Source organism: Trachemys scripta, chromosome 11 (assembly GCF_013100865.1).
Source record: "Trachemys scripta elegans isolate TJP31775 chromosome 11, CAS_Tse_1.0, whole genome shotgun sequence".
Classification (NCBI taxonomy): Eukaryota; Metazoa; Chordata; order Testudines; family Emydidae; genus Trachemys; species Trachemys scripta.
Genome location: NC_048308.1, coordinates 9,772,939 through 9,845,027, shown reverse-complemented (window position 1 = coordinate 9,845,027; position 72,089 = coordinate 9,772,939). Strand labels below are relative to the sequence as shown.

The 72,089-nt window shown below is 41.4% G+C and overlaps 2 protein-coding genes across 2 annotated transcripts in view; both read left to right on the top strand.

Annotated features, from left to right (window-relative positions):
* Nucleotides 1–12,750, top strand: part of MYLK (myosin light chain kinase) — a gene marked incomplete in the record, with an annotated part of 315,646 nt that extends 302,896 nt beyond the window's left edge. The window contains 5 exon segments of the mRNA XM_034786555.1: nucleotides 4,839–4,991; nucleotides 6,178–6,301; nucleotides 7,582–7,711; nucleotides 8,755–8,886; nucleotides 10,556–12,750. Of these exon segments, the coding sequence (XP_034642446.1) occupies nucleotides 4,839–4,991; nucleotides 6,178–6,301; nucleotides 7,582–7,711; nucleotides 8,755–8,886; nucleotides 10,556–10,797 (781 nt within the window).
* Nucleotides 12,751–16,192: 3,442 nt separating this feature from the next.
* Nucleotides 16,193–66,222, top strand: HACD2 (3-hydroxyacyl-CoA dehydratase 2). Its single transcript, XM_034785426.1, has 7 exons — nucleotides 16,193–16,344; nucleotides 25,292–25,409; nucleotides 25,875–25,893; nucleotides 44,305–44,393; nucleotides 58,328–58,449; nucleotides 59,988–60,166; nucleotides 62,937–66,222. Exons 1-7 carry the CDS (start codon nucleotides 16,220–16,222, stop codon nucleotides 63,017–63,019), a joined length of 735 nt encoding a protein of 244 aa, XP_034641317.1. The 5' UTR covers nucleotides 16,193–16,219; the 3' UTR covers nucleotides 63,020–66,222.
* The last annotated feature ends 5,867 nt before the right edge of the window (nucleotides 66,223–72,089 follow it).

Sequence of the window (72,089 nt, the reverse complement as noted above, 5' to 3'; positions counted from 1 at the left end):
CTGAATAAGTGCTGGTTGGGAGCTAATTTCACTTATGGTACAGTTATAGTCAGAAAAGAGACTGCGTAACAATGATAGTGTGGTGGCAGATTTGGAATCGCAGACTCCTCCTGAAACAAGATGAGTTTTTTCTGCCTCTTACATGGCCTCTTAATAACAGTGACTTTGATGAGACTTAGGCACATGCTGAAATGCTTTGTTGAGCAGGAATGGACTTAAGCTCATCCTTGAGTACTTTGCTTAATCAGGGCCAGAGATTCTGCATCAGTAACTTATCTAATGACATTTGCTGATGAAGCATGAAGGCAGAATAGAATCTATTTCATTCTACCAGCAGCCATACTGGCTTTGCAGTGCTACAAGGAGTGAAAACTTGTCTTAGCTAGTAAACAGATATGTGTAAAAGACGGAACAGATATTTGAAGTAAGATGTCATTTTACATTGTCACTTTTTCACACATTAATCTTCCAGTTTTCATAGGTCTTATTACACATTCATATAGTATTGTACACACTTGTAAAGATGCCCTTCAGTGTAGTATCTGAGTGTACCTGACATGGTGTAAATTAAGAGAATAAAACATTTCTCAAATAAGGAGCAAATACATCTGCTCATTTTGTTTTACTACTTCCCCTCTGGGCCTCATGCCTTCACCTCACATATAGACATTTAGAAAACTAGCTAGGTACTGTATGAGATACTAGACTTTGTTACAGGCAACTTCCAGGGGCAGTAAAATATTTAGTGGTACCTTTGTGTGAGGGAATAGGGCTACAAAGAGTGAATATTTTCCAGTTTACTTATGACAGCACAACCCTTGGGAGCAGTCTTTGTACCAAATTTTGGATGGAGTTGTTAGTGACAAAGGGGAGTAGCACAACTCTTTTGTGGGGGCTGTTAATAATTCTGTATAATATAATAAGTCTAGTATCTTTAGAATGTATGGACAGAAGCAATTCTTGAAGGATAGTGGGTCTTTCAGCACAGTTTTGCTGGGCCTGATCGTTCATTCTTCAAGTGCTTTCTGTAAACAATATATTTAGAGATGACTTCACATGTTTCAATCCAGAGTGTTTTTAAAACCCAGTGAGTTCCACCTAATTTTGTTTTGTTCAGGAGCAGTGATATTGTTGGAGTCTGTCTGACTGCATAAAAAGGAGGTTGAAATGGTCAGGACTCAGAAAGAGCCAACAAAGGTGGCTGTTTCATCCATAGATGTGGAGCATTGCGGCTCTGAGGCAACAAAGCACTTGAGCGCATGTTTAATTTTAAGAACAAAAGTAGTCCCATTGACTTCAATGGGACTGCTCACATGCTTAAAGTTATTCATGTACTTAGGTGCTTTCTGGGATCTGATCCTGAGAGCACCTTACAGAATTGAGTCTGTATAGTTCTCTCTAGGTCTCTCTGGTTCTCTCTAGGTCAAAATTTTAGGTGGGGTACATCAGATGTTGAAGATGAAAGGCATATTATTATATCCTTAGTCCAACCCCCTGCCAATCCAGGACTGTCCCATACAGTACTGCGTTATAGAGTTTTGGTACTTGTGACCCTTCTTTCCTTCACATCTGCTCATTAATTAAGGGGACTTGTCAAAGTGCCCTTCAGTCCTATGCTGCAGCTGCTGGGCTGCTGAGTGAAGGGCAAGTACATCCTTGAAGGCTTCCTTTTATAATGTGCGATGACTAGTCCGGCATGCCTTTTATGGTGGAAGAAGGAAGTTCTGTCCTGTTGAATGATCCGCTCTGAATAGCACACAGAACTGGGGTGGAGATCATGAAATCCAAATACAATGAATGTTTCTTGTGTTACCTAATGTGGATCAGTGCCCCAATTCACTCCTATTCTTTTACTGCCTCATTTTTCTAATATGCAGCAGTGGCATGTTCGAGTCACTGTGAGTAGCTTGATACACAGTGGCCTTCACATTTTGTAAATGAATTGTTCATTGTTTACTCGACCATATACAAAACACAAATCGACCTATAACCTTTGTTTTAAACTATAGGTATATAAAAGGCATTGTGAGGGCTTGATCCCAAGCCGTTTGCCCTAAAGCTCAATCTAGTGTTTTAAGATTCTTTCCCTTCCTAGTGCCTCTCCCTCAAATTAATATAGTTTTTGTAAAGACAGTTCTCTTAAAGACATGGAGTCCAAGCATATTGAAAAATAATAGCCTGGACAGAGTTGCCCTCTAGTGGTAATTGTTTTAAACAGCAGTTAGTTAGCAACTATTTAAATGAAATGGAAGGCAACCTGTCTTTGAAATAACATTCTTAAGTATGACAAGGAGGGTGAGGTAATATCTTTATTTGGACCAACTTATGCTGGTGAGAGAGACAAGCTTTTGAAAACTCAGCTCTCTCACCAACAGAAGTTGGTCCAGTAAAAGATAATACTTCACCCACCTTGTCTCTCTAATATCCTGGGACCGACACAGCTACATTCATACTGCCTACATTCTTAAGAGTGTTTTTAATTGAATTGTGTGCTTTAAAAAAAAAAAAGAATTTCCATACCATGATAAATCAGAGCTAGTGAAGGGCAACAAAGCAACTGTCATGGGAGTCTGGGCAACTTTGATACATTAGTGGGACAGAACCTTCATCCCTTGTTCACTAGCTTGAATCTAGCCCTTGCTGGTAGTAACCAAAAGTTACTATTCTCTGACAGCGGCATAGGAGTCTCTAGGGTTCATGCCAACTTCCTGACACTTGAAGGGACACCAAAGCATTCAGTGGATTATGACAACAGTATTTATATCCTCTTAAGCAACAATGACAGCCTTGTCTGCTTTCACTTTCTGTGAATGTCAGTCATGAGGGTAAGCACTAAGAGACCATGGTAATGATGATATGTTTACTTGATTCCCAGAATGAAGAGACTCCATTGGGCACAGTTACAGGCAGCTGGTGATGTACTGACCTATAATGATGTACCCTGTCTTTCAATGGACTATTCTAGACCAGAAGTTCCCAAACTTTTTTTGCTGCACCTCCCTTCGGAGATTCATGTCCCATATGTGCCCCTTTGGCACAAGGGTACCCAGATGGTGCGCAGTTTGGACCTCAGAGGAAAGGAGAAAATCCCCACATGAGCAGCTGGGGCGGGAGGAGGCTCACACACATCCCATTTGAATCCCAATACCTAGAGCGGCAACTTGTGTTCATTGGTTCTGCCCCCTCTATGTGCGTGTGTGTGCACACAGTTGTGTGAGGCCTTTACTGTGGGGCCAGGCCTATGCATGCTGTCCCTGCCATGTTGATTCCCAGTGCAGTCATGGGGGAAGTGAGAGTGATAGAAAGGGGGGGAGTTCTCGCGAGGCTGTGCAGTTCCCATGAGAGCTGGCCAGCAGTAGGATGGTGGCTCAGTGCTGAGCATACTGGGATGGGGGCACGGGGAGAGAGCAGGGATTCTGGGACTAATCTCCTCCCAACCACCCTACCTTAGGCCACAAGGGGATAGGGTTGAGCTCCCCAGGGAATTGGACCAGCATACACTGGATACCTTGAAGAAACAAGAAAAAATTAACTAGTCAGGTCCTTGCATCTCCCGGATAACCATGTCTGCCCCACAATCTAAAAACCAACATTCTAGACAGTTCCTTGCTTCCCCCAGTGGTTGGATTAACACAGCTGCCCCTTTAGTCTACCATGTACAAAACAGAGGTTTTGGAAAAATGTTTGAATCCTAGTGCTTCCTCTTATTAGCGATGAGCCAAAACTAGGATTTGAATAACCCCGAACTCTGGAAAAGACTGGATCCTGATCCAGATCTGACCTCTGTGGCTTATTTCTGAAAAGGGCCGAACTGAATGTTCCTGAACTTTGGAAGAGGTCAGATCAGGATCAGAACTTTGCAGCTTGGGCCCATTTCTGTTCTTGATGTTGCTATAAGTTTATAGAAATGGATTATTATAGGCCTTCTTTGACCTTTCCACAGCTGATTTCTAGATACAATAATATTGAGTTATCACCACTTACATAGCTTACATTAGGTTATAGTGTCTGTCACCTAAAGTGCGGCTCTACTCTGAAAAGATATTCTGTAAAAATGGCATGATGAGGTGGAGGTCCCATGTTTGTGTGTGTCTCTCCCTCAGTGACAACAGATCAAATTTGCTCAGTACCAAGATATTTCTTCTAACTGCCAGCCCTGCAAACTCAACCTCACATATGAGAAACTAGCTATGTTATTTCCTTCTCATGCATTAGCATCAGTAATAACAGACCTGAAAGCCAAATTATGTCTGCAGATACATTTGTGCAATTCCATTGCCTAGAGTGAGGTTGCACCATTATAACTGGAATTTTTAGAAAAGAACTTTGTTAATGCATGAGAAGGGACAGGATCCAGCTCTCGCTTCTAGCTATGTTGGCCTTGCCTGACCATGAGGAATAAAAAGCACTAAAATCTTATTTCTGTCACTAAAGTTAGCAAATATAACTTTGAATATACACAAGAAGCAGACCTGCTGAGGTACAGTATCATCTTTGCATAGTCATTATCTGAGGAGAACTGAACTTTCTGTGTAGCAAATTATTATGATACCAAACTCTTTCCACTTCATCTTTACCTAACTGCTGCTGTTTCTCCCCAAAATGAGAGAGGTATAAGAAAGAGGAGAATCTTTCTCTTTTAGCTTTGGGGATTTAAATTCTAGTCCTCTTCCCATTTATTTTGCCTGTATATCAACTTTCAAGTGTATTATTTTAAGTTGACATGCGACTTCTACTGATACAGATTTTCAGAAAGCAAAGAGCTGTCACAAGGATGTTATCTGTGCTCATTTAAAGACTGACACTGTTTTGTGGGTTGTTGTTTTTTTTATCCCCAGGGTCAGTGGACTTTCTCCTTTCATGGGAGACAATGACAATGAAACTTTAGCCAATGTTACCTCAGCAACCTGGGACTTTGATGATGAAGCTTTTGATGAAATCTCTGATGATGCCAAGGACTTTATCAGCAATCTGCTAAAGAAGGATATGAAGTAAAGCTGTTGAACTTGACATATTTTGCACTTTCATATTTAATTGAACTTGTACACCTTGTGCTCCCATGCTCTGAATATCCTTTTTTACAAACAGCTTGGGCAGCAATGAATAAGGAGCTCTGAATGCTCCAACACTCTGTGTCTTTGTGTTCATCACCTCAGTCATCATTCACTTGACACTGCACAGACTGGAGTGGAGCACTTTAAGTGTCTGCTCATTCTTTTCACTTCTTTCCTTCAGGGATGGACTCGTATGCCAAATGCATCCCATGGAGTTGTACTATGTGGTTTGAGTGATCATCATTAATATAACAATGTAGCACATGGGAGCTAAAGATCCCAGCATGAAAATGCTGCTTCTTGATCTGAGTGGATTGTAATAGGATTTTGTTTTAATTTTCTCAGTTGTTTTTAAATGTGATGCCCTTGAGTGGATGGCTCTGACATGACAATACATTTCCTATGACTCTCATAAAGCTTAGTTTCACAAAAGCCATGGGCCACCACCCTTTTTATTAATAGTAGCAAACATTTATATTATAATAGTGCCCAAGACTCCAGTCAAGATTAAGGCCCCATTGCTGTGAACATTGAACATACCTAGGGAAGAGACGGTTCCTGTCTTGGAGGGCTTACTATCTAAATGATACAAAACAAAGTGTTATATATTTACAAGTTATAAGCAAGTGACTACAGAGATGAACTGTCACAGCTTTGTTAGACGTGTATTTGTTAAATTTTATTTAATGGGTGGGAGAGGTAAGATGAGGCATGGCAGGAATAGGAAAGTTAGGAAGAGAGTAAAAAGAGGAAGAGAAACGGTCACTGTTCATCACCTGCTAAGGCATGATCAGCAAGCAGGGTTTTGGAGGCATTGTAGCAGAGATGATTATGCTGTGGCTATAATGTATGGCTCTTTTTTGACAATATTTTATTAACATTTTTACAGTGTTTAGCCTTCCCCATAAAAAGCCTTCAAAATCTGTTAAACTGGTCATAGATAGCGAGTGTAACAGACAGCAAGTAACCACAGCTAGTAAGCAGCTGTCCCATTAAGGCTAGTTTAGTAAAGTACGTAGAGATCTACTGCTTAAAAAAGAAAAGGGGAAACAATAACATAAAAGCAAATCGGTTCTATCCTGTGTATTGGCAACACTGACTTAGTCTCTTTACATAAAAACAGGAGCCGCTTAGATTGTACTCAATGTCTTCAGCATCCTTGGCTGCAAAAAGACACCAAAAACATGGAAGCCAAAAAACTTTCCAAAGATAGGATGAAGAAATATATGGCCAGAAGAAAATGGCAGGTAATAAAGAGGGCAAGGAAGTGGGCTAGATGCCCTAATAGGTCTCTTCCAGTCCTAGCTTCTGTAATTCTGAGACGTATCATTACAGAGGGCTTCTGCTGCTAATGAAAATCCAGTTGCAGCCAGTGCACAGCTGCAGTAGAGCAGCTGTGTTTTTTATTGCTAATTTAATGCATGGGCAGTAGCAGAGGTGTTGGTGCATAAATGTCACAAGTGCTATCACAAGGCTACTAAAAGGCTTTGATTCTAAGTAGGGATTTTCCCTGTCCCTGCGTATGAGGGTCCTTGAAGGAGGAAACTTCTTTTGCATGGAACCTTGCACCCCCCTCCACACTCACAGTAGGGCCAGGAATAATTGGGCCCCTAATGGAGCTGACCAGAAAGACACTTTTATTGTAGGGGGATTTGTTTTCCTAATCCAGAGAGTCCCATCTTCTCTGGGCACCGAGATCTTTTACTGTTCTTTTAAGACATTCATGAATCCCCCATCAGATGGCTTAATTAATTTTCATTGAAACGTTTTGTCCCCGTCCTTCTGTTTCCTTGATGCTGGAGCCACTGTAGGGGCTCCATCTGGGCCGTTCTCGTGGATGGAGTAGCAGATGCATAGTGGCCTGGATCAAATCTTTTGACCAGCTTACAAAATACTGAGCAATATATTTTCATCATATACTTTCTACACCATATACATCCCTATTTATAAATGTTGTCAGGTGCCTATACAAACCTTACAAAGGATATTACACTTACTATCTATACTATAGAGTCTATCATATCAACATCTTTTAGCATTTGCATTAGCTAATATCCTGTCATTTCAGAGGCTTGCCAAGTTAAATTTTTCTAACATTCAGATGGCACTTGCTCATTCATTTCACACTAGCTGGTTACTCATTTTGGGTGAAGTTCAGCCCCATAGAGAGGGCCAGCACAAGGCCTATCTGCCATTTAAGCCCTATGTAAGCTTTAATTTGAGGCATTCTCTGGTTCATAGGTTTAGTGCTGACCCACTGCAAAGGGATGTGTTTCATCCTCTGTTAAGAACAGTGATGAACCTTGTGTCTGAATCCTTTGTGGAAGTTTATAGCTGCATCTGAACTTGGCAGCTCAGGCCTGTCTCTCTAATCTAGAACAATGGAATGACTTATTAAAGAGTCTGTCCATTGACTCCCATAGCCTTTGGATCAGGCCCTAAGTCATTTGTCCACAGTCTTCCTGCTACAGAAAAGATGTGTACCCATTAGGTTAAACTGATGAGAAGCCTCTGTGTTATGTTTCAGAAAACAGGTCATGCTGTCCGAGCCATAGGGAGACTATCCTCCATGGCAATGATTTCTGGTCTGAGTGGAAGGAAGTCCTCTACAAGCTCACCTACCAGTCCTGTAAATACAGATAAAGTAGACCTGGATGGTAAGGAACTGCACTGAATTGTAAAAGGTAGTAACAATTTTATCTATACAATGTCCTCTACCAAGTCTGAACAAAGAGTTTAATGATAGAAAACCTTTTAAATGGCATCTGTCATATAAAACCAAACAAAATCCTAAAGACTGTTGGAAACTAGCAAAGTTGCATCATTAAGAGAGAGAGAGAGTGTGTGTGTGTGTGTGTGTGTGTGTACATGCGCGTATGCATGCACCTATCAGGATTGGTCTAATGCTCAGAATGCTTCACTGCACATATTGGGAGGCAGAAAGTGCTTGCTGTAATGCCAAGTAATAAAGGCACATTTGTCAGCTCTACTTAAATCAGCTTTGGAGAGTGTTTGCTTTTTATATATATATATATATTGTGTGTGTGTGTGTGTGTGTGTGTGTGTGTGTGTGTGTGTGTGTCCACTATATAATATTTTGCAAGGGGTGTATTTAGTTCTCATACAAATAACAGCAGTATTCTGTGTTTAGGAGTGGAGTGCAGGCAGTATTCTATGTACCTCCATGCACAATGGTGCCAGGGCTTCTCAGACAAGGCCAAAATTTTCAAATACATGTGCCTAAAGCTAGGCACCCAAATCTGTATTTAGAGACCTTAATAAATGACCTCTTTTTCAGGAGTCCAGTATGCAGCAGCTGCCATGTAACTTACTGTGGATGGCAACCCCTCAGAAAATCAGGCCATTTGTTTGGGTGCTTACATGTGAACTTTGGGCATCTAAGTCAGCCTAATTGCCAGGAAATGGTCATAGACAAATACAAGGAAAGAATACGAAATTACGTTATGTTGCACTTTGCTATGTGTACATAACTCATTCTGTTTGATAGTCTGAATCTTTGGCTGGCTGTTAAAGACTAGCGCAAAAGGGTGACATAGTCTCACTATTCCATTAGTTTTATAGCATTAAGCGTAATGGGGGGGGGGGGAAGCTGCTTTCTGCAATTATTTGGTTATTTAAAAAACCCCAACCTCATTTCTAGGGAATTTCAAAATAACTAACTCTCCTTTACTTTCTCTAGATGATGCTGCCAGGGCTTTCCTTGAAGCAGTGGCAGAGGAAAAACCCCATGTAAAGCCATATTTTACTAAAACAATCCTGGACATAGAAGTTGTGGAAGGAAGTGCTGCTAGATTTGACTGCAAAATTGAAGGTACTTTAAATTAATGTCTGTGTCATCATTTTGCTTTCTCCCCTCCCCCGTCATTTCTCTGTATTGCTCCATCATGCTTTTTTGCTTTAGTTCCCTTCAGCTTTGCCATTATGTGCACACTTACCGCATGGAACATGTTGCAATAATAGAATATATTTTGAGCCGCTTGGTGATCTCCCATGCTTGCCATGAAAAAGAAACCAGCTTCTACACAGCTCCCATGGGCAAGTCACTTAATCTTTCTCCAAGGCTAAGATCCCTACCTCACAGAGGGATTGTAAGGGTAAATTAATTAATGTTGGTAAGTGCTCAGATACTGCAATGAAGGGGACCATGGATGGATGGAATAGATTAATGTCCTGTGATAGGGCTCCAAACTCACAATGGATTAGTATTGGGTTCCTGGCACTTACAGGGCTCCTGCTCTTTACTGATTTGTTTATACAGGGAGCCATTATTGGGTCTTTATTCAGCACTTTGTTGATGCAGCAGGCAAGAGAATAGACTGAGAGCCTGTGCTCTCCTGTTTACAATAAGGAGCTGCTCATGCAGTTCCGTTGTGTTGGAACTGTTTGCTTTCAACAGTCTGACACTCACATTGGGATGGATAATCAGGTGGGTGTGATGGGGGCCTTAGATGTGTAACACGAGAGGAGAGTTCTTTTCCATCTTCTTCTTCCCCACCAAAGTGCTGGTCTCTTTCTCAGAGATACAAGAGAAGAGATAGGACAGAAGCAAATGAGGAGTTCCCTCTCCCCAGAGAGCTCTCCTCAAGCTGGAGAGGGAAGTGCCCTGCAGAACAGGGGGGTGAGAATAGTGTGGGAAGTGGGGTCGAAAGAGACTCATGAGGGCAGATACATGCTTCTGATTCCTTTCCTTCTGTCCCCTGTAGAGATTTGTACCAACATGACCACTTTTTCCAGGCCCCCACTTAGTCAATCTGATTAATCTCAGATTAGCCTGTGTTCTATTACTGGGGTGAGAACTTCAACCCTACTATGGTCCCTTTGTGTTGGATAAAAGAGCCTGAGCAGTGTAAAAGGTCTCCAAAAGGCCTAGATCTGATGTGGGGAGAATTCCACTGGCCATAGGTATTGCAATACTGCCTTTCAAAGACCCCCTCAAAAGCCCCGGCATGGGGGCATGCTAGGCACGAGTTGGACATGCTGAGGACAGGTGCGGCCACAGCTCGTAGAACTACAGAGATTCTAAGCAGCTTTGCTGCCCGTGAAGCAGCATGAGAAGGCTGCCCTAACTTATAGGCACAGCACACAATCTCATACCCCTGGTATTTAAATCTCTGTGTTGGGGATTGTTAAGACTGCAAGCACTGTGAATGCTTCATGTCCTAATAGGGAGCCTCAAGTCTGTCATTAGGGACCTCTACTAGTTGATGACTGAGCTGCCGTGAAGAGCTTTCTTCTTTCATTAGAAAATAGTGACAAGTCACATTAGTGAATACTTCCACTGTTAATTTCAAATGTTTGTTGTTTGTAGGGAAGTGGCAGCAGACAACTCTTATTTTCATTAGAGTTCAGTAGGACTACTCGTGTGATTAAATTTATGCATATGCACAAATCTATGTGAGATTGGGGCCTAAAACATTTACAAGTTAATACCATTTAGTGTCTTGGCTTATAGCAGCTGCTATTCTTTCCCACTGTCACAGGCTACCCTGACCCTGAGGTAATCTGGTACAAAGATGACCAATCTATTAAAGAGTCTCGTCACTTCCAGATAGATTATGATGAGGATGGGAACTGTTCTTTGACTATTTCTGAAGTTTGTGGGGACGATGATGCCAAATACACCTGCAAAGCTGTTAATAGCCTTGGGGAAGCAACTTGTACCGCTGAACTCCTTGTGGAAACAATGGGAAAAGAAGAGGAGGAGGAGGAGGAGGAAGAATGAAACAAGACGCAAAGGAAAAGATATTTGAAAAGTCACATTATAAAGACTATATCTCTAAAGCTCAGAAAACCAAGTTATTAAAAACACCTAGTGTGATACTTACATCATTGGGGGGAAGGTGTTGTTTTTTCAGCATTATCAGTTGATACCTGTTTGTTTTCTTTATGGGCATTAATTGGAAACAGCGGGCACTTTAAGTTGCTATGGTGATTGGATTTAGTTTAAGTAAGTCGGTTGTTGCCCAGCCTATTTTTAATGTGAAAGTATCATACTTAATCTACAATTATAACCTGAATTTATAAATATCCTATTTATTGAGCTCATTCATTTGCACCGTCACTCTCATCAACCAATACTATAGCTGAGGTGGCTCTATGAGATCTACATTTATCTCTATGCCCAGAAATCTTTTATCAAACACACACAAAGATTCTATTGGTCTTTAACACAATTGAACCCTCCCATAGTAAAGTCATTCTTCACATAAGTTAACTATAAGGGAAGGTTACACTATAACCAGCATTGCAATTTGCACGTTGTAATAAAATGAACCAATCTTAGTCTTTCCTCCTCTTTAAAATAGTTTCACTGTCTGACCTTTACACACACACACACACACACACACAAACACACACACTCTTATCTCTTCCAATTTGTTATTAGTGTATTACTAATTCCACTAATCCTAGACCTCCATGAGTTTGTATGATCTGATATTTCTTTCCTGACCTTTAACCAAGTGATTCTAATTTATCTACTTTCTCTTGAGGTGTCTGTTACCCTGGTACAGGTGCAGACGTCTGCTTTAGAAACAAACTGAAAATGTAAAGAACCAGAAACCTTGTGGTTGTGCTTGTCATTTTAATAAAGATTCATGGTTCATATAAGTGCTGCTGGGAACTATAGGTTATTGTACATCCATTAACTTTGATCTGTGTGTGGAAACCTAGTTTAGTTAAAAATTTACTTGTAGTTTATCTGGCCATTACAAAACAGATCTCAACTGATGATTAGCTGGAAATTGCCACCGATTTTTGGAGTAGCCGAAAAAAAAAAGAAGTTTGGATTACAAGCTTCTTTATACCAAGCAATTACCAAAGAACCTTGTGTACCCTATGTACTTGACAGTCTAGTTTTCATCTTGAGCCTGTCAGGAAGGCTTTCGCCTTCACATTTTTTTTTGCAAAAACAAAAAATTCCAGAAAACGTGTCTCTTCTCAAAAGTGATTAATGCACTCAGACTGAGCAACTTTCCTTTACTCTCACACTATTGGCACTTGTTAATTCTTTTTGTTCAAGGGTAATATCAGAGGCCATAAGATGATATGCATAATCCAATGAGAATACATTTCCAGTATCTGTACATCATTCCAAATGTGTGTTTTCCTTTATTCCACTTTTTGTGTGTAGAGTACAACAATTTTAAGTTTCAAGGAGTACCTTTTAAAAAATTTAGTTCCTCAAATTAAGGTATCGAGTGTACTTTTATGCAGATGTATATGATATCAACTTTAGGATGTTTGATATTACCTAGTTTTGTGTTTTATATTATTTGCTCTTCTACATGTCTTTAAAGTAACAAATCAAGCTCAACTAATGTGGATCACACAATGTTTTTTTAAATAACTGCTTAGCTCTTTGTTGCTAGGTTCAAATTGCCAGCACCAGCATGTCTTTTCTTTTTAAATGGGTAAAGAACTCTTGTTATACTAAACACAATATTGCCACTACTCCTTATAAGGAAAGATTTTTTAAATTTGATTTAGAGCATACAGAGTTTTCCTCACGTTTTAAATGTGTTTAGGTAACAATGAGGTGTCTTTTGTACCTTAAAATATGCTAATGTTTCCCCATTTTGTTAAACCATCAGAATTGGGAGAAATGAGAACACTACAGATGTAGTTACTCACAATTTCTAAATAAATAATACCACAAAGCATGCTGTTTGTATAATCAATTGCAGACTCCAGTTTATTCACACAGGCTGAGGAAGGCAAACAGGATCTCTCCTGATTCTCTCCTATATTGAGATCTACTTAGCACAGGAATGGGGGGAAGAAAGAATGGCAGGGGTTATGCCTCGGATTCTCCTGGTGCATCTGCTACCAGTTCAGGCCTACGGACATACATTAGAGCTGCTCGGGGCTGCACTAATTTACACCACTGGCTATAATCACTATGGGACCATAAACTAGAGAATTTGCAGAGCATGGGCTGGAGGAAATTCTCAGTTGGCCAGTTAGGGCCAACTTCTAGCACTTTGTTACTTCAACAGCTCAAAATAGCTGGACCTGGAACAGGGAGAGAGAATCTGTCCCAAAGCTTAGACAAGTATATGTGTAGATTAGGGTGACCAGATAGCAAGTATGGAAAAATTGGGACATTTTCAGGGAGGGAAGGGGGTTGTTGCATATATAAGACAAAGCCCCTAATATTGGGACATCTGGTCACCCTAGTGTAGATGTATAAAAATGTTCTGCTTCTGCAAGCTGTAAAGTCAAGCATATTTACCACTTGTGGTGCCTTTTCATGAAAGGATGTATCCAACCCTCTAATGTATGATAATAGTCCAGGCACCATGCAGAACATGCCCAAGATAAAATTCAATGTGTTTTGAGAAATATTCCAACTGTTTTTATAGAAATGCATGTCTCAAGCAATACTTTAACATTCGAGAAGCACTGGTGATTTGAAGAATCAGGGTCTAAACACACTTATGCATGTGCTTAACTTTATTCACTGAAGTCAGAGACTACTCATTTACTTAAAGGTAAACATTTGCAGGATTGGAGTTTTAGATGAGGTTTCTGCTGATGCATCTACCTCCAACAGTACAGCTGATGCCTCATGTTCTCAAGACACTGTTCCTTGCACAGACTGGCTCACTTTACATCTGCTTCTATTTCCTTTGCCTCAAGTTCAACTCTCCTCACTTAAAGCATAAAAAAAGCCTGAAGGCTGGAATAGTGGCCACTGCCTTCTGCTACTCCCATGCAAAGACTCCACTTAAGTGGTACAGTTCTCCAGTCTTTAGTGAATTTCACCCTCTGAAACCATAGGGACAAACAAGAAAGCATTTTGAAAGACATTTGCCTACACCAATGGTTTTCAACCTTTTTTCATTTGCAGATACCTAAAAAATTTGAAAGGGAGGTGCAGATCCCTTTGGAAATCTTAGACTTAGTCTGTGGACACCCTGGGATCGGTGGACCACAGTTGAAAATCACTGTTCTATGGCAACAACATTTCACAGACCCCTTAGACATAGTCTACAGACCCCCATGGATCCATGGACCTCAGGTTGAAAACCACTGGCCTAAACCATTAATGACCCAACAGAACCTTATTCCTAGACCTCACTGAAATTTCTTTACATATTTAGCTAAAGAATCCATGCTATAAATATTATTGCCTTAAAAACTGTTTTCTTTTAAGTTGTCTTTAAGGTCCTTGAACCAAATTGACTTTAGATACATGCATGTAGCGCACTGAATTCAGTGGGAGTTGTATTTGTTTATGTGAAAGCAAAATTTGGACTTTGCTCATGCTGTATCTATGAGCCAATGTCATGTGTGTGCGCATGTATCTATAGTGTAGACACTAATTTCCTCATATCTTTGTAGAGCAGCCACACTGTAAAGCCCTGTCGTATAGAAGATAAAGTGAGACCTACAGTGGGAGACTGAAGTAACTTCATAGAATATTTATAATTTCAGTAAAAGGATTTAATTTTCTCCCTTCAATGCCGTACTTTGTAAATTAAAAAATAATCTGGCAATATAAAACATCTAGTTATACTAGCTCTAGTTATACCTGGGTCTAACAAGCCACTGAAAGTTGTGGAGTGAGATCAAGAGAGATTTTACCTTTTATTTTAAAAAAATGCATTAAAAAGTCATCTGTGCATTTTATTCCTTAATCCACATTTCAGTCCTCTACTGGTCTCTCAAGCAGATCCACATGAGCACCTGCTCCGAACCTAGATGCAGGTAAATGTGGGCTCTGCTCATAGATCAGGCTAAGTCATTAGTGGTTAGAGAACTGGGAGTCAGGCAACCTAGAATCTAGTCCAGGGGTCGGCAACCTCTGGCTCGCCAGGATAAGCACCCTGGCAGGCCGGGCCAGTTTGTTTACCTGCCGCATCGGCCGAACCGGCCGACGCGGCAGGTAAACAAACTGGCCCAGCCCGCCAGGGTGCTTACCCTGGCGAGCTGCGTGCCAGAGGTTGCCAACCCCTGATCTAGTCCCAACTCTGCCCTTGACTTGCTGTGTAACTGGGATGCAAGTCACTTAACCCCGTTCACTCTGGCCCCGTTCAAATCAGGACTTTTGCAACTGACTTGAATAGGACCAGGATTTAATCATCTATCTTCTCAGGTACAAAGCTAACATCTCTCCATCCGTGCAATGCACTGGGGGCTTCTGAATACTCTATAACAGGGGTCGGCAACCTTTCAGAAGGGCTGGGCCGAGTCTTCATTTATTCACTCTAATTTAAGGTTTCAAGTGCCAGTCATACATTTTAACATCTTTAGAAGGTCTCCTTCTATAAGTCTATAATATATAACTAAACTATTGTATGTAAAGTAAATAAAGTTTTTAAAATGTTTAAGAAGCTTAATTTTAAACTAAATTAAAAGGCAGAGCTGCCCGGACCAGTGGCCAGGACCTGGGCAGTGCGAGTGCCGCAGGTTGCCTACCCCTGCTCTATACCGACAAAGCGTCACAGTTTCCAACTCTTGCTGAATCTGGTAATATTTAATGGTTTTTTCTTAAAGCCCCAATTCATGGAGTAATGTGACTACATAACAAGCTCAACTTTCCTTTAAAAAGAGTTACGTGTGCCGCCTGTGGGCTTGCAGAGAAAAGCTTAAACCGTGAAACTTACCAGGGCTAAATCTGAAAGCAAATACAAAGAAATGGGGAGGGATAGCTCAGTGGTTTGAGTATTGGCCTGTGCTAAACCCAGGGTGGTGAGTTCAATCCTTGAGGGGACCACTTGGGGATCTGGGGCAAAATCAGTACTTGGTCCTGCTAGTGAAAGCAGGGGGCTGGACTCAATGACCTTTCAGGGTCCCTTCCAGTTCTAGGAGACGGGATATCTCTATTAATTATAACCCATGTGTATTAAAATGGCATTAAGTTGAGGGGGGGGTTGATGATTTTTCAGTGCTCGGGGCTGCAGGCTGCTCTGACTCAGGGGGCTCACCCCCCCCCCCAGGGAAGGGGCCCCGTGCACGCAGCTCTGGTCTCCCATTTGGCACCAGAGACCCGCCCCCGGCTTGGCGGGAACGGAGCCCATCTCTGCCCTGGTCCAAGCGGGCGCCTCAGCGCGCAGGGCCGGGAGGGGGAGGGGCGGGGCCCGCCGGGCTGAGAGGAGGCGGGGCCGCGCAGCCGGCAGTTACTGGGCAGGGCGACAAACATGGCGGCGCCTGGGAGCGGCGGCGCTGGCCGGGCGGAGAACGGCTACGGGAGCCAGCGGAGGAAGGGCCCGGGCGCCCTGGCTACAACCTATCTGGTCATTTACAATGTGGTGATGACGGCGGGGTAAGCCGGGGCGAGGCGCGGCTCCCGCCTGCTCTCTCCGCACCCCCCGCCGGGGACGCCAACCTCCTCCCCACGTGAGCCCGGCAGCAGCCCAGGGACCCGGCCTCCTCCTCCACCTGCCTAGCCTGGCCCCGGGGCACCAGCCTTCGCCCGCCGGGCCCTCGCTCTGTCCCCGCGCCGGCTCCCGCCTAAGCTCTCCTCGGCGGCGGCTGAGGGGCGGCTTTCAGAGCCGAGGCAGGGAGAGCAAGTGTCCGCCTTCCTCGCCCCGGAGCCCCACCTCCAGAAACCGCCCTTCTGTCGGGGGGAGAAGCTGTTCCCAGGTTCAGCCCAATCCGCCCTGACAGGAGGCTTGGGAGGGATTCTTCATCCCTGACCCTTTTTAAAGTCAAGCTATTGGATGTGCTCCTAAAAGATCTGCTCTAGGGATTATTTGGGGGGGGCGTTCTGTGTTATACAGGAGGTCAGACTCGATCAGTGCTTTTCACACTTCTTTTTTCTGGTGAGCCAGTTGAAGAAAATTGTTGATGCCCGTGACCCAATCATAGCTGGGGATGAGGGACTTGAGGTACAAGAGGGGGCTCCAGGTTTCGGGGGGGGGGGGGGTCAGGGCAGGGGATTGGGGTGTGGGCTTACCTCCGGTGGCTCCTGGTCAGCAGTGCAGAGGCAGGCTTCCCGCCTGTTCTGGCATCGCAGACTGCACTGCGCCCCAGAAGCAGCCACCAGGTCCAGCTCCTAGGCGGAGGCGCGCAAGCAGCTCTGCGTAGCTCTTGTGTGCAGGCACCCCCCTGCCCCCAGCTCCCATTGGCCAGGAACTGGCCAATTGGAGTGTGGAGACGGTGCTTGGGGTGGGGACAGCAGGCGGAGCCCAGTGGCCACCTGCCTATGAGCTGTACCTGCTGCTGGCTGCTTCCGGGTAGGGACTACTAGTTTTACTAGTAGTTTTTACTGGCTGCCCACAAGGGTCACTGTGTGCTGAGCAAGGTGATGCAGTGCCTTGGCTTCCACGACACAGTACTGGGTCTCGACTCGAACTCTGAAAACCACTGGACTAGATCATCACAATGGTCCCGTCTGGCCTTGGAGTCTCCAAAATAATAAATAAGTGATGACTGGGTACTGTCATACTGGGCCAATTTGAGTGAGACTTTTTTTTTTTTTTTTTTAAGCAATTTTAGGGTCTTGTTGAAACATATGTGGAGTGAAAAATCTTCCTTTGCAAGGAGGAGGGACTTGGGGAGGGAGCCTTAAAATGAACCCTAAATGACGGCATCTTCCAGATAACTGAGAGAGACTTGGTCGATGTGGTGCCGGGCAAATAAATCTGACAGGTCTTGTTCTTTTGGAGGAAGATGTCCTCATTTATGATTAGCGCTCATGAGGTTTCAAGTCCCTCCCTTTTGTGATGAAACGTCTCTTGTTACATGTTTCAGCAGGACACAGAGTGCAACGCTTATTTTTAAATCTTTATTAAAATAGTCTCATGTCAGCATACATCATTGATGGTGAAGCTGGTGGATTTCAACTTGCTGGATGATTTTACCTTCCCTTAGGCATCCCTGTACTACAAGAGGGTCCAACCCACATCAGGCATGCAGAGCTATGCATGAGAATAAATCTATTGTGACATGTATAAAGTATGCAGATTTATGATATAAACGGTGATTATCTAATGGACAGAAAAATCTCTGTCTTCCTTTCTGGTATAATTAAACTGTTTGTTTCATAAATGTGTAATTATATGAGTAGTAAATAAAATACACAGCTGGAAGTCAGCAGCTCTGGTTTGCTTTCCATCTTGCTGTGATGTTCCTATATGACTTAAGCTAAATTAACCTCTCTGAGCTTGTTACTCCCCATTTTACAGATGGAAAAAACACTTGCCTGAATCACAGGGCTGCTGTGAACTTTAATTCATTTGTTTGTAAAGTGCTTTGAGAGCCTCCGATGAATTTTGTAGAAATGCGAAGTTGTTACATTTACATACACACCAACTTTATTTAAATGTAACAGTTACTTTCTTTGTGAAAAATCTACACCTTAAAAAACAAACACACAAGTGGGAGAATATCTAGACGTAAATAATGATGCGATCCAGATGGTTCCCTGCTGCTATATAATTCTTTATCACTTGGGGGTGGTTCCGTTAGACTGGAGAATAGCTAATGTGGTTCCTATTTTCAAGAAAGGGAAAAAAAGTGATCCGGGTAACTACAGGCCTGTTAGTTTAACATCTGTAGTGTGCAAGGTGCTGGAGAAAATTCTGAAAGAGAAAGTAGTTGAGGACCTCGAAGTTAATGGCAAGTGCGATAAATTACAACATGGTTTTATGAAGGCAGATCGTGCCAAACGAATCTGATCTCCTTCTTCGAGAAAGTAACGGACTTATTAGATAAGGGAAATGCGGTGGACCTAATATATCTGGATTTCAGTAAAGCGTTTGATACTGTACCCCATGAGGAGTTATTGGTTAAACTGGAAAAGACGGGGATCCATATAAAAATTCAGAGGTGGATAAGGAATTGGTTAATGGGGAGAATGCAGCGGGTGGTATTGAAGGGTGAACTGTCAAGTTGGAGGGAGGTTACCAGTGGAGTTCCTCAGGGCTAGGTTTTGGGACCCATTTTATTCAATTTATAACTGACCTCGGAACCGATTGCAGGAGTGGACTGATAAAGTTTGCGGATGATACGAAGGTGGGAGGCGTTGCCAATTCGGAGGAGGATAGGGATATTCTGCAGGGAGACTTGAATGAGCTTGTGAATTGGAGTATCAGAAATAGGATGAAATTTAATAGTGAAAAGTGTAAGGTGATGCATTTAGGGATGACTAACAACAATTTTAGTTACAAGCTGGGGACGCATTGGTTAGAAGTAACGGAAGAGGAGAAGGACCTAGGGGTTCTTGTAGACCGGAGGATGACTATGAGTCGACAATGTGACGTGGCGGTAAAAAAAGCCAATGTGGTCTTGGGATGCATTAGGCGAGGTATATCTAGCAGGGATAAGGAGGTGCTGCTTCCGTTGTATAAGGCGCTGGTGAGACCTCATTTGGAGTACTGTGTGCAGTTCTGGTCTCCCATGTTTAAAAAAGATGAACTCAAATTGGAACGGGTGCAGAGAAGGGCCACTAGGATGATCAGAGGAATGGAAAACCTGTCGTATGAAAGGAGACTGGAGGAGCTCGGGTTGTTTAGTCTGACAAAACGAAGGCTGAGGGGGGATATGATTGCTCTCTTTAAATATATCAGAGGGATAAATACAAGGGAGGGAGAGGAATTATTCCAGCTTAGTGCTAATGTGGACACGAGAACGAATGGATATAAACTGGCCTTGGGGAAGTTTAGGCTTGAAATTAGAAGAAGGTTTCTGACCGTCAGAGGGGTGAAATATTGGAATGGCCTTCCGAGGGAAACGGTGGGGGCGAGGGACCTGTCTGGTTTTAAGATTAAGTTAGACAAGTTTATGGAGGGAATGGTTTAATGGTAAAACATATTAGCTGAGGAATACTGAGCAATGGTAGGTAAATAGTATAATGGCTAACAAGGGTCAGGCTGGAGACTCTTGCCTACATGTTCGGGGTCTTACTGATCGCCATATTTGGGGTCGGGAAGGAATTTTCCTCCAGGGTAGATTGGCTGAGGCCCTGGAGGTTTTTCGCCTTCCTCCGCAGCATGGGGCAGGGATCTCTAGCAGGAGGGTTCTCTGCCAATTGAAGTCACTAAAACACAGGATTTGGGGACTTCATCAGGAGAGTCAAGGAAAGGGTAGGGACGGTTATGTGGCCTGCAGCATGCAGGGGGTCAGACCAGATGATCATAATAGTCCCTTCTGACCTTAAAGTCTGAGTTATAACCTCCTTTTCTGATTTTTTGCCCAACTTTCCAGAAAACTGCACTCTCATGAGGTGTGGCCTGCAAAATTTCAGGTGGGCTGTTTTTGCTTTGGGGAAGCTTGTGGCAGTGGGATGAAGAAGCATGGTCCCAGTGGTTACGGCACTAGCTTAGAATTTGGAATTAAAATCAAGTCCCCAGATAGAATTCCTGTGTGACCTTGGGCAAGTCTCTGTTCCTCAGTTTCCCCCATCTGAAAAATGAGGATAATAGTTCTTGCCTACCTCACAGGAGGGTGTTGTGAGGATGACTATCATAAAGATTGTGAGGTGCTCAGATACTGTGGTGAGGGGGGCTATAAGTACCGAAGGTAGATAGTTTTAATTTTTTTATGGAGTTATTTCAAACTTTATAATTATATATATATATATTAAAGGGATATGAGTTAAATGTTTTTGAAGTTACCATATCTGTTAGTAAAACCTTTTATTAGAACAGAATGAGTGTTGATCAAAACTTGATTTTCATTGCTTTTGATTTTCATGTTTGTTTTGTATTTCTCTGAACATAGACGAGGAGTGGGGAACCTTTTTTGTGCCAGGTGCTGTTGACTGACAGAAAAAAATAAATCGCAGGCCACTCACCCGACCCGGGGGGGGGTGCACAGAGGCTCAGGGATTCCCCCTGCAGCAGGCCGGATGAAATTAACTAATGGGCCAGATCCAGCCCATGGGCCGTAGGTTCGCCACCCCTGACTTAGACAGTGAACGTAGATTAGTTCCTTTTAGGCTTATTTATAGTAAGTGTCTAATTTTGTTTGCACATTCTCCTACATCAACACAATGCTGCATTATTTGATTCCGAAAAAATGTTGGGGGAGGAAGGAATTGCGGAAACATTTCTGTAGGTTGAGGTTTTCTAAATAATTTATATATCTAATTTCAGTCCAAATATGACCTGATGGTCTCTTTTGGCAGACAGACAAACCCCACACAATAGAGAAGAACCTGCTAATGTTTTGTTTTGTAACTGAAAGTTTTTCCTAAAAATGGCTGTTGAGTTGTTTTAAAGAATGCCAATAAGAATTTTTTTAAATGTGGCTAGAGTGTTGTGGGCATATGAGGGATAATGGAGGAACTTTCATTTTAAGCTCTTCATGAGAGAGACTATCACTTTTTTGTTTGGTAAAGTGCCATGGTTGCTCTTCTACTCCTGGAGGAATTCTGTGCCAAAAAATTAAAAAGTCCGCACACAATATTTTAAAATTCTGCACATTTTATTTGTTAAAATAAAACAATATAATCATGCCAGTTTCAATTATTTTGGTAATTTATTTCAAAATACCTGTCAACAACTATGTTGTTAACAATACTGACACACAAAATTTTCCCCCCAGGAGTAAAGAGTTAAAGAAATTCCTATGACAGTGGTTCCCCTTACCTCTGTCTACCTGCCTTGGGACGGGGAACAGGGATGTGGCTCTGGGAGTGGGGGATGCGGACAGGAGTAAGGGAGCCAAGGGCTGGCAGCCAGGGACTTGGGCTTGGGGCTGGCAGCCGGGGCTCCTGTGGAGGCTGGCCCAGGCCTCAGCTGCCCCCCCCCCCCGAATGTTCCTCAATGTGCCCCCCAGTTTGGGGGGCTTTGTCCTATGACAACCCAGGTCCTGTTTCTCTGCCCCCTCCAGACCCTGGCCATGGGGTGCTCCCCCCAACCCGGACACCTCCTCCCCCACCACCCTCCCAAGCCCAGCTACAGGGCCCCCTCTAGCCCAGACACTTCTACCCCTTCCCTCCCAGAGATCCAGAGAGGGAGAGAGCCTGATGCTGGCCTGGCTTGGGTGTAGTTTCCTGCACATGGCCTCCTTCCTTCAGGGCATTCCAGGAACTGCAGCTTCTGGGCACCCTCTAGCTCCCTCTCCTTCCCCCCCAGCTGTGTCTTCTATTTGAGTTTAGGTCAGGAATAAACAGGAGGAGCCGATGAATTCTGAAAAAAATAAAGATCCTGTTTACAAGCTAAAGTCGTCCCACACCAAATAAGCCCCGTGTGAAGGAAAAGGGCACAGAAAATTATATAGAACCATTTCTAAATAAAAGAGCTCACCGTGAGGCCTCAGAAGTTCTTTAAAAACTAGATATTAAAAAAGGGCATAGAGCTGTTCAGCTGTCTGGTTGGAATCCAAAACAGATCAATAGTTGCAGCCATCTTTCACTGTTTTTGTGCCATCTTAAATGATTTGGTGGTCTTAATCCATTTCCCAGTGAATGGATGTCTAGATCAACAAAACCTATCCCTGCATTAATTAGCTGTCACATGAGTGGCCATGGGAGGCAGTGTATTGGGTTAACATTAATCCTGAACTTCTCTCAGCCCTTAAGGTGGGGGGCCCTTCAAGTCGGTGTTGAGGCATAATGGGGAAGCTTACAAGGTTGCTACCTATACTGTACCAGTTCAGTGGCTAAACAGAGAGCTTGGAATACGTCAATTTTGAGGCTTTTGCATGTTTACAAAGGATAGCATCTATCTTTGAATGGGAAAGGAAGATAAAAGGAGCAATCAAATGAGAAGCTTAGGCACAGTATAAGATCTGTGTGGGATGAAAGGAAGTTGAGGACAGAAATATTAAGTCCTTAAAAAGAGAAGCTTTAATTTTGGGTGGATTACTACTTTGAGCACTAAAGGCATTTTAAAATATAGTCATTTTATAATTAAAAGAGACTGTCATTGAAATCATTGTACCTCACAGTATTTCTAAAATCAGCCATCCAACAGAGGGGAGAGAAAAAGGCAGGAAAAGGGATGGAGCTACTTTAGAACCCCATGTACTTTACCAGTTGCTTGATGTGGGTGGAGTTTGTGACTGCTGCAGGGGAATCTGTTATTGTGCCACCACGTATAACCTGGAGCTTTAGCTCAATTTCTCAACAAACCTGAAGGACGAGAGAGAGAAACAGCCACTTGCAGGTATAAACAAGACAATGTCAGAAAGTTGATCATCTAGTTTCAAAGGGAATCCTTGTGTGTTGCAGAGGATAATCTTATTGGTATTACAGTAAGATACTGGCATATTTCAAATGGCAGTCTTTTGAATAGCTAAATAGCTTAACTCTTTGCCTTAATAAACTAAGTATTTACTATATGTATTGTTCCCATTTTCTAGAAATAGTGGTGATGGAAGTAAAATAGCTTTTTAAATTGCATCAATAAATGCTTCTCTGTATACATTTTTGGGCCGCAGCGTTCTTTTATTTGGGTATTGAAAAGCCTGTGTTTAAAACATTTAAAAATAAAGTTTAAAAAAAAAGTTGAGGTTTACCATTGAAGTTGGAATGATATGTACACAAGAACATAACATTTAAGGACAAAAAAAACTTAAGCCTTTAATAGATTGGAAATAAACAAGGATAGTAGAAAAAAAATTGAAATACCCTCACAGTTTATGCAATGTCTTCAGTACCTTTCCATGTGTAAAATCATATTACGTACTCAAAAAGCTGTATCAGCTCTATGCTTATCTTCACACCTAGCCTCAGTCCGTCAACTAAGGGCTTGTCTACACTTGACACACCACAGCAGCATAGCTGTAGCGCTTCAGTGTGGACACTATACCTATGCTGACAGGAGAGGTTCTCCCACTAGTGTAGGTAATCCATCTCTCTAGAGTCAGTAGCTAGGTTGATGAAAGAATTTTTCTGTCAACCTAGTGCTGTCTACACTGGAGGTTAGGTTGGCTTAGCTACGTCGCTCAGGAGTCTGGATTTTTCATATCTCTGAGCAATATAGCTATGTTGACCAGGCCTATAACACTGCTTTCTTCTTCCCATCCTGAAACAATCAATCTTAAATTAAAATTCACTGTATTTGTCTATTAACCTCGTTGTTTATAAAGCTGTTGGGCCAGCATGGGGATACGCAAATGTCATGGCTTCTCATACATCTCCCAGCGCTGCGGAACGGAACTCCCCAGGATCCTTGCTTTCTGCTGAGTTCACACTGCCCTGAAACTTGAGTTCCTCAGTATCGATGTCCCTCGCTGTCCTGCAGAGCATAGGATCTCTGCAGGCTTATTGGATGTCTGTCTGAGGGACCCAATGAGACGTTACACTCTGATCAAAATTTCAAATCAGGGAAAGTTACAAACAATTTAACCAATTTCAGATCTTGCAGAAAAGTTGTCCTTTGTCTTTAGAGTAAACTTGGCAATTTTCCTAACAAGTTGTAGGTGAATTAAAATTGGGGTTTATGATGCAATCCTGGTTGTAACCTTAACTATTGATTCATGTCTTAATAGTCTTTCTTGGACTATTAAAACTATTGTATTCCTTTGTCCATATTATTGAGAAAGATATGTGGTAATATTGTACTATGTGCATCTTTCGTCCGCCATTTGTTTTGGTTTTTTTTTTATTTAATATGATGCAGGTCCTTTCTTTTGCTGAGGTTCAGTTTACTTAGAGAAACTTCCTTACCTGTAGCAGTTTCTGATAAAACTAAGAAATTAAAAATGAAGACTGACAGGCTGTCATGTACATTGAATGGGGAGGATTATGATGAATGGGGAGGATTACACTGAATCACAACCCTAAAATGAATGTCTTTTAAAATTTAATTTCCTATTTATATGGCAGGCTTCATAAAGTAGTATTGTAAGAGCTCTGAACATCAGTAAATGTTTGGCTGCTTGATAATTACCAAGTAATTAAACCCTCCAAAAGGGGACTATTACATAATCTTGAAGACATTAATTTTAATGGCATGAACACCCCTTAACTAAATTATAATTAAGCGTAGGTTATTAAGGGATAGTTTTTGTTTTTACCTCTGTGTTAAGGATATTTTTGTATGCTCAGTACTGTAAGACATTCAAAAAAGTGCATAAGACTTAACTCTTAAGTGATGGTTTGTACACATTCAAGCTTTGAAGTCTTTTCAGGGTTTTGGGATTTTGGCCAACTGTTGACATTGTGCAGGATTGTTGAATGACCGTTAACTGAAACCTATCAGATAAGGATGGGAAACTATTTTTCTAGGTCAGAGGGTAACTTTAGCTTTGCTCAGTCTCAGCATACGTGCTCAATTTAATATCCCCTGATCTTCAGTCTTTTCTTCTCTTTTTTCCAGATGGCTTGTTATAGCAGTTGGTATAGTCCGAGCCTATCTGACTAAGGGTAGCTACCATAGTCTTTACTACTCAATAGAAAAGCCCTTGAAATTCTTCCAAACTGGAGCTCTGCTTGAGGTAGGTGTAGATTGGTTTATTTTTTTTGTTTGTTTTTTTTAATGTTGCTGACTACGTGAAAGTTAGGTGAGACAAAGTGACAAGCCATTGTTAAACATCACTTCATTTTGAATGATCATCTAATAATAATTAGCACTGTTTATTTTCAGTGCGCTTTACAAATATTAATGAAATAAGTCTCATGCCTCAGAGAGGTTTTTGTCCTCATTTTACAGATGGGTTGGGGATAAAGTAATGGAACTTGCTCTACTCTACAAAGATAGACAGTATCAGAGCTGAAATTTTATGCCCAGTATTTTTCTGGAAAACTAGATGTTGACACTTAACTGCAGCAAGTAGTGGGAACTTTGAAAGACTCACAGTTATTTAGTGTTAGTGGATACTGTTCTGATAAAGCCAACTGTTTTAAAACTGATTAAATATGAAGTGTCACTGTTATTGATTTGAATTTTCTTTTTGTTCTAGATTCTGCATTGTGCATTTGGTAAGCTTGGAATTGATTTTTCTGTTTCTCATGGGAAAAATGCCGTTTTGATTTTTTTTAAAATCAATAATCGTTTAGTTTGTTACTAATATTATGGAGTAAATTCCCAGTTTCATTCTTGCATAGCTTCCCTGGCTTTTGTATAAATGTAGTAGAATTAATTTGTTGTCTCTTACTAAATTATTATTTGGTAAATGTTAATTCTAGTTGACAAAACTTTAGAGAAATCACAATTTTAAAATGTGGCCAAACTAAAAGTAAATAATACAAAGAGATAAAATAACTTAACACTTATATAGCCTTTCATTGACAATGAATCTTGAAGTGCTTTATAAATGCAGTACAGAACACTGCAGGCATTTCCTTAATTTACCCATCTTTATGATTCTTTGTATCGCTCTTCCTTTCCCAAAAAACCCTCCTTTATCTAGGAAGCTAAAATATCAGTTGACTGAGCATAATTGTAATCCCTGACTTCTAGTACATGATCCAAAACAGAGTGAAGACACTATCTTTTTAAAATTTATCTAGAGTTTTTTTGAATTTTCTGGTATTTAGCTGTAATTGGTTAATTCCAATAGAATATAAAACTCCATGTATTTTAGATCCTATTTGAACCAAATGTTCTGTTATAGTGGCACAGGACTGTCACTATAGGGAAAGGTTGCGTCAATACATCTGTTTAAAAGGTGGAGCTTTCCAAGTCCTCTAAAACTGACATGCTTAATTGGATTTCTTTGAAATTTGATGCATCTCAGGAGAGTGCCACATAGGGTTAGCGAGCCAAATCTGGAGTAAGTTGACCAAAGGGTTCCAAAGATATAACCTCTTCCCTCCCCCTCCCCCCCGCCAAAATAGCCCTATTTAAAAAAAGCTTCTAGATGGGCTTTTTTTGCCCAGAGCTAGAGCTCAAACTATTGATGTGATGTGGGTCAAAATTGTGTCAATCTGTCAAGTTTTACCCAAGGTAGTATATGGCACCCACTAAATCTTTGGGGGAGCCAATTTAAGAACAGTATTTAGGAAAATCTAAATTTTTTTTTTTACACTATGTATTCACCCATACAGAAAAACTGCTAGTGTTTTCATTCTTGCCATTTTATATGCTTTAAATTCACTCATAAGTGTTGCAAAATCCTAACAATTCCTCAGATTGCTTTGAAATTCTGATGTGCCACGTAGGAGTGCGGGGTAACGTTAGTGGTCCAAAACCTGGTTCCTTCTGCTGCTTGGTACTGTTAAAGTGAGAGGTACTAATGACTGAATGAATCACAGACCTCTTAATGGCTATGAACAAACACTTCAATTAACATATCTAATAATAAATTATTTCCAAGCCTCCATCCAAGGGTATATCTACACTTAATACTCTACAATGACACTGCTGCACCTCCCTGAGAGATGGTAGCTAGATCAATGGAAGAATTCTTCCATTGGCCTAGTGTTATCTACACCGGGGTTAGGTCAGTATAGCTGCACCTCTCAGAGGTGTGGATTTTTCACCCCCATGAGTGGCGTAGCTGTACCAATGTAAATTTCTAGGGTAGACCCAGCCTAAGGCAAAAGGAGTCTTGGACTAAATGGCTGGAGGTTGCTGCAATTTGTGAGTAACTGGTGGCATTTCATTTTGGCGAGAATATAATCAAAGTATTTGGGGGCAAATTAGACATGTGAATGCTTAGTGGGAGGGGAGAGGTATTTGCAGGGGAGGAATGAGGCGAAAGAGGATGAGGAGTTTGAGGTTGCAGCAAGGGGAGTAGGGTAATGGGGATGGATGGTAGAGAATGTGAGACAGTTTGGGGACTCAGATGAAGGAGGCATGGCACTCCCTGCTCTGCCAGTGCATCCCAGCCTTCCTAGACTCCAACCCCCTTGCACCCCACATCTGACACTACACCCCATTCCCTGCACTTCCTGCTCTGCCAGTGCACCCCAACCCCCTGCATCCCATCTATGCTAGTGAACCCTGACCCCCCCCTGCACTCCCCAGTTCTGCCAGTGGAACCCAACCACCTGCACTCCAACCCACCTATTGCCTACAGCACTGCCACTGCACCCCTCAACACTGCATGAAACCTATTAATACATGTTTGAAGAACATTGATTGGGAAAGTGGAGAGTTCACTGCTGACCAGAAAAGTGTACTGTATGGCATAAACATTACAAGCTCTGAGGCTTCAGTGTTTCTCAGAGATGGGGTACATCTATTGGACAGGGGTCAGAGAATCTTTTTCTCAAACATAAAACTATCAGTATTTTGGAACAGAAACCCTGCCTGTATCTTCTGTCACCAGTCCTGCCCCAAACTTGGCCCATCAACCATTGTGAAACATGACCAGGAATACTGTACTGTTGTAATGTAGTTGTACTGTGCTCCAGGCACTACATGGAGTCTGGTTATGTGTGTTTTGACGGGGGGAAGCTTACAGCAATAGAAACCTTTATATACCGGAGAGAGAAGACTTCAGAAGGACATGTTCCCCATTTGTGGTGTGGAAGCTTGGGTACAGTAGTGGGAAGGGGTTAGGTTGGAGTCCCCAAACTCACTGAATGGATCATGGGCGTGGCTTGGGAGGTGTGCTGAAGCAAGGCTTGTGAACACAGCTGGGCTGTGTGTGGGTACGTGTTGGGGGCAAAGAGGTTGGCTCACTATGCTAATTGCAGACGTATGTACAACTGCCTAATTGACTACTCACTCCTAACACCAACATATTTTCCTGTTTACAAACCCTAGGAAGTATATTGGCAAAAAGCCGCATTAATGTAGAGTTAAGGTTGGTTGGTGGTATGTCTTTGCCTTGCAGAATGTTGAGTTGAGCAAAAAACTCAAACTTCTGAAAAGCAGCAACTGCAGAGTTAAAGTTGCCCATGCAACCTTAATTCCGCTCTCCTTCCACAGTGCTCTAGTACACACATCTTTACTATTCTATCCCCACAGTTGCTGAAATGTACAAGCTCTTCACTTCCGTTTACAACCCATTCACTCTCACCCACAGGATTCTATCAAACACTATTAAAGGACAAAAAGAAAAAAAAAAAGTTGCCCACACAATCTTCTCTACCCTCTTCAAGCAATGCCTATTATATTAATTAAATGGGCATAATCTATTCACTGTTCAACATTACAGAGTTAAATGAAATCTGGAGTTTGATATATAGAGACCTCAGCCTGCTTAATACCATGGCAAACATACTATACAACTGAGACCAGAGGTTAGAAAAAATTGATTGAAACACACACAAAAAAAAGAATAAAAGTGAAGTAAAGAGTATTAACTGAAATTGATTAAATTTATTTTGCATAAATATTCAGAGGCCTTTCTAGAGACTGTGATTAAGATAGTTTAAACCCTCTTATTCAGCCAAACAGCCCATTTTGGTGGGGTAGAAGTGGTAAGTTCTATTCAATTCAGAATGATAATCACATTCATGCCTTAAATAAAATAGATATATGTGAGAGAGAAAAGATAAGATAGTAAAGAGCAGGGAAATATGGCTTTCCTACAGGGTTGCTGGTCAGTCACAGATGGATGCTTTCAAGCTGGCATGTTGGCCATGACAACTGTTGTTCTGGATGCTGGCTCATTTCCCTGATCAAGGACATCCATCTGGTTAGTCTGGTCGGGTCCCTCTCCTTCAGGGGGTCTCTCAGTCTGGGCAGATCTGAATGGGTCATGTCATTCACCATGCTGGTGCCAGTGGCAAGCGGAGAGGGAGAGGGGACAGGAGAAAAATCTGGGGGGTCCAGAAAGAAGCACACAAGGGAAGGAAAGTCAGTGCAGGATCTCACATGTATCAGGTCAGAGTCCTCGTTGTGATGGTCAAACATCCCCACTGGAGTTTCTAGGTCTAGTGTCATGGCAACAATCGTTCTGCCACAGCTGCAGTTATGGTAAAAAGTTCTCATCTTCTCCCCCAAAGTCTCTATTTAAGGACCCCCCCAAAAAGGGAATGATGAGCAAAATAGTCCATCCACCAATTAGGCCTAATTTCTGGCACTCCAATTTTGTTTCTTTGATTTCCAATATTTTACTCCTCTTGTTTACTAGTCATAATCTTAAAATAGTCCTTGAGTGGTATTAGTAAACCCTTTGTGTTTAAATTAATTCAGAATTTGTCTCCTCACATCTTTTCTTAACCAGTTTTAGATGACAGATCATTGTGACAATTCATGAACCTTGTACCCATTTTTCAACAGTTGAGTGTACAGTTTGGGTAAATTTGTATGCCCAATTATCATTGGGAATCCGTCAGTCAAAGATGATTGTCTTTCATGGATTGTCCATTTCAAATTATCTGTGGGTCCACTGATGGCTGCTAATGCCTATTCTGGAGTTGCAGACTCTGCCACATTGCAGACGTGTTTCCCAGCAGGGTGGCCGAACCTGGAGTATTGGTTTGGGCCATAGCACGCTCTTTGTCACTTCCGTTTTTCCGTTACATGTAGTCACATTTGATTCTCGAAGTGCGGAGTTCCCTGCCTCAAGCAGTTCCTCCATTGTTGTTGGTCCTGGTTATATGTAAGGCTACCTATTGGTCATGGAAGTCACAAATTCCATGACTTCCCAGGACCTCTGTGACCTTTTCCACCATGGCAGGGCTAGAGCAGCTGTCAGCCCAGGGGTGCAGCAGTTCCCCTGAGGAAGGGTCCCCAGGGCCCTAAAAGCAGCTGTCCAGTAGTCTGCGCTGCTGCAGGAGCCTCGCCGCCGATCAGCTGGTTGGATGGTGGGCTCCTGCCAGGCACCCATCAGCTAGTGGGGAGAGGGCTCCATGGCAGGAGCAAGAGCATGCGCCCCTCCCCCCCCCCCAATCAGCTGGTGGGGAGAGGGCTCCATGGCAGGAGCATGCGGTGCCCACCCCCCCCCCCAATCAGCTGGTGGGGAGAGGGCTCCATGGCAGCCACTAGAGCAGGGTCCCTGGGGCAGGAGTATTCAGTCCACTCTCCCCCACAGGAGCCTGCCCAGCAATTGGCTGTGGACAGCAGCCTCTTCCCCCTGCCCGCCTGTAGAACCCTACCCAGCAACCAACCTGTGGACAGCCCACCCTGCAGGAGTCTGCCCAGCAACAGGCTGGCAGACAGCCCACAGCCCAGGAGCCCCAGCAGCAGTTCCTGGGATCCTGAGAGAAATCAGCCCCCTGCAGCAGAAGCTCAGGCATTCAGCCCCAGCCAATTGTCAACCTCTAACCAGCGGAGTGAAGACAGTCAGGCCCTTGGGCTGTTAGCTCTGGTAAGTGGGGCTTGGGCAGTCAGCCCCTGGCGGCAGGAGGTAGAGTTGGGCCCATGCCTTAGTTTCTGCACTGGGCCCAGGCCACTCTAGGCCCTGGTTGTTGCTTAGCCACTGTTTAATTACAAAAAAAAATATATATATATATCTTATTGAAGCATGAGGCGCATGTGCATAAGATTTAGCTGACAGAGGGGGGAAAAAATGGCGACGCCAAGTACACTGAAGAGCAAAGTGGCAAAAACCACTACTAAGTAGAGAAGTAGTCAATACCCAAAGGCAACATTTCATGAAAGTGGCGGGTTGATGTTTAGTACGGTGTGTAATGTTCCTATAGATTACAAATGAAAAGGAAGCTGTGACAAACATACAGAAAGTGGTTTGCATAAACATAAGGCACAAGAGCTTGAAGCAGGCCTGAGCGAGAAAGCTAAACTACAAAGAACAGTGAGTGAGCTATTTACTGTGAAGACCAAAGAACAGCTGCATCGTAGGACAGAAGTTTACCAACTTACAGAGGCTTTCTGTACCGCTAACATTCCACTACATGTCCTAGACAATCCTGCTATGAAGAGCTCCCTGAAAAACATTGGTGTTATACCTACTTCGGATCATCTCCGAAGAGCATAGTTGCCAAAAAAATTTGAAAGACATGTCAGAGTGACTTGAAAGAACTGCTGAATCAATGTTTTGGACTGGTTCATGACTGGTTCTAAACGGTTTTGTCAGCCCGCTGCCAGTTTTCTTAAAGCCTGCCAAGTGTTTGATCCCAATCAGGCCAAACTTCTTGACCTTGCATCACTAAATGTATTTGAGTCTATTCCTATGTTTGAAGACAATGAGATGGCAAAAGCCAATTTTTGTAACTGCAGCAGTGCAGTTTCTGAAATGGAGGGTCTTGACATTCTGGAATGTTGGTGCAACTTAAAAGATCACTTTCCAAGTCTGGCCATAATTGCTCTGAGGTGTTTATTGGTGCCTGATAACCGTGTGGACTGTGAGAGATGATTTTAGTCTTACAAAAATATCTTGCGACATGACAGACGCTCAATCAAAGATGACAACCTGGCGATGTACAATATGCTATTTCAGAATAGTTGAAAGCTCTATTAAAAAATGACCGTTTTACACTCTTAACAGTTAATCTGGTCAGTAGTTAACATTATATAAGATTTAAATAGGCAGTTTAAAAGTTCTGTATTGATGTAGTGCAGGGTGGATTTGATTGAATCAAATTGATTTAAATCACTGGTCAGGAAGATTTGATTTAATAATGGTTTTCTACATAAAAGTGCATTCTTGTTGGTTGTTATAACCTTAATACATATTCTTCACAACTGAGATAGATGTAGGTTTTTAGAAGGTACACACTCTACATTTTTAAACAGTGATTTATTTTGAAAACTTTTCAGATTAGTTTTACAGCTATATCAGAAAGCGAATGATTGGTTATTTCATTTACCAAAGGTAATTAAAGCAGATATTTATGAAGTCATTGGGAGTTAAACTATCTCCAATTCAACAGGTTAATCATTAATATTTGGAGGATTTTCTTGCCATGCTGTATTAGGAGGAGAACATCACCAAACAGACATTTAAATTGTTTTATTTAACTAAAACAACAACGTTAAGTATTCTGGATGTTTTTCTTCAACAGCAAATATATAATATTTTAACAAAACAAGCATATGTCCCTTGCTTCTCACATTTATCTCCAGACTTCTTCTCCTTGTCCAGATCTATTCTGCCCCCAACAATCTTCTATTCATTGAACTTTTTGAAACTTTGCATTTTGAGAGTGTAAGGGACTGACTCGCTGTACACAAATTTGCAGAGGGACAATAGAGTTGAGGTCTGTTATTTCTCACCTCTATTTTATTTATGTATTTAAAAACATTTTTGCTGTTTTGCTATTTACCTCTGTGGGGGAGACAGCCACAGTTTGAGATCTGCAAAACTAAGCCTCTCTGATGGTATCTTCTAGACTGAGCACTGAGTCCCATTGGGTAGATAGAAAGATTAACCTAAGTAATCTATACAGCAGCCTGTGGAACCCCATAAAATTGGGTCCCTAATCCATGAACTATTGGAACTCATTTACAAAACTTTTTTCTTAAACATTACATGAATATTGTCTCATACTATAGAATTAATAATCCCTATTCCATGAGGAGATATCTTTGAGCTATAATATATCTTAATTAAAACTCTTTACATAGGTTTTTTCCTCAAAAAGCATTTTATCAAAGATTTCAATAAAAAAATCCAAATTGATTTTTTTAAATTGATTTTTATCCACCCTGATGAAAACTGCATTACTATATCTACATTTCCATGATTTTCTTGTTTATTTTGCATGCTATGTCCATTATTTTAAATAAAAAATACCCTTGACAAAAACTTAGCCTTAGTTATACATTCCCATGAGTTGATGTCAATATTGCATTTTCTCATATTAGCCTTGAGGACATCCCTGTAGCATTCTTTCTGCCCTTCTCTAGTGAATTTGCCTTGGCTGAATTGAGAGTAGAAGATTTGTTTTGGCAGTCTAGAATCAGGCATCCTGACAACGTGGCATGCCCAGCAAAATTGATGATAAATAATCAGTCTCCATGCTCGTAATATTGGCAGTAGTCTGGATTTCAATGCATAAGTGCTAGTAGAAAGCTTCAGTGTGTCTAGAAGTGCATGGACCTACAAACCCCACCTCACATGATGACAAGAAGGGCATCTTTGCAATTGATTGATTTTTGTGCTGAAATGTTGCTACTTAAGCATTCTTATGTGTTACTCATACAGGCACTGATTCTGCAAATACTGTACTTAAGCACCTGCTCAACTTCATGCCCTATGACTATTTCCAGGGAACTCCTCACAGTGTGTGTAGTTAATATGTCTGTAAATCTTTGCAGAATCAAGGCCACAGTGTGAAGAAGCCCACTTACGCTGCTCTACCAAATCCAGATGTTTATTTTTAAAACTAAACTACTTTTCATAAAGAAGTGGGAAATTCTGCATTCAGAAAGTTCCTGTTGTAATTTGAAATACAACTGTTTGTTTAGTTCTTATTCAACAAGCATTCAAAGACAGGATCAATCAATAAAATGTCCTTATGATTCCAAATCCATAAAGCTACAAATCTGAAGACACCATCTAAGCATCCCCCCAAATTTGAAGTATTTCCTGATGCTAGCATCAAGTCTGTTAATTTTCTGGTTTTAAAATGTATTTCAGTATAACCAAATATTGCTATTGGAAAGTTGAATTCAAACATTGATATATCTAGCAGCAGAGGGCAGTCTAATACTGTTTGATGCAATAGTTTTTGGCTTTCTGAATAATTGTTGCTCCAAAAAATTGTGTGTTTCTATGAAAGGCAATTAGTAAACTATGCATAGCGTCTCCAAGAAGTGAAAAGCTAGATCTTTTTTAAACTAGTGAAATTATAAAAGAAAATGTCTTTAAAAGAATAGATCTCTCCCTACCCATTTGTGGGAATACTACTACTTTGGACAAAAAAATACTTCATTAGATGAAACCACTAGATTGCTTAAGTATACCGGCCCTTTTAAAGCAATCTGAATTTTTTTGTTCCAGTGAGGGTTTGACAACATTTTTTCTTAAATAATAGTGGTAGCTATACAAACTCTTCCTGAATGAAATAATTACAAATGCTACTTTTAGCTTAATTTAGTACAAGTAGAGTAGTTGCTTACAGGTTATAAAACTGGTCCCTAATTTAAGTATCTGGTAATTTTATACAATTATTTGTATTCTGATAAGATGCTGCAGTATAGTAGGTATTGGACATGTGCACATGAAGACAAAGTCCGTGCACTTAAAAAAGTTACTAGAAAATAGTTATCAGGAGGCTAATAATATTTGGATTGTCACCAGCCACTTGATCAAGATAGCCGACTTTGACTTTCTGTTCTGAGTTGAGGAATATCCTTCTTCAGAAAACAAGCTTTTCTTTATTTTAGTAAAAATTACGATTTCTAATACCTGTTACCTGAATAGAAACATTATTTCTCAACAGTATATTAGTGTTCAGTTCTTTTAAACATATAGTTACTATTCAACAGAATTATTTTCAAGTACCATTCTTCTGTAAAGCAAATGGGAAGTATTTTTCACAGGCTTATTACACTTTGTACATTACCTATCCCAAACTGGGATTTAACAGCCTGTTATCATAAATCACTGGATTATATTTAACCAATGCTGATCATTTCAGGAAAGGTGATTGCAGTTATAAACTAGTAACATTAATAACTTTCCCAGATTAACATAACTTTCTGCTGTTACCCCGAGGTGATCAAGTACTCAGTTACTGTCTCTCCAAAATAAACTGCACTCATTTTAAAAATGGTCCTTGTTAGTTGGAAAACTTCAAGTGAAACAGGATTTTCTTTCAGAAGTATTAATAAGGATTTATAATTCTTTCACTCCGCTTTTCTACAATCTCTTACAAAGGCTGGGCTTTAAATAATCTCAAAGCAATAAATGTTGATTTATAAATTAAACCATTTTGCTTAGGTGTCTAATACAAAACATCAGCACTATACTATTTGTGCTTGTTCCCCCAGGCTTCTCAAACCAGACCGATCTATAAATGGCTGCTGATAGCAGTATTCACAGTTCTTCTCAAAATGTCTCTTGGATGGTGTCCAGCATGTCCTGATTTATCCCAGTTTCTCTTCATTGTTCTTAAGGGACACCTCCCAGTACTCTGCATCCACTGCAGCCTTTTTGCTGATAGCATCTCATTGTACTTTCTGGACTCGTATTGCATTTTGCCCTGGAACTCCTTTCACAGAACTATATGTTGTCAAATAATAGTCATTGAATTTGAGTTGAAAGTTCAGTTTAATAGTTTATGGCAATCTGGGAATTGCATGAAACATTTCCTTAGAAAAATTTTAGACTTGAGTGGTCAGATGTCACCCTGAGGTTCTTCTGTCTTATGGAGCTTGCCTGCTTTAGAGTTCAGCCATGCTATGAAGTTGATTATTGTAAACTGGCTTCCAGTTCCACTGAGCCGCACACTCTGCTTTCCCTCCAGTCCCTGAGTTTTGTCTGTGAGTTTAGCAACTATTCCTGTTGGTCAAATCAAATTCCCTTGCTACGTTCTTAGCTGTCTTCAGTAGGGTTTTGTTGGTGCACTTTACATCACTCTTAAAGAATCAGTGGTGGGCTTGTCTGTTTTGCTACAATTAATTTCAGTTCATCATTCATTAAATCCTGCTGAGACCATCATATGGATTCTGAAAGTTCACACAGTGGAAAGTACATCCCATGATGTAGACAAATTAGAGGATTGGGCCAAAAGAAACCTGATGATGTTCAACAAGGACAGAAGAATCCCATGCACAGTTACAGACTAGGGACCGAATGGCTAGGAAGCAGTTCTGCAGAAAAGGACCTAGGGGTTACAGTGGACGAGAAGCTGGATATGAGTCAACAGTGTGCCCTTGTTGCCAAGAAGGCTAACGGCATTTTGGGCTGTATAAGTAGGGGCATTGCCAGCAGATCCAGGGACGTGATCGTTCCCCTTTATTCGACATTGGTGTGGCCTCATCTGGAGTACTGTGTCCAGTTTTGGGCCCCACACTACAAGAAGGATGTGGAAAAATTGGAACGAGTCCAACGGAGGGCAACAAAAATGATTAGGGGGCTGGAGCACATGAGTTATGAGGAGAGGCTGAGGGAACTGGGACTGTTTAGTCTGCAGAAGAGAAGAATGAGGGGGGATTCAATAGCTGGTTTCAACTACCTGAAAGGGGGTTCCAAAGAAGATGAATCTAGACTGTTCAGTGGTACCTGATGACAGAACAAGGAGTAATGGTCTCAAGTTGCAGTTGGGGAGGTTTAGGTTAGATATTAGGAAAAACTTTTTCACTAGGAGGGTGGTGAAGCACTGGAATGGGTTACCTAGGGAGGTGGTGGAATTTCCTTCCTTAGAAGTTTTTAAGGTCAGGCTTGACAAAGCCCTGGCTGGGAGGATTTAGTTGGGAATTGGTCCTGCTTTGAGCAGGGGGTTGGACTAGATGACCTCCTGAGGTCCCTTCCAACCCTGATATTCTATGATTCTATGATCGCATCTTATGAGATAAACTGGCATATTTTCAGCAGAGTGGTTGCTACTAGCAGAATGCTCAAATGCCAAGTTATTTACTGAATTACTTGCAAATATTTGACTTGTGTATGGTGAGAACTGTCTTATTCTGTGTGCCTTTCAGAAATCATTGCATTATTCTTTTTCAAGTTTTTACGCACTCTTTCAGGAGTATCAGGATTTCAATGATTTCATTTGTTACCATCAAGTTTTTATTGGAAATTTTAAAATTGGCAAATTGTGTGGTGATTTGCCTTAGTGAATCTGTATTAATTTTGAACATTCTAATGTGTTTGAGCTTTCAGTCTCTTTAGTTCATGTTACTCCATAAGTCCCATAAACTTATTCGTCTACAATAAAATTTTTCAGCTCCCTGTGTAAGACACTGTTAGTGTAATGTCCCAAAATATTTTCTGTCAACACAATGGCATACTTCTTCTTTCACAAGCAGTGTTTCCACTAATAGCTTCAACTATATCCTTGTCTATCTTTTTGCCTTTGACATCTGGAAGCCTTTTAGGGTATGTCTACATTGCAGTTGAAAACCCCCTGCTGGCCTCTGCCAGCTGACTCGGGCTTGCAGGACTCAGGCTAAGGGCCTGTTTAATTGAGGTATAGATCTTCGGGCTTGGGCTGGAGCTGGCTCGAGGAACCTGCAGGGTGGGAGGTGAGCTGAAGAAGAGCTCTGTGTAAGCTCAAAAGCTTGTCTCTTTCACCTACAGAAGTTGGTCCAATAAAAGATATCCTGGGACCAACACAGCTACAACGACGCTGAATGTTACATATGAAAACGTTGATGGCACTCATTAACACCTTCCAACAGAACACCCTTTATCTCATTTCTGCCCATCCTCCCAATAAATATTAACCCTGAAAGATTTATCTCCCAGACAGAATAATAATAATAATGGTGGGTTGAGAAGGGGGTAAAGATGGAGATTGGGGAGACCCTGACATGGGGGGAAGGGGGAAATGCAAACATAAACAGAGCCACTTGTATGTGGTGGAAGTGGGATGGGGGGGCACACAGACCCTTGGATGAAGGAGAGGTGAGGGGGTATAGGGAGTCCTTGAAATAGAGGGGAATGAGAAGGTGGCACAAAGGGAGCTGGTGGGGGTGGATTGGAGGAATGCAAGGAGCCTGTGGTATGTTAATTGAACTCAGCCTACAGAAAGTGTGTGAGGTTTGTTTGTAAGCAGAATGGATTTGATTTAAATCACTAGTCAGGAAGACTTGTTTTAATCATGGATTTCTACATAAAAGTACATTCTTTTCAAATTAGTTTTACAGCTATATCAGAAAATGAATGGTTATTTCATTTACCAAAGGTAATTGAAGCAGATATTTATGAAGTCATTGGGAGGTAGACTATCTCCAATTCAACAGGTTAATCATTAATATTTGGAGGATTTTCTTGCCATGCTGTATTAGGAGAAGAACATCACCAGACAGATATTTAAATTGTTTTATTTAACTACAACAACCATGTTATGTGTTCTGGATTTTTTTCAACAGCAAACATAATATTTTAACAAAACAAGCATATGAATATTGTTAGAATTTAGTTTAAACATTCAAGTTTTTTAAAATCAGGTTTGTTAAAACTGTTTAAAATAGTCAAATGAAATATTTAAAAAAAATTAAATCGACTATGTCAGCCAGGTCAATATGAGAAACTTAAAATATTGGCTTCTGCAACTAACTCAGGTGTCTTCACCTTCACTTTCCCGTTTGTTCATAATCTGGAAAAGAAAAACAAGTTTTCTTGCTTTTTCAGGTCCCGAACGATTTCTCAATTTGGAATGAATTAGTCTAAAGGAAGAAAATATTCTTTCTACACTGGCAGAAGATGCTACTGCTGTTAAAAGTGAGATTATCACTTCAACAGTCTCTGAATCCAAGTGCTTAAGTGACTTCCACCAGTTCACTGGTGTGACTTTCTTTAAAACATCATCAGCAAACATATATTTCTTGAATGGTTCACCCTCAGCTCTGAAGTTTATTATAGCTGGCATTATGGAGGGACGATTGCTGGATGTCCATGTCATAGCCAACTCCTTTTCTTCAGCAGCTAAGGTTTGACCCTCATACTGAGAATATTTGCAATTGAAGCTAGTGCTTGTCCCATTCTTTTCTTAATGCTTGTAATTTAACTCTGTCATTGCATATTTCTCCTTTTAAGATCTCACTCAGTTCCTTCCACATTTCAACAGCGTCAGCAATAAAACAGCTATTTCCCTGCATTTTGTTCAAGGCTACAGAAATAGGCTTCAGGGTACTCAGCATGTGTTCAACATTTCTCTTAAGCCCAATGTTGAGAACTTTGGCTGTGACGGTGCCATCTATTTTTTTCACGATTTTGTTCACAAACTTTCATCAGATTAGGCCAGTTCTTGATACAGTGTTCAAAACAGGCCACTACTGAGTTCAGTCCCACGTCTTGTCGGAGAGTTAGCTTGGTTCCTCACACTTTTTTCAGAGCAGCTGCTGCAAAGTGGTTGTTACGGAAGTATTTTGCAGTTTCAACAACATTAGCCTTTATTCTGGAACACTGAAGTCTTTGGCTAGGAGATGCATCAAATGAGCACTGCAACCGTATGTTATTTGCTTGGAACTCTCTTCTAAATAATTTCTTCTCATCTTGGATATATTTGCAGCATTGTCTGTGACCAAGCTGCGTACTAGACATTTGAATTTTTTTTCACAGTTATAGCTTTTACTGCTACTTCTTGTAAGTATTCTGCTGTGTGTGCATTTCCTGATCTATAAATTGTTTCTGTAGGAAGACATTCCCTTCTTCTGTTGTCACACAAGCACATACAACAGGATCATTGTGGACATTGCTCTACCCATCAAGACTCAGATTAACAATTTTCCCCTCTAGACCTTTTGCACACTGCTCAAGTTCTCTTTCATACGCTTTATCCAGCAATTCGGCTGCAACATCTGCTCTGTTGGGTGAACTGTATCCTTGTCTTAATGACTGAAGCATGTTAATGATGTGTGGGTTCTCAATCATACGGAAAGGAGAGTTTATTGCATAAACAAACTGGGCACTTTTTTCATCAATTACCTCTTTTTGTAATCTGCTGGTTCTTATCACAAACTTATCTATGGTTGTTTCTGGATGATGGAGCTTTTTTAACTTCATTAAAATATTCCCAAACTGGGTCTCTTTTACAGCCTGCTGCCATTATAGCTTTTCCCTTCTAATGAGAGAATGGCATGGTAGATCTCAAATCAATGAAGGCTACACTCAGAAAGACCTCAAGACTTCTGGAATACGCTGCTCAAACAGTTTCACTTTTGTTTCTACTGCCTGGCCCTCCATTCTCACATTTATCTCCAGACTTCTTCTCCTTGTCCAGATCTATTCCACCCCCAACGATCTTCTATTCATTGAACTTTTTGAAACTTTGCACTTTTAGAGAGAGGTAAGGGAGTCACACTGTACACAAATTTGCAGAGGGACAGTAGGGTTGAGGTCTGTTAGTTCTCACCTTTATTTATTTATTTAAAAATATGTTTGCTGTTAACAAACACGTTATCTCTGGAGACACAAAGGTATTTGAGAACTGCAAAACTAAGCATCTCTGATGGTATCTTCTAGACTGAGCACTGAGTCCCATTGGGTAGCTAGAAAGATTAACCTAAATAATCTATACAGAAGCCCCTGGAACCCTATAAGATTGGGTCCCTAATCCATGAACTATTGGAACTCATTTATAAAACTTTTCTTAACCATTACATGAATATGTTGTCTCATACTATAGAATTAAAATTTATAATCCCGATTCCGTGATGAGATATTATATCTCAAAGATATATCTTAATTATAACTATCTTTAGATAGGGTTTTTTCCCCTCAAAAAGCATTTTATCAAAAAAATCCGATTTAAATAAAAAAACAATTTTTTTTTTTTTAATCATCGATTTTTATCCACCTTGTTTGTAAGGTATTCTATAACTCTGGTGATAGGCATCCTGGAATGGATACGTTAGAATAGAGGGTAAAGTTGTGTCGGTCATGAGGCTTCATAGGCAATGTCTCTATACTATCACTTAGATCGGCAAAACTTATGGGGTATGAAAAAAATCACTCCTGAGCAATACAAGTTTCGCCTGCGTAAGTGCCGGTGAGGACAGCACTGTGTCAGCGGGAGACGCTCTCCTGCCAACATATCTATGGCTGCTCATTGAGATGCTTTTATTATGTCAACAGGAGAGTTCGGCATAGAGAGGCTACGTGAGCAATTTTACAGCGGCACAGCTGTAGTGATGCAGCTGCAAGTTTGCTAGTGTAGACATGGCTTTAGTGTTGGTTAGCGGACAGATGGAGACAAAGCTTAGGTACACAACAATCATAATTATCCTGTCAGTTTGGTCTCCCATTTGGGTTTAGACTCTTACTTTTCACTGTGACTGAGTGTTTGTTTCACTACATTGTTAGCTCAAGCTATAATTCTATTTCTGTTCACACACACAAATCTCTAGCTCAAGTTAGTGGTGCTTTAAACTCAAGCTAGATGACCTGTGAGTAATGAAGTGGGGATGCTAATCCAACGTCTCTGAGAATTTAATACAGTAGAACCTCAATTTTTACAAACACCAGTCTTATGAATGATCTGTTATAGGAATCATATTTCCCATTTGGGGGCGAGGGAGACACGTAACAAAAGTGAAGTCTGAAGAACAAGTCAACATCCCTTTGCATTCTGATACCTTCAATGCATTGGGAATCACTTTGCAGTCATTTGAAGGACAAAAAGAAAGTGATGCAGTGCATCAGACTGCAATTTATGTGCTGTTCCTACTGTAACTAAGATGTTTCATTTTGAAAAACTCAATCCCTAATTTGTTCATAAAATAGGAGTTTTATTGTGTTTAAAAAAAAAAAAAAAAGTCAGTTGAGTGTTTTGTGATGTGATCACTCACTTGAGCTAGGCTGATGGAGTAAGTGAAGCATACTAACTCAACCTAACTGTTGCAGTGAAGATAGCCTCTGGGACAGTGTTTCATTTAGTTCAGAAAAGTGGCTATTCCCAGATAGTTGCTACATAGCTCTTTCTGGCGGAGCCTGCAACCTGATCCAAACCTAATAGGACCCCATTACAAGTGTCAGGTTTGGGTTAGAAAACAACCAGACCCTCTTGGAATTGGGTTGGGTGACCTCTGATGATTTTCTCCGGCAGATGGGGTTGGTGCAGTGGTAGCTGTTTGCCTCACTTCTGTCAGCCACCACGTCTGTGTGCTGCAGTGAGTGTGCCAACAAGTCACAGCGCCTCTCAGTCCACAGTGTGCACACAGTGCAGCGGGGGCAGCAGGAGCAGGCACACAGACACTGGGACATTCCACTGCTGGCACTCATTAAACCCCATGGGCAGGAGCGAGCAGCAGTGGCACTAACTCAGGTTCAGAGGAAAGGGTCGAGCTGGGTTTGAAAATGACTTGACCCTCGTTGGGTCAGGTCGGATGGGCTCGGATCCAGTTTGGGTCCACGTCAGGCCTAGTAGTTCTGTGAACAACAGCTAGGTAAAAGAGAGTGTCTGTCACATTTGGTATATGTCCTTGTGGTAGAGCACTCACTCTGCGTGGCACTGCAGCACCTTTGCCTCAGTCTGCCCAAGGGAGTCTTCAGCACACTTTGGTGATGGATATAGGTTAGCGGTCTGGCTAAGTCACTGAGAATTCAAACCCTTCTAAAATAACGGCCTCCCCAAGTCAAAGTCCAACATAAACACCAACTAAAGGAATTTTCAACCCTGCTTGACTCAGCTTTCAGCCCTTTTCTTTCAGGCTTTAGTTGCTTGCCTTAATGGCCCCAACCGGTCCTGGTAACAAATCAGACCAACAGTTTGTGTCACGCCTCCCCTCCCCTCAAAGAGACTCTGGCAGACAGGTCTTCAGATGGCTCTTGGCCCACCCATGTTTCTTCCAGGACATGGTAACTGCTAGTCTCTTTTCCTTCCCAGTCAGTCCCAAACTGAGCTGGGTCTCTCCTTTTAACTGCTCCCTGACTGCTCTTTGCAGGTGAGGTGGGCTGAGCTGATTGAGCCCACCGCAGCTTGTTAACCCTTCCTGGACTGAATGGGATTTGTATAACCCATCACACTCCTGAACGACTAGGCAGACTATAGGTTTTTTCAGCCCTTTTTCTGCATCTTTTGAGCTACACAGGAGTTCTATCATATTGCATTTCAGAAATCTACCCACCATTAATACATGGATAACATTGAAAAGTGCCATGCCTCAGTTATTTTCCTTACCTTAGATTGGGTGCCTTGGTTCTTTCCATCACTTCTACTGCTTTGTAATCCCTGAATTAGCTCTTTTGAGGTCTGTATTGCCTGTCTGATGAAAAATCTAATTCTTGTGAAATTAATTTTTTTTGGTCAGTTCCTTCTGAACCCTTCCACATCCTTGCCTCTCGTTTCTTTTTCTCGTTCCTACGCAGTCTTTATTCATTTCCCAAGCACTGCTGGTGCTAGATGTTTGCAGTAATTTGTGTTCAGTTAACGTAAGAACAGCCATACTGGGTCAGACCAGTTGTCCATCTAATCTAGTGTCCCGTCTTCCAACAGTGGCTCTCCTGCCGGCAAAATAAAACCATCCCCAACGAGCGGCAGTAGCGCATCTCCTGCCAACAAAGTGCTGTCCACACCGGTGCTTTTCATCAGTAAAACTTTTGTTGGTCAAGGGTATGGTTTTTTTCACACCCCTGACTGAGAAAAGTTTTACCGACAAAAGTGCAGTGTACACATAGCCTTACTCACCCAGTTTTCTCCTTGGATATTAAGGTCTGTGCCATACTCTTTGCAACAAGACTGATTATTTCTTATTTGTATTAGGATAGTGTCTAAAGTCCCAATCAAGGCATCCCGTTAGTACAAACACATCATAGGACACAGTCCCTGCCCTGAAAATTTTGCAGTCTAAAGTTCATGCTCCTGTGTTTTAAAAGTTCAGCTTTACTGGAGTTTTGCTAAATAACATTGTGCTTTAGTAAATCTGTCTTTCTCCAAAATAGTAAAACTGAGTATATTTATCAGTCCTAAAATATTTTTCAGGCATTGTGCCCTCTTCTGTTGTCCTGACTGCTTTCCAAGTGATGTCAAGGGTTTTCCTGACATGGGCTGTAACACATAGTGTAAAAGAGGTAAGTTTAAGCTACAGGAGAGAGAATGAAAGGTAATGAGAAGGTGCTACAAAGAAGCCAGTGTCAGTCACTTTTCTTTAATTTAAATATGTTCTTCTCTGCCTCCTCACATCTGAATGGTTTATATGAGAGGTCTATACACCACAAAAAATATATTTGACTACAGCTTACATGGTATTTATATGTTACACGTTGGCATTTTCTTTGATCACTTCTCTCTCTTCCCATGCTTAGTTTAAGGGAATCTTACATTTTTGACACAATAATTCCACTTGTATTCAGAATATTTGGGAAAATGAAATGATGGGAAAGACTTAATTTCTGGTATTTCACTTGTGGTGGCCCTCTATATAGAGGTGATAATCAGAATGAAATAACTTGCTTCTGTTCCAAATACTAGTGTATCTCATTGGTCATAAGCATCCCAATTCTGGCCCACCACCATGACCACCTCCTTGGACTCTAGGTTTTTTTGATAGCTGAATCTAAGCTCTTTCACTTCCAAAATTACCATTACACCACTGGTCTGGAGATTAAGGGGGGCTAGAAGGGGTGTAATATTAAGTTTTCTAGTTATCCGACGGTAGATTCTCTGGCAAATTCCTGTAAATAGGTGGTGATTCTAGAAAAGCCAGTGAGGGATTGTCACTATGTCTTCAATTGAGATTCCCCCTTTAAATTTGTAATTTCCATTAACTAAACTTACTATCCTAAACCCAAAATCCCACTTTTTCAGTATGTCATTTTGAATTGGGCAATGCCAAACCATTGTTACCTGAATCTTGCTACTATATCATATCCTTTTCTACTGTGTGTCTGATCCTGCTTTCATTAAAGGTAATAGTAAAATTACTTTTGAGTTGGAATAGGATTAAGAATTGTAGGTGTCTTTGCAGTAAGCTTACAATATTTTCCTGAACAGTATTTCTAATATTCTGTTCTTTGTACTGAGAATGGAATATTTTTCAGATAATTTGTTACGTTTAAGAGAATTCCCTTTATCACAATTAGTGTATATCACAGTAGGTCCTGAAAAGCGTGCTATGAGCTGTCCAAATGTATGTACAAACAAGTGGAGGAAAAGAATATGATATACAAGCAAGATGATCAAGGTAGTGATTAGCACATATTTTACTGAAGCCATGAATTTGCAGGTTCTTCTTCGAGTGCTTGCTCATATCCATTCCATTAGGTGTGCGCGCGCCGCGTGCACGATCGTCGGAAGATTTTTACCCTAGCAACACCGGCGGGTCGGCTGTGGAGCCCCCTAGAGTGGCGCCTTCATGGCGCTGAATATATACCCCAGCCGACCCGGCGCCCCCTCAGTTCCTTCTTACCGCCCCTGACGGTCGTTGGAACTGTGGAGCGCGGCGTAGCTGTTCTCCACTCTCCCTAGCTTACTTGATCATTCAGAGTTATAGTTATAGTTGTAGTTCTAGTGTTTATAGTTAAATAGTTTTTAAAGTTGTTATAGTTGTATTGTAGTTCAGGGGGTTAAGGGGGTCGTCTCCCCCTTTCTCCCCCGGCCGCGGGCCCGGGCTCATGCCCAACGCTCCCGGCTTCAAGCAGTGCGCCTCCTGCGCTAAGCCTATGCCAACGAGCGACCCTCATGACTCCTGTTTGAAGTGCCTGGGAGAGTCCCACCAAACAGACAAATGCAAGATCTGTAAGGCCTTCAAACCAAGAACCAAGAAGGAGCGGGACTTTCGGCTCAGGCAACTCCTAATGGAGGCGGCACTTAGCCCGGACACTCCTTCCACGGGCCAGACTTCGGTGCCTAGCACTTCGGTGCGCAGTGCCCCGGCGGCACCGGCTATGACGACCACGCGAGTGGCGTCAGACAAGCCTCCCCGGCACCGGACCTCGTCGGCACCGCAAACACAGCAAGTGCCGCGGCGCCGGTCATTATCCCCAGGGCATAAAAAAGCCCATAAGACGGGGACGTCCGCGCCGAAGACGCCGGCTCCCCCAGTGCCGGGGGTAGAGCCGCGTCCGCCGATGGAGCATCGGAAACAGGCTCCTCCAGCACCGTCGACTCCGGCGCCGAGGCCGTCGAGTCCGGTGCAAATAGCGTCTCCACCGAGGCCGGCGGTGATACAGTGTCTCCCGTCGACTCCAGAGACCTTCGCGGCGGCGAGAGACTTGATAGCTCTCACGGAGCCGGCACCGCCTCAACCACCGGCACCGACTGCACCGTTGACTCGCCCGGTACAGTCAAGAGGGAAACCTGCCTTGATGCGCCCTCCATCACAAGGGCTGGAACCTCGGCGCCGATCCAGGTCCCGAAGCAGGTCCCCACGCCGCTCGCAGTCCCGGCACCGAACGTCTCGGCACCGGTCGTACTCGCGGTCAAGATCTTCTTCGCGGCACCGCTCTACGTCTCGGCACCGATATGATCGTCGGCACCGGTCAACGTCGAGACGTAGTTCTCGGCACCGCCACGCTCGACGCTCGACGCCGAGGGGCCGATCCCGGCACCGGGCATACTCTAGGTCCTCGTCGAGGTCCAGATCCGATTCCCGGCACCGACGAGGTCATCGGCACCGGTCGCGGTCCCGGCACCGATCGCCGGCACCGCACAGAGATAGATCATCTCCGGACCGGCACCGTGCGGCACCGCAGACCACGGGGATCATTCCATCTTTCACGGCACCGCCATGGCCGTCAAGATCAGCGTCTCGATCCTCAGAGGACCTGTCGAGATCGGCATACCCCCCTCAGGGGCAGGCCGAGGAACGAGACTTGGGCCATTGGCAGGAGAGGGCAGAGTACCACCCTCATGGACCATCTCACTGGTCGTTTTGGACCCCGTGGGCGTACCACCAGGAGCAAGGGGCTTCGTTACCATCGACCTCTCGCTCGGGTCACTCGGTCAGAAGGGCCCCAGAATCCACCATCTCTCGGCCTCCGCCTGGAGGCGTAGAGGCTTCTGTGTCCACACCACCCGACACCGTGGACCCAAGTGCTGGTGATGCTCCGACCCAAGACCAGGGGGACCGGGACCCCCCCTTGGATCCACTACCACCAGAGGCGTCCTCCTCCTCCTCTCCGGATGAGGCAGTGGCGGGCACTTCATGCACGGGTCCCCCTCCGATAGATCTTCGGGCTCACCAGGATCTCCTGCGCAGAATGGCCCGTAACATGGACCTGCAGACGGAGGAGATAGTGGAGGTGCACGACCCGATCGTGAACATCCTTGGATCGGATGCCCCTTCGAGGGTGGCATTACCCTTGATCCGCACGATCCAAACGAACGCGGATACGATATGGCAGACTCCTGCCTCCATTCCACCCACTGCGAGAGGGGTGGAAAGGAAATACTTTGTCCCATCTAAAGACTATGGGTATTTGTACACACACCCCCAACCGTGCTCACTGGTGGTGGAATCAGTGAATGCACGAGAGCGCCACGGCCAGCAGGCTGCAGCGCCAAAATCAAAAGAGGCTAAGCGGCTTGATCTGTTCGGCCGTAAGGTTTACTCAGCCGGAGGGCTACAACTTAGAGCGGCGAATCAACAAGCGCTACTGAGCCGCTACAATTTCAACTCCTGGAACTCTATGGGGAAGTTTAAGGAGTTGATTCCCCAAGAGTCCAGGGAAGAGTTTGGAGCCATGGTTGAGGAGGGTAAGAAGGTGGCTCGGACCTCCTTACAGGCCTCCCTGGACATAGCGGACTCGGCCGCAAGGACCCTGGCCACAGGTATCGCTATGCGTAGGACCTCCTGGCTCCAAGTTTCGGGTTTGCCCCCTGAATTACAGCAGACCCTACAGGATTTGCCCTTTGAAGGACAGGGGCTGTTCTCGGAGAAGACGGACTCTCGATTACAGAGCCTCAAAGACTCCAGGACAATCATGCGCTCCTTGGGGATGCATGTTGCGGGTCCCCAGCGCAGACCATTTAGGCCCCAGCCTCAACGGTTTTACCCCCCTCCACCTCGTCAGAGACAGGACCCTGCCAGAAGGCGAGGGCGAGGTGGTAGGAGAAGATGGGCTGGCCCTCAACCTGGTCAAAACCAAGGGCTACCAAGACCACCTTCAGGTCCGAGACAGAACTTTTGAAGGTGCGGTCGAGGACGACGCCCCAGTCATCCCCCAGGATCCAGCTCCCTCCTTTCGGGATCGCCTCTCCCACTTCCACCGTGCTTGGTCCCTTATAACTTCGGACCGTTGGGTCCTCCGCACGGTGGAGAGGGGATACGCTATCCAGTTTTCTTCTATCCCCCCCTCCCACCCCCCTTCCCCGTCCCTCTTCAGGGACCCTTCTCACGAGCAACTTCTTATGCAGGAGGTTTCTACGCTCCTGGCCATGGGGGCTATAGAGGAGGTTCCGATAGAGTTAAGGGGCAGGGGATTTTATTCCCGTTACTTCCTGATCCCCAAGTCCAAAGGAGGTCTGCGGCCCATCTTGGACTTGCGCGGACTCAACAAATTCGTAGTAAAGTTGAAGTTCCGCATGGTCTCTTTGGGGGCCATCATCCCTTCCCTCGATCCTGGAGACTGGTTCGCCGCCCTCGACATGAAAGACGCATACTTTCATATCTCAATTTACCCACCTCACAGACGTTTCCTGCGATTCGTGGTAAACACGGTGCACTACCAATTTACAGTACTTCCCTTCGGCCTATCCTCGGCCCCAAGGGTGTTCACGAAATGTATGGCGGTCGTGGCAGCGTACCTTCGTCGGCAAGGGATACAGGTGTTCCCGTACCTAGACGACTGGCTGGTGCGCGGTCGCACCAAGGAGCAAGTTCAAGCTTACGTCCACAAAATAGTGCACACATTCAGCGAGTTGGGCATCCTACTCAACAAGGACAAATCCACTCTAGAACCTACCCAGAGAATAGAATTCATCGGCGCAGTTCTAGACTCCAGTCGTGCACAAGCCATCCTGCCAGACAATCGCTTTGGCACCATCACGAACCTCATTCAAGGGCTCAAGGCCTTCCCAACTACCACAGTGAGGTCGTGCCTCACCCTGCTGGGTCACATGGCTTCCTGCACGTACGTAACCAGGCATGCCAGACTTCGACTTCGCCCGCTTCAAACTTGGGTGTCATCAATATACCGTCCACATCGGGACAGCCTGAACATGGTGGTCACGGTCCCGAACTCGATCCTGGCCTCCCTCACCTGGTGGCTAGATCACAATGTGGTCTGCGAGGGGATGCCATTTCACGCCCCACAACCCTCCCTGCACCTGGTCACAGACGCGTCATCTCTGGGGTGGGGCGCCCATCTCAACAAACACCATACCCAGGGCCTGTGGACTGCATCCCAGTTAGCCCTACACATCAATGTTCGGGAACTGATGGCGGTACGCCTGGCGTGCCAGGCATTCCTCAGTCTCCTACGTGGCCGCTGTGTGTTAGTTCTCATCGACAACACCACGGCCATGTTCTACATCAACAAACAAGGAGGAGCACGTTCGTCAATTCTATGCCAAGAGGCCATTCGCCTGTGGGACTTCTGCATCGCCCACTCAATCCATCTCACGGCATCGTTCCTCCCTGGAGTCCAGAACACTCTAGCGGACCGGCTCAGCAGGTCCTTCCAAACGCACGAGTGGTCTATCCGTCCGGACATCATACATTCCATCTTCCAGAGGTGGGGGTTTCCCCAGATAGACCTGTTTGCATCTCGAGACAACAGGAAGTGCCACGTGTTCTGCTCCCTACAAGGTCGAGCTCCGGGCTCCCTCTCGGACGCCTTTCTGCTTCCCTGGAAAGACCACCTGTTTTATGCCTTCCCTCCGTTTCCTCTGGTCCACAAGGTACTGCTCAAACTGCGCAGAGACCAGGCACGGGTAATTCTGATCGCTCCTGCGTGGCCGAGACAACATTGGTACACCACACTGTTGGAGCTCTCGGTTCAGACACCGATCCCGCTTCCGTTGGATCCGGATCTCATCTCTCAGGACCACGGCCGGTTGCGTCACCCCGACCTCCAATCACTCCACCTCACGGCGTGGCTGCTCCATGGTTCACCCAGGCAGAGCAGCAATGCTCGCACTCTGTGCAACAGATTCTACTGAGCAGTAGGAAGCCCTCAACACGGACCACGTACCTGGCCAAATGGAAGCGGTTCTCCTGTTGGTGCGAACAACGAGCCACATCCCCGTTGCAGGCACCCATTCCCCTCATTTTGGACTATCTCCTCTCCCTAAAACAACAGGGGTTGGCGATTTCCTCAATTAGAGTTCACCTGGCCGCTATATCGGCCTTTCACCCAGGGGAACTCGCGTCCTCGGTATTCTCTAACCCGATGGTCGTTAGATTCCTCAAGGGCTTAGACCGGACGTACCCTCAACATCGTCAGCCCGTCCCGACGTGGGACCTCAACCTGGTTCTCTCCAAGCTCACAGGTCCTCCATTCGAACCACTAGCCACCTGTTCACTTTTGTACCTATCCTGGAAGACAGCCTTCCTCGTAGCCATCACCTCAGCAAGGCGCGTTTCTGAACTCAGGGCGCTTACATCCGAGCCCCCTTATACAGTTTTCCATAAGGATAAAGTGCAGCTTCGTCCACATCCTGCCTTTCTCCCTAAGGTGGTTTCTCCTTTTCATATCAACCAGGACATATTTCTCCCGGTCTTTTATCCCAAACCACATGCCACTCGCCAGGACCAACGTTTGCATTCCCTGGACGTACGAAGGGCCCTGGCCTTCTATATTGACCGCACAAAGCACTTTAGAAAGACGACGCAACTCTTCGTTGCAGTGGCCGACCGAATGAAAGGCTCACCGGTCTCCTCACAACGCCTATCCTCCTGGATTACGTCTTGCATCCGGACTTGCTATGACCTGGCAGGTGTCTCAGCACCACACCTCACCGCTCACTCCACGAGGGCCCAAGCCTCCTCGACTGCTTTCCTGGCACATGTTCCGATACAGGACATTTGTAGAGCGGCGGTTTGGTCATCAGTCCACACGTTTACAGCTCACTATGCACTAGTGCAGCAGTCCAGGGACGATGCTGCCTTCGGATCAGCGGTTTTGCACACAGCATTGTCTCACTCCGACCCCACCACCTAAGTTGGGCTTGGGAGTCACCTAATGGAATGGATATGAGCAAGCACTCGAAGAAGAAAAGACGGTTACTCACCGTTGTAACTGTTGTTCTTCGAGATGTGTTGCTCATATCCATTCCAAACCCGCCCCCCGTCCCCGCTGTCGGAGTAGCCGGCAAGAAGGAACTGAGGGGGCGCCGGGTCGGCTGGGGTATATATTCAGCGCCATGAAGGCGCCACTCTAGGGGGCTCCACAGCCGACCCGCCGGTGTTGCTAGGGTAAAAATCTTCCGACGATCGTGCACGCGGCGCGCGCACACCTAATGGAATGGATATGAGCAACACATCTCGAAGAACAACAGTTACAACGGTGAGTAACCGTCTTTTTTCTAACACCGTGAAATAATCCTTTCCACTTGTTCATTTGATAAGCAAAAGAGTATTTAAACATTTTTCTTAATAAAATCCAAAACACCTATGTGAAAACATCTGCTTTTCCTCTGACAGATGTATCTTCAGTATGCAAGTATAGTAATGTTCTAGTCCCTGTTGACTCCAGCAAAAAAAAAGGTATCAGAGATGGCTGCCGGATTTCAAACAAGCAAAATGGGATTCTGAGACTTTAATTAGGAGTAAAGAATTCAGTTGGGGATTGGTCCTGCTTTGAGCAGGGGGGTTGGACTAGATGACCTCCTGAGGTCCCTTCCAACCCTGATATTCTATGATTCTATGAAAGAATTAATGTTTATATTTATCTTAAGATACATCTACACACCACAAGTGAAAATATTATTGTTAGTTCTATAGTGCCATTGGGATTCATGGTGCCGTGTAAACAAGAACAGTAATATAGAAATTATCCACATTAGAGATTTTCTTCATTATCTTGGCACTAAAATATTAAGGATTAGATTGCCTAGACTACTTTTTTAATATCCCCAAAGGTAGGGTGAGGATGGTGAAGATTCATATTGGATGCTTGCTTTAAGCATGGTAGTTAAACTACCCTGAGACAGTGACTAAAAGAAAGTGGTAGCAGGTCAGGTGAGGAGATGATCTATGGACACCAGATCCCAGGTAGACATGGTGCTGTAATGTCTGGTATTTACAGTGTCATGAGTGTTCTGCTTTTTCTAAAGGGCTGTCTGCACAAGTGATCTCCTTGATGAAGTCCAGGATTAAATTTACGCACCTTTGTGGATTTTGTAAGACATAATATGTATATGCATGATGAGGTTTTTTTAAATAAACTTCAATTTTGCTGTTTAACTTCTTGAGTTAGAAGCATTTAATATACTGCTTTCCAGAGTGCTTGCAGATATGATAGATTCTTTGAAAGAAGAAACATCAGTACCACATTCTTCCTCTGTACACTGACCATCTAGGAACTTATTCTGATATGATCTGAAGCATGAATCTTGCTGTTAACATGTTTGTGCTTCTCATGATTTTGTTGGGTTTGGTGCTATCATGTTTATAGATATATTAACTTATAGCTGCATGATAGACTTCTGTTAAGCTTTGTGTGATATTGTATGGTGGGGGGGGAGGGGAGAGATTACCTTATTTTCTTTGGGTCACCTAGGACTGGCAGTCGTTAGCCTTATAGAGAAAGTCCAGCATGTGGTGCAATATCTGCTGTCCAGCAGTTATTTATGAAGTGTCATTACATCCTGAGTTGAGTCTGCTTGGCCTCTGTGGTTTGGTATGTGCCAGTATTGTGGTTCCAAGGAAAAAAGGGAAAGAGAGTGGTTAGAGCAAAACATGGGTCAAAAAAAAGGGTAAGGGTAATAATGGGGAGCCTTCCACTTCCATGTCATATACTTGAATCTATTTAGAGCAGTAGTGATTGAACCATGCTATCATGTGATGCCTTGTTGGTTGCCCCTATGAAATGCAACTTGATGATTTTTCTCCAGTTCCAGTGGAAAGGTGTTCATATTAGTATTGGCACCCTTATTAGCGCTCTCATTAGAAAGGTCAGGAATTGATGACATGAAGACCAATGTATATTTTATTTTTAGAGATGGTCTTTCCATCTATCGGATCCTTGCAATCTCCATCTGTTTTATACAATATCTTGGGTGGGTAAGTGGAAGATGTCAGATTCTGAGTCTATGAACTTGACATCTTTCACCAGCAATCAAGTATACTAAAAATTACTTGAAAAGAAAGACTGCCAATTGAATAGGTTAATATCCTAGTTTTATTAGGATATTATTATTATTGGGACTGCAAGAGCTTTTATCAGGGCAGATAAAATAAAACCCACACTAAAAAGATCAAAACTCTCAACGACAAAATGCTGTAGGTCTGTAGACCATTATTTACACTGATGGTAATAATACCTGCACTGACATAAAACTGGAGTAACAGAAACACTGGAGCAACTCATATATCAGGCCCTGTATATCTATTTGGAATCCCACATTTTCTTTGTGAAGATAATAAAACAGGATTGGAAGGAGTTGTACTTACCCTTATAATTAACATTTGTATAATATATATGGAGATACACCTATCTCACAGAGCTGGAAGGGACCCCGAAAGGTCATCTAGTCCAGCCCCCTGCCTTCACTAGCAGGACCAAGTACTGATTTTGCCCCAGATCCCTAAGTGCCCCCCTCAAGGGTTGAATTCATAACCCTGGGTTTAGCAGGCCAATGCTCAAACCACTGAGCTATCTCTCCTTTCTAAACACCCTCCCATTTTCAATCCTCTATCACTTCCCAAATATTCACATTGTAGGCTGAAATTTTTCAGAAAAGCTTTCTGACCAAAGATTATTCTTGTTTTTAAACTTTGAGCAAAACAATTCAGCCATTTTGAGTATGAGAAAACATCTTTACATATCATAAAAATCAAAAAGCATGAAGAACTCCCTTTATTTTCTCCGCCCCCAAACTTAGGATATCTTTCATGCGTATGCATGAGGGAAAATGATTAAGGTTGGATAAATTACTTTATTTTGTCATATTTCCTGGATTCTGAACATTAACTTTACATCCCAGCATAGTCTTTTTTTTGTTTTTGTTTTGACTAATATAAAGATTGTCTCCTATTTGTAATTGTGAGGATAAGCTAAAATAAATCCAAGACCTTCATTGGTAATAAATCAATTTGAAATCGCTTTTGACAGTAATTTATATCTGTGGTCTGAACAGCTTAGTTAAGAAGCTTGTTAAATCATCAGTCATATTAAGAGCATGAAATATACTTTGAACAAATATCTAGGACAGCGTTCCAAGGCCTACAGGAAGAAACAAGTATTTTAAAAAATTAAAAAGAGAAGTTTTTATGAGTGCAAATGACTTTTGAGGACGGCAATAGACTGATGGCTTTGTAAAGTCTTGCTGTCCCTTTTTTGGCTCTCCTGGGTTATTTCCTTGTAAGGAAAGGAGAGGGGATGATACTTTTGCTGAATTAACCGTAGCTGTGTCTAATCGAATAAGACTCTCTTGAGAGATTGTTTAGTAAATCAAGCCCTTGAGGTTTGGTAATGTGCCTCTTGGACTAATTCAGTTAGTGTCCAAAAACACAGAACGAGGAGTTTTAGCCATGATAAATAGATTTCCAGTGTGTCTGTCAGTAAGTAACTGGTACCTAATTCTTTGTGGTGATATAAAGAACTTAGCCAAAAATAATGAAGAAAATGAATACTCAATCTGCGGCTTTGCTGCAAAGAAAAGACTTGGTTGAGAACAGATTTAAAACAGTTCAGGCATGCCTCCTGCTGAACTGGCTTCTGGCATTGACCAACAGGTGTGGAGGCCGGTTTCAACACAGTTCTAAGACATCATCCACATTGGTTGGTTAAATGGCCATCACAATGATTGGTAGAGCACTGTTTCATGTTTTCATATACAGCTTTCTTGGTGTAGATCAGGAATGAGAGGACTATGACTTCAGAAATCAATGGCAACAGAAAAGTTATACCATAGAATTAGATCAGAGCTATCTAGGTTCTTTTTCCCCACTTATGTCAGTATTTTTCGTCACCCACTCCAAGTACTAGTTTCTTGGCACCCTTTCCCCTTACTCCCACCATTTGATGCTTCTCAAGTGATAATTTATTTCCCACATCCACAGTAATCCACTCCTCCTCCTTGATTTAAGGGACAGAGATCAGAACAGCATGTGAATCTTAACTTTCATCAGGGTCCATCCATTTCCCAACACAAAATAAATTGGCAGACTTGAACTCACCAAATGCTGCTCCTGATTTGACCAGAAGGGGCAGCTATTGAATGCTTTGAAACTGCCTATCCCTGGAAATAGTACCACCTGTGCAATGCTCCTAATTCTCTCCATCTTGAGGAGTAAGCTTTGCTATTGATATTTGTGAAGCAGTAGCACCCAAAGCTCCCAAAGAGGATTTAGGACTCCATTTTGCTGGGTGCTGTAGAAATATGTAGGAAAACCTGGTTCCTGCCATGAAGAAAGCGCGCGCACACACACATATGTTATTAATGGGATTGGTATACAAGCAAATGATCAGGGTTTCATACTGCAGAGTGCAAGCAATATGATCATGAATAATAGCAAAAAATGTTTTCTGGGGTTGCTGTTTTTTCTTATGTAATGCCATCTGTTTTTGCAGTCTGAGTGTAATAAAATAGCATCTTTTTGTGTGTGGTGTCCCATGAGCTTTTGACAAGCAAACATATGATCAGCCCTATTTACGAGCAAACATTTCCCCTATGCCCATATATTTTCTTGTTCCTCTTTTTGTGTGTGTGTGCATGTACTTTACCCAGGGTGAATTGTGTGTGTGTGTATACCACCCACACCTACTGACTTCCTTTTCCTCTTTTAAGAGTTGGAGAAAAAAGGAAAATATGCAAGTACCAGTTGGTGAGCTGTTTTGCTTTTGTTGTTTTACAGTCCAGTGAAATTGGGCTAATGGTGTTCACTAATAGCAAAGAAAATTCATGACATTTTTCTCCTGGAAGAAAACTGTACATAAAAATGTTTGCTGAAATAAGCAATGTATTAGAGCTTGCCTCCATTTGTAATGCAGTTTTGTGGCCACATAAGCTGCCCCATTATTGCTGTTCCTTTTTGAAGTTGTGCTTCCAAATCTAAGCTTTCTTTTTAAAAAAATCTTATTGTTGTGAAAATAAATTTCAGACTGTGAATTGAGTGAAACTGATGCAGTGATGTGGTCCTGAAACAGTATGTCTTAGAAGAGCAAAATGGCCTATTCTTCTTGTGTATTTCAATGTATTTACAGTGAAACCTAATGATGCTTTACATATCAATGTTAACTATTTCACTGTTCCTAGTTTTAGCAGAAATTACACTGGATGTAGTAGCAGAAATTGGGACAAGGTACAGTGAGCCAGATAGTTGTCAAGTTTACTGAGGTAGATAATGAATCCTCCCACATACACACGCAGACACACAAAGGTTGGGGGCAGGAGGGAAAAGGAGATGTATCTTTTTTGCAGTGCCAAAAATTTCAACTTCCTCATTAATGCACAAAACTCAAATAGAACCCCATGCCTCCCTCGGTGCCAAAAGCTCTGTCTTCCCAGGTGAAGCTTTCAACCTCCAGGTTCCCGCTTGACAACCTCAGTGATGCAGTTAATGCTTTTTAATACACTATGTGCATCATGCTGAAAACTAAATATTTACGGCAGTGTAAATCTATTTATAAGGCTCCCATCAGCATAGTATCTGAGCACCTCACAGTTTTTAATGTATTTATCTTCACAACACACATGTGAGGTAGGGAAATATTATTGTCCCCATTGTACAGATGGGGAGCTGAGGCATGGAGAGGCTAAGTGATTTGGACCATCCTCTCTCTCCTAACTAAACCTAATAGCCCCTCCACCTGAGGTGGGGGAGGCAATAAGGAATGGGTACCAGCCTGGGGATTCAGGCAGTGGAAAATTATTCCATGGGGCTTTTGCACATCATTTAGGCCAGTGGTTCCCAAACTGGGGTTTGCAAAATATTACAGGGGGTTCTCGGGAAAAAATTCCCTAATGGTGGACAGAGCTGTCCCTAGGGACCCCATGCAGCATGGGGCCAGCAGCCTGGAGCCCTTGGACTTCCAAGAGCTAAGCAGATCAAAGCAAACAGATCTATCATATTGAGGAGATTTAAACTTCAAGACTCTTTATAAGAATTGCAAATGGAGATGGATATTTTTTGCTGTTTTTAAAATTAAATGGGCAGCTAGTATTGTTTTTAAAATAATTCTGAAGAACAAGTTTAAGCTTTGTTGTAACGTGTGCTGTTTGCCTGGATTGCTCAAGACCTGAATGCCTGTGTAGGAGGAACTCTTTGAGTTGGCTGCTTAAATACCTTCATGCTGTTTCACATCTGATACTCCTTGATGACACATAGGAGCCTTGTCTTATAACAGGCTTATTCAAAGTGATACAAGCTACGAAAGTGAGATCTTGGAAGAGTGTTGCCGTTTTCATAATGTAATAAAAATACTGTAATGATAAATAATAATTAATCATAGTGTGTAATAAGCATGTCATTAAAAACAAATTTTATATTTCCAAGATCATTGCTTTTATAATTTATACTCAGGTAAAGGAGACAATCCCTGGAAATAAAAGGAGGGGGTCGCAAGACTTGACATTTTAGTGAAAGGGGTTCACAGGTTGTTAAAGTTTGGGAACCACTGATTTAGGCCTAGTGTGTTGCATACTTTTAAATTATATTTTCCATTTTTCTTCAGAATTTTTCACTATTGGGAGAATATTTAGAATTAACAAGGAAAACTATTACTAAAGCACCATGTTGATCTTCAAGTGAATCTTTGGAACTTACTTTCTTAAATGAAACAATAAAACAAGGTGCAAGGGTGGATTATTTTGAGAACTATTTCTTGTCATGTGAGTAGTTAACAATTTATAATTTCTGAAGTTGTTGTACTGTATATTTTCTTCCTCTCTTTAATAGGTACAGAATGAAGATAGTGTCCTCTTATTTGTTGTTGCCTGGACGATCACTGAAATTATCCGTTACTCCTTTTATACGTTTAGCCTATTAAACCACCTCCCTTACCTCATCAAATGGGCCAGGTAAGTTGCATAAAAGGAAGGTTGCCCTTTGCAGATATTTTACTGACTTGACAGGAAAGTTTATATAACCACACAGAAAATTAGTCTAATAAGCATGGAAAATAATTGTCGTACACAACATAATTGATTATTAGCTGACAGTAGCCACCTCATAGCCACAAATGGATATGTCTCCATGTCCAGATCTTGCTCCCCTCAGGCAATTTGTGTGCTTAAAATCTGTTAAATAGAAGTTGACATTAATGATCTTTAATGTCTCCCAATTGGAGACTTTATTTCTTTCATAATCACTTTGGATATGAAAATTCTTGTTATAAACTTAGTTTGTTTTTTTTTTTTTGTTTTTTTTTTTGTGACCAATGATATAAATATCAAATACTATATTTGCTTTTTTCCAGAATCAGTCTATAGTGAATTAATGTACTAACTTTCAACACTAGCTCAGAAAAGTAATCCAATAGATCAGACTGTCACTGCAAAATAATCAATCAAATTTGGACTTTTTTTGGTCGCTCAGCAGTTCATCGTGAATATGAATACCAATTTTAAGATTCCAGCTAAATGGGAGCATGGAAATTTAAGGACACCATCAACTCAACATCTAGCAATAAAAAAAATATATTTTGAGGTACTATGCTTGCTTCTGAGTCCTGCCAATTATATAGTTTTAAAGTAATTTTCTTTTTGTATGTCTCTTTCACACAGTAGTGAGGAAGGAACATAAAGAAATGTCAGTCACCCTGTTACAAGTTTCTCTGTTATCCTTTAATAAACTAATTTTGTAGCTGAATATCAGAGATATAATAAATGTGTCAAATTTCTTTATCGTACAACAGGCTCCTATGTTATCTGTGCTACAATTATCTCTATTTTAAAGGAACATGACAATTTAAAAATCACACTTCTGTCTGAAAATGTTCATTTACTATTGTTATAAGTTACTCCCTGTTATAAGATGGCTATAACTGAAAGAGAGGGAAGAAAAAATTTACAGCACTCTGTGTATAGTCAGTGTTACTGTTTCCCAGTTTTAGACAGTTTCCTTTGTTTGTACAGATCTTTTATATAGCAATAAGGCAAAATGTCTTTTTAAAAGGCAAATGTGATGAAAAATCCTCAAGTTGGCAGTGGCTCAGGGACAGGTATTGTACCTGAAACTACTTTTAACTCTTTATAGACAAGATTTCAAGCAGATATGGACTCTTCAGCAAGTTAACTATCAATAGCAGGTGGTTCAGAAATGTGAATTACAATTTTACAGGGTTATATTCAAATATAATTTGCAGCTTATCAAAGACACTTCTGCACTCAGTGAAATTTGATTGTTGGTCTGAACATTTTACCTTGGAGATAGCAACGTCATCTTACTGTGCTCTAATCAAATACCAATTGATACTGAAATAACAAGGCAAATATTAAATTTGTTTGTGGTTATTGAAAAGAGGAGTAACCATAACATAATTTAACAAACAATTTCACTTATAAGAGTTTGGGACTGATTTATTTTTTTATGCCTTTCCCTAAATGTTTTGTTCTAGGTACACACTGTTCATAGTACTGTATCCAATGGGAGTCTCAGGCGAATTACTCACAATATATGCTGCTTTGCCCTTCGTCAGACAGGCTGGCTTGTATTCCATTAGCTTACCTAACAAATACAATTTTTCCTTTGATTACTATACATTCCTGATCCTGGTTATGATCTCTTATATTCCAAGTAAGTACACCATTATGTTAGGGTTTTGTGTGAAAACAGTATATGTGAAACCGAGTGATTAAACTGTATGCATAGCTAGCTAGTTTTGCAGGTAGCAACATACTTTTCTGAACGTTTCTTAAAGAAAAGAGATCAGACAAAAGTAGAACTACAGCAGTCAGCATTTGCCAATGTTTACCACATAGTGGTAATGGAGAAACTAGGATTTTTTTTATCTATACTTGAAATATAAAATAATTGTAGAATCTTTTGGCAAATGTTGACTTTTTAAATTATTTTTCTCTCTGCCACTCTCTTTCATTAACGGGACTTGGTTGTTCTGAACACAGAGTTAGTCTATGGTTTATAAACAAATTTGTTTGTTTATTTTTGGGTTATTTCTTCATGACTTTTCCAGTAGTTAAGTAGATGAGTGGCAGATTTGCTATCCTCACAAAAACTGCAGAGCAGTGCACTTTTTTGCTCAAACAAAAATAGTCTTTGTGGGGAACACTGTTTTTGTACTCATCAGAGATGCTTCTTTAGCTCTCTTATCTTGAAAGGGAGAGGCAATCTGACTCATAATTTAGAAAGATATAATGTAGCTCTTGTTTTTCTTTGATCTGTGGTGTTTTAAAGTAAAAGACCTGTAACCAATACAGTTATGCCATTGAGTCTAAAATTCAAAAGAATGTAATGATAATGCTATTCGTGTCTATTTAGCTATTTCTACAGCTGTTTTTTCTCTGAACTTTTTATTATCTATGTAGCCTTCTAGTCTATGCAGAATGATGCATCGTATCCTAAGTAAGATTTAAACTTGAGCAGTGTTGAATTCTACAATCAGCGCTTATAATCTTCTAAGTAAGGCTTCTTATGAATCTTGATGTCACAAAAGTCATAAATTTTTCCATCTGCTATGAAAACTGCATTTCATTCATTTGTGTCCAAGAATAATATATTTGACATAGCTCCAAAGATGCAGAGTAACTTTGGATTTATTTACATAAAAAGAAGGAAAGTCTCACTCTTTCACTTCCATCCATCCACTGGAATAGTTGGATTGTAGTTGGTGGAACCAAGCGGGGTAGTGGAAACTGAGCCTTCAAAACAATTTATCTAGATCTCACCCTTAAAACAGCTCAGTTTTGGGGCAGCACTTTTCCCTTCCAATAATATATTCTGTTTCTAGTGTAGATTCATCCGTGTATTCAGATATGTACAGAATTTTTGAACTAATAATCCAACAATGTGAATTGTTTTTTTTGATCACCCTGGTAGATAAGCATCAAAACATTCATGACATGTGTCTGCTATTGTTCAACTTGTAATAGGTGTCTTCTTGCATAAACTTGTAGCCTTTGATATTTTGGTAGCACATGAGAATTAAGATTCAGTTGTCAAATCAGTTTATTCAGTTCATTCTTCCTGACCAACTTCACAAATCTGCTGTCCCTACAGAAGCCCCACACTTTTATAGAAGTCTGTCTAAGCCTGGAGAAAATAAACATAGGAACTAATGAATGCTCTTTTCCTGACCCTAAACTCCCACTGAAAACTTTGGAAATACTGGGTTACAATGACAGAAAAATTTTGAAAAAATCCTCATTGAAAGTAATACAATTAATTTTCCTTATAGTTGCAACTCCACTTCATAAAAAACTTTAGTTTTAAAATGAAAGTCCTGTCAAATTAGCTTCGGACTAAAATAATTCTCATGAAAATCTTGATTGCTCATAATGGATCCTATGCATGACAGACTTCCTGCATTTGTTCAAGTTTCATTGGAATAATTACGCAACAATGTGTTTTTTACCAAGTTAATGAATGTATTCATCAACACTAGTTTCCCTGGAGTGTAGTAGTATAATCTGGAATTCAGTCAGGTGAGAGACAAACTAAAGTGTGACGGGGGGGAGGATATGTGAGAAACAAAGTGAAAGAAGTCGGAGCAAAGAGTGCTGATTTATAACCAACCACCTTGAAACCTTTTTTAGTGCACGATTTAAAATAGCCATGAGCTGATCTATTTTGCATAACAAACTCTTGGAATACACAATTGACATAATCTAGGCTGACACTAACCTTAACAGGCTCATATGGTTCACTAGGATGAACTGATCTTGAGCTCATGTTTAGAACTAATATTCAGGCTTGTTTAGCTGTTCATATCATATGTGCATGATTTCAGTCTCACGTTTTGTTCTCTCATTCTGCAAATACTGCAACTTATTGTATAAATACAATTTTACTCCACTCTCTGACCCTATGCATCCCTCCTTCAGGACCAAAGAAACTGTACCCAATTTGTTCTCTTTCTGAGATCTGTTTCTCTCCTTCCCCGCCTCCCCCCCCTTCAAGAGCCTTTTCTTCCTATTCTCTGTGCGGTTCAGGAACCTTTTCATCCTATGTGTGTGTTCAGCTCCTAGTTAGATATATAGTCTGGCAAACTCACACTGATGCCAGCGTTCTGCTGTGTAATCTTGACTGTTCATGCATACCTTGGAGTGAAGATCTACATTGAGTCATGCAGAAAAATAATGTAGTATTTTGTCTTTGAAATAAAAAAAAAACATACTGGCAAAAATTGATGCATGGTACTTGAAGTCTGTAGAGACAATAGTGTGCATCATCCACTGCGTCTCTATTTTTCTCTATGATTTTTTATGAGAAAGTGGATAAGCGATCTGTTATTTTCAGAGAGACCTTGAATGTATGACTGTAAGTGTGTCATGTTCAAACACAAACCTGATTTCATACTTTTATTTACATAAGTCTATTCTCTTTTCAGTCTTTCCTCAGTTGTATTTCCACATGCTACATCAGAGGAGAAAGGTACTTTCCCATGCTGAAGAACACAAGAAATCTGAATAATTCCAGCTCTTTTTCAGAACTTTTCACACACCAAAATGCTGCAGACTTTCAGTAACCCAGCACATTTATACAAAATAAACCAGGAGTGTAAAAATTAAATCAGAAGTTTAAAAAAAACCTTAGAAATAACTAATGTGATGATTTTGTTAAAATTTCACCATGTAAAACACTGGAATATCATTTTCAGCATGCACTGCTATAAGAAATTTATATGGCTTTGACTTTTTAGCCTTTTATCTTTCTTCAGTTTATTTGCTAATAAGACTTCAATTTATCACTTGACACCAGAAAGTTACAATATGAGTGATAAAGTTGTACCCACTAAGTGCAGTGCTTGAATTGGGATTATATTATTATTGTCATTGCTTTTTAAAAGCGCTTGACTGCATGCCAGAAATTGTATGTATTGCTGTAGAGGCAAACTATATTCTCTGGAATGCTCTAAGATTTTTGGATGGGACTCCAGTAACCAGGCAGATTGCATAAATCTTGCAAGAGAATTTCCTAACTTGAAAGGCAAGTGGGAGGGACAGCAGGGAAGCAATTATTGAAACTGAAGGGAAATGTGATTCTCTAGGAATTTAAATAGTATGGTGTCCTACCAGCATATGTTATCTAAAGATTTAACTGTTTATTACCTCAAGCTCTGTTCCAGTATTGTCCCTACAGAGCTATAATATTGCTTTGAAATATTAAAACTGCCTTGAGTACAGCAGCCTCAGCTCACTTTTTTTAAATACATAGGGGAGGAAAGAGTAATTTTAATTTTTCTGAAATAATTGGGTAAAGCAATGTCATCAGTCATGGACCTGTACAGAGTGACACCAGGACATATCACTCGGTTGCTCAGTGTTTTCCTCCCTTTATGGCTTTAAATTATCCCCATACGTTCAAACTGTTTTCCACTAGCTCATTTAACAACCTCTTTTGTTTACACACTTGTAAACAGAGGATTCAAACACATTTCTGACTTTCAACTTTAAGAATAAATGTACACAATCACAGTCTAAATATGTTTTATACAGAGCCTTTTTCCAAATTGTGTTTGGCCGCTTGAACTTAAAGATGCATAGGCAATAATTTCAGTGATACTGTTAACTCTAATTTTAATGATGCTAGTAAGCCAAACATTTCTTTTTTTAAATGTAGCCATTCATAGAGGGGCAGTATTTCCATGAACAGATTTATAGTTACATTTATTTTAGGTTTTTCTAAAGAAGACGAAATTTGAATCTTTTCATTACTATTTTTTATTTTTGTTGGCAACACTGCTTCTTGCTCCATTGGAAAAGTACAGGTGAATTTTATCAGTGCTCAAAATGGTAAAGAGCTTTTGATATGTAAATAGCTAAGCCTTATAATGCAGCACAAATGATACCATGGCAACACTGGGGAGGGGAGAAAACCTAGAGATAATAGTATTGGTCTGTTTTAGAGAAATATAGCTGTGTTTGATTTACTGTACAAAATAATTTAAATGTACATCTTTATTGACCAATAAATCTCCCCCTACCCCCTTCAAATTGGTTATCCAGGTTAATTATAGCCTGTGTTTTCAAAGGGAGGCACCCAAATATATACATAGAAATATAAATCAAAATGGCCTGACTTTCACAAGTTCTGAACACACACAGCTCCCATTGAAATCCGTGGGAATTCTGGATGCTCAATTCCTTTGAAAATCAAGCCACTTTGATTTAGGTGGCTAAATATGGAGTTAGGAGTCTAACTTTAGACTCCCATGTCTAAACATTTTGGCCTATGTGAATGATATATAAAATGGGAGACATTAACTATATTGCTGGGAAGGAGGCTTGTACAGTAGTTTTAATTAGATGGCTTTGGGTTTGATAAGAAGCAGAGAGATTGCCACAAATCTTTTAGAATGGGAAGAAGACTCTGTATAATTACCTATTTAGTTAAATAAGTTTTTATATTTTGGCATTTTATCACTTCTGTACCAGTAATACAATACCATATATAAGGGTAATTGACCACACATGTAAATGAACTCCTACCTTTTTAAAAAAATGGCGCTAGCATTCTCAGATGTGAAAAATAAATTGTTTGGGTTATAAGAAATCTCGTCATCAAAAACCTATTCAAGAATTCGGTACTCCACGTTTTCAACATGTAAAATGCATTCCTGCTGTACTTACTCGGACTAAGCTCCTATTTAACTTGGTAGAAGTTCATCCTGAATAAGGACTGCAGAATCAGGCCCCAAGATAACTTTTTAATAATTAGTTTCTTTGTTCATAATATTTTCTTTTTATAAAATGAGAATGAACATACATTCTGTGAAGTGTGTATCTTTCACTGAAATTTAATTCAATTTACGTGAACCTAATAGTGGGGGGTTTCATAGGTACTTTACTTGATATAAGCTAGAGAGTTCTTTTTCATAAACTATTTACTTGACTCACGTATTTTCTCCCTTCCATTGGTATCATCAAACTGCCACAGCAGATATCTGCTTCTGCTTTGATGGTTTTCATGATGTGCATAATAGTTTGTAGACAGGTTACTAACTTGTGTCCTGCCGTGCTTCTTTATCCAAGTTTTTCATTAAATGGAAGAAACACAATGGCCCTTCCTAGTAGACAATGTACACCTGGAGTTGTAGAAATTTTCATAATGTAATTTACAATAAAATGCAGATTGAAGGTGGAGATAAACAAATTGTAATTTTTCACAATGTGATGGTTTCTATCAAAGATTTTTTTATTAACCAGTGAAGATTGGCATTTGTATGGACTAATCTGCAAAGTCATTTAAAAGTCATCTTTCAAGATACAAATATTCATGAATATACATCGAATCAGGTATATGTTGGTGCATATTGATATAATGAAATTTGGATGAAAACTACATTATATACAGTCATTTTTGTATTTTTTGTACGTTGTGAAGAATAAAATTGTAATTTTATAAGTCCTTGATTCACTAAGATAAGTTAAATGTATTTTTTTTTTTTTGGTATATGTAGGAACATGGAGCTCTGAAATACTAAGCTTGGACTTTTATGCATGTTTGGAAGATATTTCTACCAGATGTTAATGTAGTGAAACAGTTTGTTCACTAAATATTAGTTTGTGTTGTTGCATTGTGTAATAAATGGATTCTGTGCTCTTTGCCTGGATTTGAACTACTGACCAGTGATACTAATTTCTGTAATCCAAATAATAAAATTATGGATGAAATATGGAGTGTTGGTAGTATGTAAGGAAAAAAGCATAAATATATTTGAGTATGCAATACCAAGCAGTTAATCCTTAACAGTTATTGCTGTGTACTACACGCAATATATTTTTTCTTGCAGTTTGTTGGAAAATTTTTGGATTCATAACTTTTTTGCACTCAAACAGAAGATGGCCTAAACTTGAAATGTAGTTTCAGTTTTTGGAAATGTGCATCACAATGTGTTGAGAACACATACAGATCCTTGAATAGAATGAGAGATTTTTTTTGCTTTTCCATTGCTATCTGTACTATCGCAGATAAGTACAGCTATTCTATAAGCACAAATAATTACAATTATTCGAAATACAATGAAATGTTTTAACAAATGCAAGAGAGTGTTTGGGAGTTCACTTACTAAATATACTGCAAAGTGTTTGCTACCAAGGCAGCTTTCTGGATATTGTCTTAATGTTTTTAACACTTCTTGGGAGAAAGATTTTAAATATCTGTGGAAAATTAATGGACTCTAGCTAATATGTTGTAAGCCTCTAACAGGACCTGAGTAATGGTTGCAAAGTAAGTTATTCTATTCTAGCCCTATGTTTCGCATAGGATTCCACAACTACAGTGTTTTGTTTTGTTTTGAAATAAAGGATTGTTTTCATGCCCTGTAAAAGCACATGCCCCATGCATGACAGCTGTGACTTAGCACAACTAGTATGTAATTAAAAACTTCCTTTTCTAACTTTGCTATTGATGTACAGTAGTTAGGCTGAACTCTTCCCAGCTTTGCCTTAGCATAACTAATGGTCAGTATTTTCTGTATCCCCCTTCATATTTCTTTTACCAAATACAGAGAATACAGCAAATATGGAGGCAATACTAGTTATCTAGGGTAAAATTTAAAAGCTTTTAAGTATGAGCACCCTATTTACAGGGGAATTATTTAAAAAATATTTAAGTGATAGGCCATGGCAGTTGATGGCCTGAAACTCAGGAAAAGCTCTGTGCTGGGGTAGGCATAAAATAAAAAGGTGTGGATTTCTACATAATTCCCTTTCATTTAGTATGGAGAGGGCATTTCTGGAGGGCCAGTTCTCTTTCCCTTAGAGATGATGTTAGCCATCTGACTATCTGAATACTCCATGCAGCTTCCAATAGGTCTGAAATTCTAATCACCCAGTCACCTAAATATATGATTTTTTTTTAATTTATTTTTTTGACAAATGAGTAAGCTATTTTCTCAGTATTATGGTAGCAGGTGAGCAAGTAGATTTTCTGCCTGTGCAGGCAAAGTTTGTGACAGTTTTTCAAGGTTAGGTTATAATTAAGCAGTAATTACTGGCAGGAAGGGTACCCCTGGCAGTTAAGGACTGGATGGATAACTTTAGACTGATTTAGTTGGTCACTAATTTCCAGATAATGCCCTACCCTAAGAATTTGAGGGCTACTAAAGAGCCACTGAAAACAAAGTATTTACCTTCTTATATATTGAAAAATTAAGTTGGAGTGCATGCTGCCAGAGCTGTGGTATTCTCTTTACAGTGCCAGTCTTGATGTACCAGTATGCTCACCAGATGGAAAACAGAACTTCTCTCTCAACATTCCATTGGTTTATAATTTAAGAAACCTTGTCTTCATTTCTTTAAAACCCTCAGTTATAAAGGTATGGCTTAAAATATGTATAAAGCCTTCCACTTGTAGGTCACCATTTCCAAGCCAGGACAATTCCAAAATGACAAAATAGTTCAGCCTTTGTTGTATATCACCATCTGGGTATGTCTCATTTAATCATTTCCCTGCCATTGCAGATGCCTTAGGCACTAGTGCACCTTAGTGCCTGCTGTTCTCTGCCTATGGAACAATATCTGTCTCCTGAGGGCTGTAATACTGTGGTCTAATTCTGGTTGTTACATTGGATAGTAGGGGAGAGGAAAGGGTCAGGGTGTTTAGTGGCCTGTGATATACAGATGGTCAGAACGGATGATTTGGTGGCCTTAAACTCTGCCACTATGACATTAAATGTGTGCTCTCTTAATCCAGTTCCTTGTTTACAAGCAATCCCAGCCACATGGTACTACTGGGGCTCCTTTATTTGAAGTCTCTGCAGAGGTTTCCTCATATAGATGCTGAACTGCACCTGTCCCTGTGTGATGGTCTCACCACTTCAGACTTGAAAGCACCTTACTATGATGGTTATGGATAAGATTGTACAGCTGCTACCTGCTGTGAGGATAGACTGAGTCAGGCACCTTTCATAAACACTAAAATCACTTAAGTATAAAAATACATTGCAAAATCAAGCACTTGAAAAATAGGAAATGGCAGAATTAAGGTTGCTTTTACAACCTTAATTCAGCCCTCTTGTGTGACTTCATTATGATAGGATCTTCTTGTGGTTACAGCAGTTGAAGAATTGAAGAAATGGAATTTTAAACTGTGTCCCTTTACATTCAGTTCTATGTTGATAATATCCACTTAAAAGCTAATCCTGCATTTCTTGTGGATTTAAAATGCCCAAGAATGCTTCATTTTGGGAGTGCAGGAACAGGCCCTTAATCAGCAAGATGATATCCATTTAGCGTAAGATTATTCTAAGAAATCACTTCGTGTATGTTTTTCAGTTGCTTTTCATTATTGTAAAGTTCTGCAAGTGTACATAGCACTACATCCAGTGGAGAAAGACAAAGGTCCCTAGTGCTGGGAACTTACAATGGGTCACAAATGACAAAATGCCAATACAAATATGAGATGAAGAATGGTTCCAGTGCCAGAGGGCATGGAGGGTGGTGGGACTGACCTAGCAAAGCTTCAAGTGAGTATTAATAGAGTTACTCCAACCAGTTTATGGCGCAATTATTGTAGTTATGCTGCAAACAACTTAGATGCTAAAATGTTTTTCCTTTTGCTGTAACAACAAAAATAGTACTTCTGGGTGTAGCTTTTTACTAGCAATTAAGCTGTGCTCAGGAAATTCTTTATCATTTCAGTATCTCTTCCCTTAAATAAAGGAAGCAATTGGAACCAGTTTTATCCTCTACAAATTACACTTATTTTAAACATATTGACCTTTTCGATAGTCTTTATAATACAGAAAAGGTGTTATATGTTCATCAATTTTTAGCAGGACAAACACTATGTAGTACAATATAAAAGACTTATTTGGTATCAAAACAGTTAAAGTCAGGTATACAGTTAGCATCAGATCCAGTTGAGGTGATAGCCTTTCTTATTAGTATTCTTTTTTTTAAATTGCTTGAATGATTCCAATAATTTATTATTACAATGTACTGCTTATCTTCTCTCACTATTGTGTAACCACATACCAGTTATATTCAAATAAATTCACTACATAGCGCTAGTATCTGATTCTAAAAAACAAAATTGAAACATGCTTGCATAATTAAATAGCTTTTGGAACCCTAAAACGTTATTAAAATGAATAAACACAGTACATACTTCCAAGTTCATTTCACTCTAGCTGATCTCACAGTATGATACAAAGCCCCTACTATACTTGTGAAAATTTAAAATAACTTTTTAATAAAAACCTTGGCTGTTTGTACATTTTTTTTTCTTTTTCTTTTTTCATTCCACTATTGCTGATTACTGAACTGTGGAAATGCCTTCTTGCACACTAGTTGTCTGGCACAGCGTGAGTCTATTTGTCAGTGTCATAGACATCGGATGGGAGAAGACGACTAATTAGGGATCTGATCTGGAGGTATGCTGAATACCCTAAATTCCAGTGAAAGCCCAGGGGAGCTGCTGATGCTCAGCACTTCTGAAAATCAGGCTGATTACGCTGCTCTACAACCAAAAGGCTTCTGAAATAAATGTCGTCAAACTTTACTAATTCTGGGTCACTGAGAACGAAAATGATGCTTAAAATTGTTGATTGGCTCAAGTTTTCAAGATATGCTATTGGGTCAGTATATACGACCCTTGACTTGGGAATGGCAGAGGTAAGTGAGTTATAAAGGGAAGGGATCTCAGTTTAAACCAGAAATGACTAAAATACATCTTTGACTGGCTCTAGGAATAAATCTATGACTGGGTTTGGACAGTACTTGCTTTTTAGGCAAAACAATGAATGATGCAATCTGAAGCTGGTATTGCGTCATACATGATATGAATTGCATCATGTTATTCCTAGAAGTCATGGATGATGCAATCATAACGAAGCTTACATCACTCTGCTGAACAAATTGCCCTATATCAGCTCTAGAAATCATACAGTGTCGTGCTCTCTTATTTGTCAGTGTTTGATTTTGCAAAGGGACACATTTCTGTTTAGCCAAAGTGAGCAGAGATGCCTCGTACTTGTGTGAACAGTGCAGATAACTTCTGCTATGTTTGTGGTGAAGTGACTTTTGCATCACAAAAGCGCAGTATAACCACTATGGTTAAGAAAGCCTATCACCTTTATTTGGGCTGCAAAATTGGAGATCAGGACAAGAGGTGGGCCCCACACATATGCTGCAACACTTGTGCAACAAATCTTCGCCAGTGGTTGAACAGGAAAAGGAAATCTATGTCTTTTGCAGTGCCAGTGATTTGGAGAGAGCCAACAGATCATACCAGCAATTGTTACTTCTGCATGGTGCCTCCAGTTGGGAAAGGTGTGTCAAAGAAGAAAAAGTGGACTGTGCATTATCCAAACATTCCATCAGCTATACGCCCAGTACCCCACGGAGAAGGACTGCCGGTTCCTGATGCACCAGAATCATTCTCACTTGAGTCAGACGAGGAATAGGAAGAGGATGAAACTTCTGGTCCTGAACCATCAATGTCACAGGACCCACATTTTCTCCCATCCTCCTCCTCTGAACCACACCTCATAACACAAGGTGAACTGAATGACCTTGTCAGGGATTTGGAACGACCCAAGAGTAAGGCAGAGCTGTTGGGCTCCAGACTACAGCAGTGGAATCTCCTGGCAGGTGATGTTAGGGTTTCCATGTTCTGTGACCGTCAAAAGGATCTTGTCCCATTCTTCTTCATGGAAGGTGATCTTGTAGCCTGCCACAACATCGTTCACGATCCAGATGAGTGGAGACTGTTCATTGATTCATCGAAGACGAGTCTTAAAGCTGTTTTACTGCATAATGGCAATGTTTTGCCATCAATTCCAGTTGGTCATGCAGTCCATATGAAGGAAACAAATGACAACATGAAAACTTTTGAGGTGCATAAACTATGACCAACATCAGTGGCAGCTTTTATGGCGATTTGAAGGTTGTTGTCTCTTGCTTGGTCTGCAGACTGGATACACAAAGTACTGCTGTTTTCTCTGCATATGGGATAGTCGTGCAAGAGATTCCCACTACATCAAGAAAGATTGGCCACTCCAACAGTCATTGGAGCCTGGGAGGAAAAGTGTTCAGCATCCACCACTTGTTGAATCAAGGAAGATTTTGTTACCTTACACATCAAGCTGGGTCTGATGAACTTTGTCAAGGCCATTGACAAAACACAAGCAGCTTTCAGGTATCTCCGTGGAAAATTTCCAAGGTTAAGTGAAGCTAAGATAAAGGAAGGTGTCTTTGTTGGTCCTCAGATTCGTGAACTTCTTCGAGATGATGCATTTGACCAAGGAAATGATGTGTGGCAAGGAAAGCCTTCCAGTTAGTGGCAATAAATTTTCTCGGAAACAACAAGGCAGACAACTACAGGTTGTTGGTGGAAAACCTCCTCAAGGCATACAAAAGCCTTGGTTGCAACATGTCACTAAAGATACATTTTTTGCTCTCTCATCTAGATTTTTTTTCCACCGAACTGTGGAGCAGTGAGCGACGAGCACGGCGAGCGATTTCACCAGGACATTGCAACAATGGAGAAAGGCTATCAGGGCAAATGGAGCCCATCAACGTTTGCAGACTATTGC

Excerpts from the sequence above, each read along its gene's own strand:
- HACD2 (XM_034785426.1), top strand. The coding sequence starts at position 16,220 with ATGGCGGCGCCTGGGAGCGGCGGCGCTGGCCGGGCGGAGAACGGCTAC. Across the intron at positions 16,345-25,291 it reads AATGTGGTGATGACGGCGGG|ATGGCTTGTTATAGCAGTTG; the intron begins GTAAGCCGGGGC and ends TCTTTTTTCCAG. Across the intron at positions 58,450-59,987 it reads TACCTCATCAAATGGGCCAG|GTACACACTGTTCATAGTAC; the intron begins GTAAGTTGCATA and ends GTTTTGTTCTAG.